Here is a 71,783-nt window from a genome sequence, read left to right on the forward strand (position 1 = left end):
CTGAGAGGGCCCTAGTGGAGCCGGCTGGCTGAGAGGGCCCTAGTGGAGACAGGTGGCTGAGAGGGTCCTAGTGGAGCCAGCTGACTGAGAGGGACCTTGTGGGGTGTTTTTTGTTGTTGTATATTGTTAACATTTTATTTTATATATAATTTCTCTTTTGAATATTTTATGTTTTTAATGTTAACTGTTTGTGATTGTTGAGGGAGATAAGAAATGAACATCAACATGACCTTTCATGATGTGATGGGAAGACAGGCTTATCGTTGGTATTGTGCAACAACACCCATGTGAACACACATCCCCCTTCCGTGTGAAGCTCTCTTTGCAGATGAGTTTACAGTATATCTCATTTAATACATCAGCTTTCTGTTACTTTCTCAATAGTTCAGTTCCAGAGGTCAGAGGTCAAGCTGAGCTGGGCCAATAGCGGAAAAGATTACTGGGTAGGATGACATCACTGGTGTGAAGTCAAAATACATCTCCCTTCCTTTACTGTTTCTCTCTATTCCACTACTCTCTCTCCCCTACCCTCCTCTCTCCTTCACAAATCTCTCTCCACTACTCTCTCTCCCCTACCCTCCTCTCTCCCACCCTCCTCTCACATCAACACTCCTTTCTCACTACCCTCCTCTCACCTCCACCCTTCTCTCTCCCATACACTCCTCTCTCCCCTCCCCTTCTCTCACATCAACACTCCTTTCTCCCTACCCTCCTCTCACCTCCACCCTTCTCTCTCCCCTACACTCCTCTCTCCCCTCCCCTTCTCTCACATCAACACTCCTTTCTCCCTCACAAATCCTCTCTCCCTACCCTTCTCTCTCCCATACAATACTCTTTGCTATACCCTTCTCACTCTATCTTCCCTCCTCTCTTTTACCCTTCTCTCCCCCCTAACCTCATCTCTCCTCTACCCATCTCACTATCCTACCATCCTCCCTCGTCCACAACTCTCTCTCCCCTACACACCTCTCTCCTCTTGAATCCTCTCTCTCTACCCTCCTATCTCCTCCACCCTACTCTATCCCCTACCATCCTCTCTCCCCTCCCCTTCTCTCTTCCCTACCCTCTACCCCCTAACCTCCTCTCTCCTCTACACTCCTCTCTCCCCTCCGCTGCTCTCTCCTCTACCATTTTCTCTCTCCTACCCTCCTCTCTCTCCTACCCTCCTCTCTCTCCTACCCTCCTCTCTCTCCTACCCTCTTCTCTCCCCTACCGTCCTTTCTCCCCTCCCCTCCCATTCTCTCTCCCCTACCCTTTCTCCCCTATCCTCCTATCTCCCCTCCCCTTCAATCTCTCCTCCTCCACAAACATTTCTCCACACCCCTCCTCTCCCTTTCATCTCTCTCTCTCTCTCTCTCTCTCTCTCTCTCTCTCTCTCTCTATCTCTCTCTCTCTCTCTCTCTCTCTCTCTCTCTCTCTCTCTCTCTCTCTCTCTCTCTCTCTCTCTCTTGTGCATGTTCTTTCTCTCTCTCTCTCTCTCTCTCTTGTGCATGTTCTTTCTCTCTCTCTCTCTCTCTCTCTCTCTCTCTCTCTTCTTGACGTATAGTGTTGGACCTGTTGATCTTGACTCAGCTCATAGACCTCTATCATCTACACCCCTCCCTTCTCCTACTCTAACATAACACCAATATAATATATACTCTCTTTCATTTACATAGAGACAGATACAATCAATTATTGACACACTGAATATACAACAGTCAGATGCATGACTCCATCACATCTTAACTGACATTAGTGCCTGTCCCCAGATGGACAGTTAGGCTACAGTAAAGTACATTTACAGGTGATCACATCATTGTCCTGCTTTGAGACACATTTTTACTGTCTGCTTCCAGTTGTATGTTATTTTACTAGCCCTGCAAATGGTAATATATCTTACAATATCAAAACATATCTCAGTAACTGTCACAAGTGTCTATCAATATAACAGCCTCCTACCTGTGCTCCACAACAGGATGGTCAGTACCACTACAGGTATCATATCTGTCTCTAACTGGGGCTCCACTGACATATACAGTCTGCTGTCATAAGGTTTGGACTGAAGAGTGGAACATACTGCTCGGCTATATGACTTCTATGTCATAAGTTCATTAGGTCTTTGATGTGAGATAAACTTCTTAGCAACTTATCTTGGATCAGTGGTGGAACACACTACAGCAAACTGAAAAACTCCACAGGAAACTGCTGACAGAGCAGCAAAGTTACACATAGTGCGTCCTATAATATCACCTCTAACTTTCTACTGCTTGAGTTCATCTCTTATAGAATATTGGCTTAATGTTCCAGCACCTCAATATAAACAGTACCAGCACCCAAAATGAGTACTGATGAGGTCTCATGTTAGAGCAGGAGAAGGGGGGATGTGGTGTAGAAGCTAGAGGTCTGTTACCCAAGTCAACTCAACAGGCCTGATGCTATATGTCAGGGTCAGGCTGGGCTGGACCAAGAGTGGAACAGGTTACTGGTTATGATGACATCACTGGTGAGAAGTCAGTGATAAAATGATATTCTCTCTCTACCATCTCTCTCCCCCCTCCTCCATCTTGTCCTCCCCCTTCCCTCTCCTCGATCTGGTTCTGATCATTACTCTCTTCTCCCTCCCCTCTTCTAATGCATATTATATAAAGGGGAGGGAGAATGAGATCAGGAGATGAGGGAGAGTGTGGAGAAGAGGAGATGGGGAGAAGGGGAGTGGGGGAGAAGAGGAGTGGGGGAGAAGAGGAGTGGGGGAGAAGAGGAGTGGGGGAGAAGGGGAGAGGGGGAGAAGAGGATTGGGGGAGAAGAGGAGATGGGGAGAAGGGGAGAAGAGGAGATGGGGAGAGGGGGAGAAGAGGAGATGGGGAGAAGGGGAGAGGGGGAGAAGGGGAGTGGGTGAGAAGGGGAGAGGGGGAGAAGAGGAGAGGGTGAGAAGAGGAGTGGGGGAGAAGAGGAGAGGGGGAGAAGGGGAGAGGGTGAGAAGAGGAGTGGGGGAGAAGAGGAGAGGGGGAGAAGAGGAGATGGGGAGAAGGGGAGAGGGGGAGAAGGGGAGAGGGTGAGAAGAGGAGAGGGGGAGAAGAGGAGATGGGGAGTGGGAGAGAAGAGGAGATGGGGAGAGGGGGAGAAGAGGAGTGGGGGAGAAGAGGAGAGGGGGAGAGGAGGAGAGGGGGAGAAGGGGAGAGGGGGAGAAGGGGAGTGGAGGAGAAGGGGAGAAGAGGAGATGAAAATCATCTGTCCTCGGTTGCAACACTCACTTCCGAGTTCCAAACTTCCTCTGGAAGCAACTTCAGCACAAGAACTGTTCGTCTGGAGCTTCATGAAATGGGTTTCTACGGCCGAGCAGCAGCACACAAGCCTAAGATCATCTCCTACTGTAACATCAGACCTCTAGCATCTACACCCCCCCTTCTCCTACTGTAACATCAGACCTCTAGCATCTACACCCCCCCTTCTCCTACTGTAACATCAGACCTCTAGCATCTACACCCCCACTTCTCCCACTCTAACATCAGATCTGTTGACTTGGGTAACAGACCTCTATCATCTACACCCACCTTCTCCTACTGTAACATCAGACCTCTATCATCTACACCCCCCTTCTCCTACTCTAACATCAGACCAATATAATATATAATATGTCAAGTATCAGTAGTTCCATAAAACACTACTTGTTATTGGGTTTTAGAATAGTGTTTATGGTCATATTACTTTCTCAATGTGGGATAATAAAGTTAACTAATATTGAACTGTTATAGTCACTGTAGATTTATACTCTACCTACCTGGTGGACTGACGCTTTGAGCCTGGAGATCTAAGGAGACAGACAGAGAGAGGAGAAAGAGAGAGAAAGAGACAGAGAGACAGAGAGAAACAAAGGAGAAAGAGAGGAGTCAGAAGAAGAGAGAGAGACAGAGGAGAAAGGGAGGAGTCAGAGTAAGAGAGAGACAGAGGAGAAAGGGAGGAGTCAGAGGAAGAGAGAGACAGAGGAGAAAGGGAGGAGTCAGAGAAAGAGAGAGACAGAGGAGAAAGGGAGGAGTCAGAGGAAGAGAGAGACAGAGGAGAAAGGGAGGAGTCAGAGGAAGAGAGAGACAGAGGAGAAAGGGAGGAGTCAGAGGAGAAAGGGAGGAGTCAGAGGAAGAGAGAAACAAAGGAGAAAGGGAGGAGTCAGAGGAAGAGAGAAACAGAGGAGAAAGGGAGGAGTCAGAGGAAGAGAGAAACAGAGGAGAAAGGGAGGAGTCAGAGGAAGAGAGAGACAGAGGAGAAAGGGAGGAGTCAGGAAGAGAGAGACAGAGGAGAAAGGGAGGAGTCAGAGGAAGAGAGAGACAGAGGAGAAAGGGAGGAGTCAGAGGAAGAGAGAGACAGAGGAGAAAGGGAGGAGTCAGAGGAAGAGAGAGACAGAGGAGAAAGGGAGGAGTCAGAGGAAGAGAGAGACAGAGGTTAAATGAACATCAACATGACCTTTCATGATGTGATGGGAAGACAGGCTTATCGTTGGTATGGTGCAACAACACCCATGTGTACATACACTATACATACAAAAGTATGTGGACACCCCTTCAAATTAGTGGATTCTATTTCAGCCACACCAACAACCACGTGTACACACACTCTTTCGTATACTCTTTCTCTCCCCTACCTTCCCTTTCTCTCTACCTTAGCCTCTCTCCCCTCCCCTCCTCTCTCCTCTCCACTTCTCTCTCCTCTACCCTCCTCTCTCCCCTCCCCTACTCTCTCCTCTCCACTTCTCTCTCCTCTACCCTCCTCTCTCCCCTCCCCTACTCTCTCCTCTCCACTTCTCTCTCCTCTACCCTCCTCTCTCCTCTCCACTTCTCTCTCATCTACCCTCCTCTCTCCTCTACCCTCCTCTCTCCCCCACCCTCCTCTCTCCTCTCCACTTCTCTCTCCTCTACCCTTTCTCTCTCCCTTACCCTCCTCTCTCCCTTCCCTCCTCTCTCTTTCTCCTCCTCCTCAAATCTCTCTCCCCACCCCTCCTCTCTCTTCCATCTCTCTCTCCCTCTCTCTCTTCGTGACGTATAGTGTTGGACCTGTTGATCTTGACTCAGCTCATAGACCTCTAGCATCTACACCCCTCCCTTCTCCTACTCTAACATAACACCAATATAATATATACTCTCATTCATTTACATAGAGACAGATACAATCAATCATTGAAACACTGAAAATACAACAGTCAGATGCATGACACCATCACAACTTAACTGACATTAGTGCCTGTCCCCAGATGGACAGTTAGGCTACAGTAAAGTACATTTACAGGTGATCACATCATTGTCCTGCTTTGAGACACATTTTTACTGTCTGCTTCCAGTTGTATGTTATTTTACTAGCCCTGCAAATGGTAATATATCTTACAATATCAAAACACATCACAGTAACTGTCACAAGTGTCTATCAACGTAACAGCCTCCTACCTGTGCTCCACAACAGGGTCATCAGTATCACTGCATATATCATATCTGTCTCTAACTGGGGGTCCACTGAGCGAAACAAGTCTACTGTCATGAAGAGTCGACTGAAGTGTGGAAAATACTGCTAGGCTTTATGACTTCTATCTCATTACGTCCTAACTTCAATGATGTGAGATAAACTTCTTAGCAACTTATCTTGGATCAGTGGTTGAACACACTACAGCAAACTGACATGTTAAAAAAACTCAACAGGAAACTGCTGACAGAGCAGCAAAGTTACACATAGTGTGTCCTATAATATCACCTCTAACTTTCTACTGCTTGAGTTCACCTCTTATAGAATATTGGCTTAATGTTCCAGCACCTCAATATAAACAGTACCAGCACCCAAAATGAGTACTGATGAGGTCTCATGTTAGAGCAGGAGAAGGGGGGATGTGGTGTAGAAGCTAGAGGTCTGTTACCCAAGTCAACTCAACAGGCCTGATGCTATATGTCAGGGTCAGGCTGGGCTGGGCCAAGAGAGGAACAGGTTACTGGTTATGATGACATCACTGGTGAGAAGTCAGTGAATAAAAGATGAAGGGGAGAGGAAGGAGGAGAGGAGAGGGAGGAGAGGGGGAGAAAAGAGGAGAGAGAAGAGGAGGATGGGAGAAAGGGGAGAGGAGAGGAGAGGAGAGGAGAAGAGGAGAGGGAGAGGAGAAAAGAGGAGAGGAGAAAAGAGGAGAGGAGAAAAGAGGAGAGGAGAAAAGAGAAGAGGAGGATGGGAGAAAGGGAGAGGAGGTACTGTTTGTCTCCCACCGTTCCACTCAGAGGACTCTACCTTCTGTTATCAAGTGGCCGTTTCCATTATATTTAGTGTACCAGTCATTTCAGTGAAGGGAACGAGTGCACACTTTAGGAGAAAGGAGAGATAATTGGGGCAATGCTTCTTTCTCGTCTACAGTCCTGCGTCTGTGACACCAGATTACCACCTAGTGGCCATAAGAGGAACTGTTCTGTCAGTGTGTTTTTACTGCTGGCTCAAAACAACACATGACCTGCATACATGATATGATTCATGTGTGAGTACTAAAAGCATATGAATATAGTATATTATAGTATATTTATTATATATGTGGGTCTGATAAGTAAACACTCTTAATGTTTGCTGTTTTATCACTCAGAAGAACATTGGACACTATGTAACCAAACACATGTGAAACCTCATGATATGAGTGATAAGAAGTGTTTAAAAAGGTGAGTTCTGAACCCTGTAGACTACTGCACTACTTCTGAAGAAGACCAGAGTCATTTCAGAATGAAGACTGCTATAGTTCTGACGGTGTTGCTGTTCTGTCTGTCTGGGGCCTGGACTCAGGGAGAGAGTGGAGGGGTGACTAGTAGTTCTGTCTGTCTGTCTGTCTGTCTGGGGCCTGGACTCAGGGAGAGAGCGGAGGGGTGAGTAGTAGTTATGTCTGTATGTCTGTCTGGGGCCTGGACTCAGGGAGAGAGTGGAGGGGTGACTAGTAGTTCTGTCTGTCTGTCTGTCTGTCTGTCTGTCTGGGGCCTGGACTCAGGGAGAGAGCGGAGGGGTGAGTAGTAGTTATGTCTGTATGTCTGTCTGGGGCCTGGACTCAGGGAGAGAGTGGAGGGGTGACTAGTAGTTCTGTCTGTCTGTCTGGGGCATGGACTCAGGGAGAGAGTGGAGGGGTGACTAGTAGTTCTGTCTGTCTGTCTGGGGCCTGGACTCAGGGAGAGAGTGGAGGGGTGACTAGTAGTTCTGTCTGTCTGTCTGTCTGTCTGGGGCCTGGACTCAGGGAGAGAGTGGAGGGGTGACTAGTAGTTCTGTCTGTCTGGGGCCTGGACTCAGGGAGAGAGTGGAGGGGTGACTAGTAGTTCTGTCTGTCTGTCTGTCTGGAGCCTGGACTCAGGGAGAGAGTGGAGGGGTGACTAGTAGTTCTGTCTGTCAGTCTGTCTGGGGCCTGGACTCAGGGAGAGAGTGGAGGGGTGATTAGTAGGTCTGTCTGTCTGTCTGTCTGTCTGTCTGTCTGTCTGTCTGTCTGTCTGCAGTATATACACTAAATCAACAAAAGTATGTGGACACCTGCTCGTCAAACATCTCATTCCAAAATCATGGGCATTTACATGGAGTTGGTCCCCCGTTGCTGCTGTAACAGCCTCCACTCTTCTGGGAAGGTTTCCACTAGATGTTGGAACATTGCTGCGGGGACTTGCTTCCATTCAGCCACAAGAGCTTTAGTGAGGTCGGTCACTGATGTTGGGCGATTAGACCTGGCTCTCAGTCGGCGTTCCACTTCATCCCAAAGGTGTTCGACATCGTTGAGGTCAGGGCTTTGTGAAGTTCTTCCACACCAATCTCGACTAACCATTCATGTATTGAACTCGCTTTGCGTACAAGGGCATTGTCATGCTGAAACAGGAAAGGGCCTTCCCCAAACTGTTGCCACAAAGTTGGAAGCACAGAATCCTCTCGAGTGTCAGTGTATCACTGGAACTAAGGGGCCCGATCCATGAAAAACAACCCCGGACCATTATTCCTCCTCCACCAAACTTTACAGTTGGCATAATGCATTGGGGCAGGTAGCATTTTCCTGGCATCCTCCAAACCCAGATTAGTGCGTCGGATTGCTAGAAGGTGAAGCATGATTCATTACTCCAGAGAATACGTTTCCACTGCTCCAGAGTCCAATGGCTGTGAGTTTTACACCACTCAAGCCTACACTTGGCATTGCACATGGTGATCTTAGGCTTGTATGCAGCTGCTCGGCCCTGGAAACCCATTTCATGAAGCTCCTGACAAACAGTTTCTTGTGCTGATGTTGCTTCCAGAGGCAGTGTGGAACTTGTTAGTGAGTGTTGCAACCAAGTACAGATGATTTTTACACGTTACACGCTTCAGCACTCGGCGGTCCCGTTCTGTGAACTTGTGTGGCCCACTACTTCTTGGCTGAGCCGTTGTTGGTCCTAGACGTTTCCACTTCTCAGTAACAGCACTTACAGTTGACCGGGGAAGCTCTAGCAGGTCAGAAACTTGACAAACTGACTTGTTGGAAAGGTGCCATCCTCTGACGGTGCCACGTTGAAAGTTACTGAGATCTTCAGTAAAGCCATTCTACTGCCACTTGTTTGGTTACTACATGATTCCATATGTGTTATTTCATAGTTTCAATGTCTCCACTATTATTCTACAATGTAGACAATAGTTAAAACTGATCCTAGATCTGTACAATGTAGACAATAGTTAAAATAAAGAAAAACATTGAATTTGTAGGTGTGTCCAAACAATTGACCGGTACTGTATATGCATTGTGGAGGTGAACTGGTCCTAGATCTGTACAAAGGCATAACATCTACAGCAGGAACAACTGTCTGTGTTGCCATACGTCAGGACTACCGGGCATGATGACTCCTTGCTGTCCCCAGTCCACCTGGCCTTGCTGCTGTTCCAGTTTCAACTGTTCTGCCTGCGGTTATGGAACCCCTACCTGTCCCAGACCTGCTGTTTTCAACTCTTAATTATCGTCTATGAAAAGCCAACTGACATTTATTCCTGATTATTATTTGACCATGCTTGTCATTTATGAACATTTTGAACATCTTGGCCATGTTCTGTTATAATCTCCACCCGGCACAGCCAGAAGAGGACTGGCCACCCCTCATAGCCTGGTTCCTCTCTAGGTTTCTTCCTAGGTTTTGGCCTTTCTAGGGAGTTTTTCCTAGCCACCGTGCTTCTACACCTGCATTGCTTGCTGTTTGGGGTTTTAGGCTGGGTTTCTGTACAGCACTTCGAGATATTAGCTGATGTACGAAGGGCTAAATAAAATAAACTTGATTGATTGAACTTGATTGTTAGAGAACATATAAAACGAACTGATCCTAGATCTGTACAAAGGCATAACATCTACAGCAGGAACAACTGTCTGTGTTAGAGAACATATAAAACGAACTGATCCTAGATCTGTACAACGGCATAACATCTACAGCAGGAACAACTGTCTGTGTTAGAGAACATATAAAACGAACTGATCCTAGATCTGTACAACGGCATAACATCTACAGCAGGAACAACTGCCTGTGTTAGAGAACATATAAAACGAACTGGTCCTAGATCTGTACAAAGGCATAACATCTACAGCAGGAACAACTGTCTGTGTTAAAAGGCCCAGCTGGATTTAAAATGACGTATTTGAATGTCAAATGATTTGTTTGTCAGTACAAGACAGGGTCTGTGGAGGCTTGGCCTATTAGTGGTAGATTTTTGGAGGGACCCTTGTCCCTACAGCCAATCAGTGAGCAGCTTCCCTTCCCCTACATCTCAGGCAGTTCTGTTACTCACAACACTCCCCCTGCTTTCCTCAACAATGGAACAGCTTCCCTTCCCCTACATCTCAGGCAGTTCTGTTACTCACAACACCCCCCCTGCTTTCCTCAACAATGGAACAGCTTCCCTTCCCCTACATCTCAGGCAGTTCTGTTACTCACAACACCCCCCCTGCTTTCCTCAACAATGGAACAGCTTCCCTTCCCCTACATCTCAGGCAGTTCTGTTACTCACAACCCTCCCCCTGCTTTCCTCAACAATGGAGCAGCTTCCCTTCCCCTACATCTCAGGCAGTTCTGTTACTCACAACACTCCCCCTGCTTTCCTCAACAATGGAACAGCTTCCCTTCCCCGACATCTCAGGCAGTTCTGTTACTCACAACACCCCCCCTGCTTTCCTCAACAATGGAACAGCTTCCCTTCCCCTACATCTCAGGCAGTTCTGTTACTCACAACACCCCCCCTGCTTTCCTCAACAATGGAACAGCTTCCCTTCCCCTACATCTCAGGCAGTTCTGTTACTCACAACACTCCCCCTGCTTTCCTCAACAATGGAACAGCTTCCCTTCCCCTACATCTCAGGCAGTTCTGTTACTCACAACACTCCCCCTGCTTTCCTCAACAATGGAACAGCTTCCCTTCCCCTACATCTCAGGCAGTTCTGTAACTCACAACACTCCCCCTGCTTTCCTCAACAATGGAACAGCTTCCCTTCCCCTACATCTCAGGCAGTTCTATAACTCACAACACTCCCCCTGCTTTCCTCAACAATGGAACAGCTTCCCTTCCCCTACATCTCAGGCAGTTCTGTTACTCACAACACTCCCCCTGCTTTCCTCAACAATGGAACAGCTTCCCTTCCCCTACATCTCAGGCAGTTCTGTTACTCACAACACCCCCCCTGCTTTCCTCAACAATGGAACAGCTTCCCTTCCCCTACATCTCAGGCAGTTCTGTTACTCACAACACTCCCCCTGCTTTCCTCAACAATGGAACAGCTTCCCTTCCCCTACATCTCAGGCAGTTCTGTTACTCACAACACTCCCCCTGCTTTCCTCAACAATGGAACAGCCCACTGAGCTAAAGCCTTGCCATTGCAAATATGTTTAAAAGGAGCGGGACATTTTTTACAATGAGGAAATAATATGTCATGTTTTACACGTACCTCAGCCATCATTGTGAATGGTATCTTATGCAGTGACAAAATTAGATTTGCTGATGCAGTAAATCTAATACTTAGGTGTTTTTAGGCATGAAAGGTCTGCGGTGATTCCGTGGTTATAAGTTACTGACCTTGGAATACATTTCTGGCCATGCTGGCAGGGTCTGAATCAAACCCAATGACCACCTGGCACACTGACAGGGTCTGAATCAAACCCAATGTCCACCTGGCACACTGACAGGGTCTGAATCAAACCCAATGACCACCTGGCACACTGACAGGGTCTGAATCAAACCCAATGACCACCTGACACACTGACAGGGTCTGAATCAAACCCAATGACCACCTGACACACTGACAGGGTCTGAATCAAACCCAATGACCACCTGACACACTGACAGGGTCTGAATCAAACCCAATGACCACCTGGCACACTCAGGGTCTGAATCAAACCCAATGTCCACCTGGCACACTGACAGGGTCTGAATCAAACCCTATGTCTACCTGGCACACTGACAGGGTCTGAATCAAACCCAATGTCCACCTGGCACACTGACAGGGTCTGAATCAAACCCAATGTCCACCTGGCACACTGACAGGGTCTGAATCAAACCCAATGTCCACCTGGCACACTGACAGGGTCTGAATCAAACCCAATGTCCACCTGGCACACTGACAGGGTCTGAATCAAACACAATGTCCACCTGGCACACTGACAGGGTCTGAATCAAACCCAATGTCCACCTGGCACACTGACAGAGTCTGAATCAAACCCAATGTCCACCTGGCACACTGACAGGGTCTGAATCAAACCCAATGACCACCTGGCACACTGACAGGGTCTGAATCAAACCCAATGTCCACCTGGCACACTGACAGAGTCTGAATCAAACCCAATGTCCACCTGGCACACTGACAGGGTCTGAATCAAACCCAATGACCACCTGGCACACTGACAGGGTCTGAATCAAACCCAATGTCCACCTGGCACACTGACAGGGTCTGAATCAAACCCAATGTCCACCTGGCACACTGACAGGGTCTGAATCAAACCCAATGTCCACCTGACACACTGACAGGGTCTGAATCAAACCCAATGTCCACCTGGCACACTGACAGGGTCTGAATCAAACCCAATGTCCACCTGGCACACTGACAGAGTCTGAATGTTAAGGGGAGGGAAGAGGGTCAAGAGGTGATGATTATTGTTGTTCTACTGCCTGATTGTTATGCAAAAACACTGTTTACAAAAGCTTTGTTAAAGAACAAGAAGACCCGCACACTGTTTACAAAAGCTTTGTTATAGAACAAGAAGACCCGCACACTGTTTACAAAAGCTTTGTTAAAGAACAAGAAGACCCGCACACTGTTTACAAAAGCTCTGTTAAAGAACAAGAAGACCCGCACACTGTTTACAAAAGCTCTGTTAAAGAACAAGAAGACCCGCACACTGTTTACAAAAGCTTTGTTAAAGAACAAGAAGACCCGCACACTGTTTACAAAAGCTTTGTTAAAGAACAAGAAGACCCGCACACTGTTTACAAAAGCTTTGTTAAAGAACAAGAAGACCCGCACACTGTTTACAAAAGCTTTGTTAAAGAACAAGAAGACCTGCACACTGTTTACAAAAGCTTTGTTAAAGAACAAGAAGACCTGCACACTGTTTACAAAAGCTTTGTTAAAGAACAAGAAGACCTGCACACTGTTTACAAAAGCTTTGTTAAAGAACAAGAAGACCCGCACACTGTTTACAAAAGCTTTGTTAAAGAACAAGAAGACCTGCACACTGTTTACAAAAGCTTTGTTAAAGAACAAGAAGACCCGCACACTGTTTACAAAAGCTTTGTTAAAGAACAAGAAGACCTGCACACTGTTTACAAAAGCTTTGTTTAATCAGCACAACAGTTTTCAGCTGTGCTATCATTATTGCAAAAGGGTTTTCTAAAATTAGCATTTTAAAATTATAAACTTGGATTAGCTAACACAACATGCCATTGTAACACAGGAGTGATGGTTGCTGATAATGGGCCTCTGTACGCCTATGTAGATATTCCATAAAACAATCAGCCGTTTCCAGCTGCAATAGTCATTTACAACATTAACAATGTCTACACTGTATTTCTGATCAATTTGATGTTATTTTATTGGACAAAAAATGTGATTTTCTTTCAAAAACAAGGACATTTCTAAGTGACCCCAAACTTTTGAACGGTAGTTTACATCTACATGATGTATTGTTACACCCTGTAGGAACAGTATAGACCTAGTCTGTTCATTATATACATCTACATGATGTATTGTTACACCATGTAGGAGCCGTATAGACCTAGTCTGTTCATTATATACATCTACATGATGTATTGTTACACCCTGTAGGAGCAGTATAGACCTAGTCTGTTCATTATATACATCTACATGATGTATTGTTACACCATGTAGGTGCAGTATAGACCTAGTCTGTTCATTATGTACATCTACATGATGTATTGTTACACCATGTAGGAGCCGTATAGACCTAGTCTGTTCATTATATACATCTACATGATGTATTGTTACACCCTGTAGGAGCAGTATAGACCTAGTCTGTTCATTATATACATCTACATGATGTATTGTTACACCCTGTAGGAGCAGTATAGACCTAGTCTGTTCATTATATACATCTACATGATGTATTGTTACACCCTGTAGGAGCAGTATAGACCTAGTCTGTTCATTATATACATCTACATGATGTATTGTTACACCATGTAGGAGCAGTATAGACCTAGTCTGTTCATTATATACATCTACATGATGTATTGTTACACCATGTAGGAGCAGTATAGACCTAGTCTGTTCATTATATACATCTACATGATGTATTGTTACACCCTGTAGGAGCAGTATAGACCTAGTCTGTTCATTATATACATCTACATGATGTATTGTTACACCCTGTAGGAGCAGTATAGACCTAGTCTGTTCATTATATACATCTACATGATGTATTGTTACACCATGTAGGAGCAGTATAGACCTAGTCTGTTCATTATATACATCTACATGATGTATTGTTACACCATGTAGGAGCAGTATAGACCTAGTCTGTTCATTATATACATCTACATGATGTATTGTTACATCCTGTAGGAGCAGTATAGACCTAGTCTGTTCATTATATACATCTACATGATGTATTGTTACACCATGTAGGAGCAGTATAGACCTAGTCTGTTCATTATATACATCTACATGATGTATTGTTACACCCTGTAGGAGCAGTATAGACCTAGTCTGTTCATTATATACATCTACATGATGTATTGTTACACCCTGTAGGAGCAGTATAGACCTAGTCTGTTCATTATATACATCTACATGATGTATTGTTACACCATGTAGGAGCAGTATAGACCTAGTCTGTTCATTATATACATCTACATGATGTATTGTTACACCATGTAGGAGCAGTATAGACCTAGTCTTTTCATTATATACATCTACATTATGTATTGTTACACCATGTAGGAGCAGTATAGACCTAGTCTGTTCATTATATACATCTACATGATGTATTGTTACACCATGTAGGAGCAGTATAGACCTAGTCTGTTCATTATATACATCTACATGATGTATTGTTACACCATGTAGGAGCAGTATAGACCTAGTCTGTTCATTATATACATCTACATGATGTATTGTTACACCATGTAGGAGCAGTATAGACCTAGTCTGTTCATTATATACATCTACATGATGTATTGTTACACCCTGTAGGAGCAGTATAGACCTAGTCTGTTCATTATATACATCTACATGATGTATTGTTACACCATGTAGGAGCAGTATAGACCTAGTCTGTTCATTATATACATCTACATGATGTATTGTTACACCATGTAGGAGCAGTATAGACCTAGTCTGTTCATTATATATATCTACATGATGTATTGTTACACCATGTAGGAGCAGTATAGACCTAGTCTTTTCATTATATACATCTACATGATGTATTGTTACACCCTGTAGGAGCAGTATAGACCTAGTCTGTTCATTATATACATCTACATGATGTATTGTCACACCATGTAGGAGCAGTATAGACCTAGTCTGTTCATTATATACATCTACATGATGTATTGTTACACCCTGTAGGAGCAGTATAGACCTAGTCTGTTCATTATGTACATCTACATGATGTATTGTTACACCATGTAGGAGCAGTATAGACCTAGTCTGTTCATTATATACATCTACATGATGTATTGTTACACCATGTAGGAGCAGTATAGACCTAGTCTGTTCATTATATACATCTACATGGTGTATTGTTACACCATGTAGGAGCAGTATAGACCTAGTCTGTTCATTATATACATCTACATGATGTATTGTTACACCATGTAGGAGCAGTGTAGACCTAGTCTGTTCATTATATACATCTACATGATGTATTATTACACCATGTAGGAGCAGTTTAGACCTAGTCTGTTCATTATATACATCTACATAATGATTTTTTACACCATGTGGGAGCAGTATATACCTAGTCTGTTCATTATGTACATCCTTATGATGTATTGTTACACCCTGTAGGAGCAGTATAGACCTAGTCTGTTCATTATATACATCTACATGATGTATTGTCACACCATGTAGGAGCAGTATAGACCTAGTCTGATCATTATATATATCTACATGATGTATTGTTACACCCTGTAGGAGCAGTAGAGACCTAGTCTGTTCATTATATACATCTACATGATGTATTGTCACACCATGTAGGAGCAGTATAGACCTAGTCTGTTCATTATATACATCTACATGATGTATTGTTACACCCTGTAGGAGCAGTATAGACCTAGTCTGTTCATTATGTACATCTACATGATGTATTGTTACACCATGTAGGAGCAGTATAGACCTAGTCTGTTCATTATATACATCTACATGATGTATTGTTACACCATGTAGGAGCAGTATAGACCTAGTCTGTTCATTATATACATCTACATGATGTATTGTTACACCATGTAGGAGCAGTATAGACCTAGTCTGTTCATTATATACATCTACATGATGTATTGTTACACCATGTAGGAGCAGTGTAGACCTAGTCTGTTCATTATATACATCTACATGATGTATTGTTACACCATGTAGGAGCAGTATAGACCTAGTCTGTTCATTATATACATCTACATGATGTATTGTTACACCATGTAGGAGCAGTATATACCTAGTCTGTTCATTATATACATCTACATGATGTATTGTTACACCATGTAGGAGCAGTATAGACCTAGTCTGTTCATTATATACATCTACATGATGTATTGTTACACCATGTAGGAGCAGTATAGACCTAGTCTGTTCATTATATACATCTACATGATGTATTGTTACACCCTGTAGGAGCAGTATAGACCTAGTCTGTTCATTATATACATCTACATGATGTATTGTTACACCCTGTAGGAGCAGTATAGACCTAGTCTGTTCATTATATACATCTACATGATGTATTGTTACACCATGTAGGAGCAGTATAGACCTAGTCTGTTCATTATATACATCTACATGATGTATTGTTACACCATGTAGGAGCAGTATAGACTGACAGTAGCTGGCTACTTATTTAGATTTAGTTTGACCTAATGAAACTGCCTTAAATGTGCTGTAGTAAAAGATAATGTATTCGCACTAATCAATCAACACATTCCTGTCTTTGTATGTCTCAATATAATAGTATTATTTAATGAAATCCATTTAAAATAATATTTTCCTCAACTGCGTTTCCCACTCCAGTCAGCAGACGGTGATTTGCGTCGTTCAGGCGATGCTGCTATCGTGACGTATAATGTAGTGGACGGTTCTTCAAAAACAACAAGTCAACCACCTAGGTAGCTTGCTAGCCAACGTAGCCGAAAGATTCAAGCTGTTTTGACGCTTTCGGTGTATATTAGCTGCTGTGTTTTAGACACACTTCTATCGTATATACTTGTTAGCCTATTTAATTTAATGTTACGTTATTTTTTATTAGTCAGATATAGTAGCTGGCTGGTTAAATTAGCACTAGCTTAGTCGCTAATGATAGCTAGCTAGCTAGCTAACATCACCGAACATGAGCTCACTAAGCTTCTCCCCTCCTGCTAAATAAGAGGTCTGCTGGACGGAGAAAGAAGCTCTGGGGCTGGACATTGTAGTGAAAGAGGAGAAGGAAGAGGAGGATGTCACAGTTAAAAAAATAAATTGAGGGTGAGGCTGTTACAGTGAAAGAGGAAGACGCGTTCACAGGTAAAGAGGAGGATGAGAAAGAGGATGCCGTTTTTGACGTGAAGAAGGAAGGGGAGATTTCTGTCACATTGAAAGATGAAGAGGTGGAGATAGGAGATCTGATTTACATCAGTAAGTACCGCCTTAACTTGTGTTTTCACTTTGGATATTCGGAGTTGGCTCGTCAATACCTCATCAAGGGAGGGCCTAGGATGATGACTGATATGTCTAGAATCAGACGACGTAGAGAGCAAGCTAACCCTTGTTTTCTCCGTTCCGTTTTCAAAAAGTGACTTAACATATATATTTGAGAAGGGTCTATCTGGGGGCCACGGCATGTAGTGATTTTAATGTAGTTATGATTTACTACACACAGTGCCCCCCAATAGTGCCATGCGAGAGTTGGGTTGGCGACACCAACGATTATGGATATACTGACAATAAGTCTCTGCCCAAACAAGCGGAGTCGTTGTCCACAAAGCGGCACTGTGGGTTGTCTAGCTCCCGCCTATCCTTTCTTTGGATTGGTGGATCTTATTATTATTGTTATCTATTGTTTATATTCTATGAGGGTTGTTGTCGTCAACCGCCTGTATTCAATGGAGAGAGATGCTAAGCTACTAGCATGAATATGCATAGCGATCTGGAGACAACTCCAATAGTGTTTTTTATCAAAGTTGTCGGTATGTCACGTGTCCACATAACAATTTAAGAATTACGACGCTTCTGTAGATCAAGTAAACCTCACATAGCAAATAAGCCATTCATTTTGTTGTTGACCAAATTCATCACTTTCCACATTGGGTAAATAATTGTTTCCACTTGGATACAACTTACAGTAACCTACTGGCATGACCAAGAAAGATAGAACTTACACTAACCTACTGGCATGACCAAGAGAGATACAACTTACAGTAACCTACTGGCATGACCAAGAGAGATACAACTTACAGTAACCTACTGGCATGACCAAGAGAGTTACAACCTACAGTAACCTACTGGCATGACCTAGAGAGATACAAACTACAGTAACCTACTGGCATGAATTTCAGAGTTAAAACCACTTGAATACAATCTACTGTAACCTACTGGCATGACCTAGAGAGATACAAACTACAGTAACCTACTGGCATGACCTAGAGAGATACAATCTACTGTAACCTACTGGCATGACCTAGAGAGATACAATCTACTGTAACCTACTGGCATGACCTAGAGAGATACAACCTACAGTAACCTACTGGCATGACCTAGAGAGATAAAACCAATTGGATACAACCTACTGTATTTGCATGAGAAAATAATGGTACCAGTCAAAAGTTAGGACACCTACTCATTCAAGGGTTTTTCTTTATTTTTACTATTTTCTACAATGTAGAATAATAGCGAAGACATCAATTCTCTGAAATGACACATATGGAATTATGTAGTAACCAAAAAAGTGTTAAACAAATCAAAATATTTTTCATTTGATATTTTATAAACTATACAAATGACAACATCCTACAAATATTAACTACATCACACCTGCCCAGACCCACTAGAACACACCTCCATCTCCATTAACTACATCACACCTGCCCAGACCCACTAGAACACACCTCCATCTCCATTAACTACATCACACCTGCCCAGACCCACTAGAACACACCTCCATCTCCATTAACTACATCACACCTGCACAGACCCACTAGAACACACCTCCATCTCCATTAACTACATCACACCTGTCCAGACCCACTAGAACACACCCCCATCTCCATTAACTACATCACACCTGCCCAGACCCACTAGAACACACCTCCATCTCCATTAACTACATCACACCTACATCACACCTGCCCAGACCCACTAGAACACACCCCCATCTCCATTAACTACATCACACCTACATCACACCTGCCCAGACCCACTAGAACACACCTCCATCTCCATTAACTACATCACACCTGCCCAGACCCACTAGAACACACCTCCATCTCCATTAACTACATCACACCTGCCCAGACCCACTAGAACACACCTCCATCTCCATTAACTACATCACACCTGCCCAGACCCACTAGAACACACCTCCATCTCCATTAACTACATCACACCTGCCCAGACCCACTAGAACACACCTCCATCTATATTAACTACATCACACCTGCCCAGACCTACTAGAACACACCTCCATCTCCATTAACTACATCACACCTGCCCAGACCCACTAGAACACACCTCCATCTCCATTAACTACATCACACCTGCCCAGACCCACTAGAACACACCTCCATCTCCATTAACTACATCACACCTGCCCAGACCCACTAGAACACACCTCCATCTCCATTAACTACATCACACCTGCCCAGACCTACTAGAACACACCTCCATCTATATTAACTACATCACACCTGCCCAGACCCACTAGAACACACCCCCATCTATATTAACTACATCACACCTGCCCAGACCTACTAGAACACACCTCCATCTATATTAACTACATCACACCTGCCCAGACCCACTAGAACACACCTCCATCTATATTAACTACATCACACCTGCCCAGACCCACTAGAACACACCTCCATCTATATTAACTACATCACACCTGCCCAGACCCACTAGAACACACCCCCATCTCATTAACTACATCACACCTGCCCAGACCCACTAGAACACACCCCCATCTCATTAACTACATCACACCTGCCCAGACCCACTAGAACACACCTCCATCTCCATTAACTACATCACACCTGCCCAGACCCACTAGAACACACCTCCATCTCCATTAACTACATCACACCTGCCCAGACCCACTAGAACACACCTCCATCTCCATTAACTACATCACACCTGCCCAGACCCACTAGAACACACCTCCATCTATATTAACTACATCACACCTGCCCAGACCCACTAGAACACACCTCCATCTATATTAACTACATCACACCTGCCCAGACCCACTAGAACACACCTCCATCTATATTAACTACATCACACCTGCCCAGACCCACTAGAACACACCTCCATCTATATTAACTACATCACACCTGCCCAGACCCACTAGAACACACCTCCATCTCCATTAACTACATCACACCTGCCCAGACCCACAAGAACACACCTCCATCTCCATTAACTACATCACACCTGCCCAGACCCACTAGAACACACCTCCATCTCCATTAACTACATCACACCTGCCCAGACCCACTAGAACACACCTCCATCTCCATTAACTACATCACACCTGCCCAGACCCACTAGAACACACCTCCATCTCCATTAACTACATCACACCTGCCCAGACCCACTAGAACACACCTCCATCTCCATTAACTACATCACACCTGCACAGACCCACTAGAACACACCTCCATCTCCATTAACTACATCACACCTGCCCAAACCCACTAGAACACACCTCCATCTCCATTAACTACATCACACCTGCCCAGACCCACTAGAACACACCTCCATCTCCATTAACTACATCACACCTGCCCAGACCCACTAGAACACACCTCCATCTCCATTAACTACATCACACCTGCCCAGACCCACTAGAACACACCCCCATCTCCATTAACTACATCACACCTGCCCAGACCCACTAGAACACACCCCCATCTCCATTAACTACATCACACCTGCCCAGACCCACTAGAACACACCCCCATCTCCATTAACTACATCACACCTGCCCAGACCCACTAGAACACACCTCCATCTCCATTAACTACATCACACCTGCCCAGACCCACTAGAACACACCTCCATCTCCATTAACTACATCACACCTGCCCAGACCCACTAGAACACACCTCCATCTCCATTAACTACATCACACCTGTCCAGACCCACTAGAACACACCCCCATCTCCATTAACTACATCACACCTGCCCAGACCCACGAGAACACATCTCCATTAACTACATCACACCTGCCCAGACCCACTAGAACACACCCCCATCTCCATTAACTACATCACACCTGCCCAGACCCACTAGAACACACCTCCATCTCCATTAACTACATCACACCTGCCCAGACCCACTAGAACACACCTCCATCTCCATTAACTACATCACACCTGCCCAGACCCACTAGAACACACCCCCATCTCCAGCATCACTCTCCACCACATGGCCTCAAACTGGTGGTCGTGATGACGGCCTATTCGATGACGTCCATCGGGATTCCCCCCCAAAAAGAAGACGCTCTGGATTGATCACTGGAGTCAGATGTGAAAGAGGAGGTTGATCATCAGGAGTCAGATGTGAAGGAGGAGGTTGATCATCAGGAGTCAGATGTGAAGGAGGAGGTTGATCATCAGGAGTCAGATGTGAAGGAGGAAGTTGATGGCCACATCAGTGAATTGTACTTTTTGGAGAAAATTCCTCTGGTCTGATGAAACAAATATAGAACTGTTTGGCAATAATGACCATCGTTATGTTTGGAGGAAAAAGGGGGAGGCTTGCAAGCCAAAGAACACCATCCTAACTATGAAGCACGGTGGTGGCAGCATCATGTTGTGGGGGTGCTTTGCTGCAGGAGGGACTGGTGCACTTCACAAAATAGATGGCATCGTGAGGTGGGGAAATTATGTGGATATATTGAAGCAAAATCTCAAGACATCAGTCAGGAAGTTAAAGCTTGGTCGCAAAGGGGTCTTCCAAATGGACAATGACCCCAAGCATACTTCCAAAGTTATTGCAAAATGGCTTAAGGACAACAAAGTCAAGGTATTGGAGTGGCCCTCACAAAGCCCTGACCTCAATCGTATAGAAAATTTGTGGGCAGAACTGAAAAAGTGAGTGCGAGCAAGGAGGCCTACAAACCTGACACAGTTACACCAGCTCTGTCAGGAGGAATGGGCCAAAATGCACCCAACTTATTGTGGGAAGCTTGTGGAAGGCTACCCAAAACGTTTGACCCAAGTTAAACAATTTAAAGGCAATGCTACCAAATACTAATTGAGTGTATGTAAACTTCTGACCCACTGGGAATTTGATGACATAAAAGCTGAAATAAATCATTCTCTCTACCATTATTTTGACATTTCACATTCTTAAGATAAAGTGGTGATCCTAACTGACCTAAGACAGGGAATTTTTACTAGGATTAAATGTCAGGAATTGTGATGAGATTAAATGTATTTGGCTAAGGTGTATGTAAACTTTCGACTTCAACTGTAGATACCGTTACTGTGTTAGAGGCAGTGGTGGGACTGATGTGTGTGGTGTTAAAGGGGAAATCTGAAATTTGTTTCTAAACATTGGAGTAAAAAAATAATGACAGCTTTGTTATTGTTTCAACTGCAGATTGGTTGTTTGTTGTGTGGCTTTTTTAAAGGGGCAACCTAGGTTTTAAACAGAAACAAAATGGCAGCCCAGAGACCTGAGCTGTGTTGGAATACTCATACGAACTGTACTATTTGTGACGTACATTGAGTTTGTAGTATGCTTATTGGTCGTAGTATGATATAGTTGGTTTAGCCAAAAGTTCCCTGGTAAGCAAGCATTTCTAAACTTTATTCACTGTTATGGGGTACTATTTTGGTGTGATGTCATTATGGGGTATTGTGATGTCATTATGGGGTATTGTCTGAAGATAGATCATAAAAATAAAATAAAAAGTCATCCATTTTAGAATAATAGCCAAAGAACATTTTACTGGTTGAGGTCGTTTTTAAATACAAAGTAGTACATTTTCTACAAAAACATAAACATTATATTAATCAGGACATTCAAATGAACCTTACAATTATAATCCAAAGTAGTGTGAAATGCACTCATAAGCAACCTGTAAATGGAGGCTATATCTGCTGTCAGCCTATGAGAACTCCCCTGAGTTTTCCCCCACGGTGGTGAATTAGTGAATAGACACAGAGCTTAATGTGAGTTTCCTTGAGTAGCACTCCTGATCTTGCACTGATAGTGTGTTGTAATATTCAGAATACATTGTGGAAAAACTCAAATCTTTGCTCACCTTTTTTGCTCCAGGCAGATATACAACATCCATAACTAGTGGTTTCTGCATTATCAGGAAGGTGTTTCTGCAACCAAATTACATGTGCATCGCCCTTGTCGCAATTTTAGAAAACACAGAAAGGGGCCTATATTGGAGACCAAAAGTCATCTGGCACACTGCTTAGGATTTCAACAACTTTTACTTTTTTCTAGCCTAAAATCATTGATGTTACTACTAATGTGAAAAAAAAACTAAATATGACTATTGTTGCTCACTTAACTGTCTTAAGACAATTGTCAAGTAATTTTAACATTCATTACAGATGTCAATTGTTGTACAACATCATGGCTACGCTGTTGGCATCACCTTTTACAGTGGATTTCTGCTGTTGTGGGCCTTTAACCATCTGTCTGACTTGTTGTTCACACAGGAGAGAGACGTGACTATCGTGGATCCTCTGGGGAGCCTCAACAACATCATGAAGCTGACGAGGCAGAGAAGAGTCTCTCCCGATCATATCACCTCAAGAAACACCAGAGGAGACCCACAGGGAAGAAATCTCACTGCTCTGACTGTGGGAAAGGTTGCAAATCTTCATCAGAACTTAAAATACACCAGCGAGTACACACAGGAGAGAAATCTCACCACTGTTTTGATTGTGGGAAGAGTTACTTAAGATCAGAATCACTAAAAGTACACATGAGAATTCACACTGGAGAGAAACCTTATAGCTGTGATCAATGTGGGAAGAGTTTTACTCACTCAAGCTGCCTGATAGTACATCTGAGAGCACACACTGGAGAGAAATCTTATAGCTGTACTCAATGTGGGAAGATGTTTAATCACTCAAGCTGCCTGATAGCACATCTGAGAGCACACACAGGAGAGAAACCTTACCACTGTTCTGACTTCGGAAAGAGTTCTGTTAGTTCAACAGATTTAAAATCACACCAGAAAATACACACAGTAGAGAAACCTTTTAACTGTACTCAATGTGGGAAGAGGTTTAATCACTCAAGCTGGCTGATAGTACATCTGAGAGCACACACAGGAGTGAAACCTTATAGCTGTGATCAATGTGGGAAGAGATTTGTTTACATCTAGCCATCTGACTATACACCAGAGAACACACACAGGAGAGAAATCTTATAGCTGTAGTCAATGTCGGAAGAGTTTTACTCAGTCAAGCAGCCTGGTATCACACCAGAGAACACACACCGGAGAGAAATCTCATAGCTGTGATCAATGTCACAAGAGATACTCTGTTAAAAGATCTCTGATCAAACATCAGAAAATACATCCATGAAGTAGTTGTTTCATGATATCAATGAAATGTCACAATGTAGAATGTTTGAATGATGTCACAATGTAGAATGTTTGAATGATGTCACAATGTAGAATGTTTTAACATTGTAGTAGGAATACAAAGGATTTGAATTTGATAAAAGTCCATATTGATACAGAAACACTAAACCATGATTTAGATGTATTAAGAACAAGTTGATTGACAAAGTCATGAAAAATGGAATAAACCACATTTTGGCTCTGATAAAAGATATGGCTCTGGGGTCAAAATGATCCATGTCAGAACTATGGTTCAATGTAAATATGTAGTGGGTCTAAAGTTTGTTTTAAATTATCACTCATTAAACACGAATCAATCAACACATGCTTCTCTTTGAACGACTTAATATAATATTACACTTTTATGAAATAAATGAAAATAAACTTTTGGTTCCTCAACTGCGTTGCCCCTCCAGTCAGCAGAAAGAGACGCAGCAGAAGTGCGTCTTTTTATATTTGATTTGATTTATATATTTTTTTATTCAAAATGCAGATCTACAATTTACATTGTTACATCATACAGAACAGAACACAGGTATTAACAAGAAAATACTAAAACAGACAAAACATATAAATAATTAACTATTCTAGTGTAGTTGTAATCACTCTGAAAAAATCTATAATGATTCAGGAAGATGTTATTGTTGTTGTTATTCACTAGGATTAATGTTTTAATAAAATAGTTACATTCAATCAGAAAAATGTAGAATTTTGATGTAGAATTTTGGAATTTTTGTTTGTGTATAAAGTATTTGGCAACAAGAATAAAAAAAAATGAACAATCATTTCAATGGTCTTGTTATCATTGCAATAGTAACATATTATATCTTTCATGTCAAAAACATGGGTCGTGTTCATAATGGTAAATAAGTATTTTTCAAGGTTTTCCCAAAATTCTGACACAAATTTACATTAAAGAACAAGTGGGACAGATTCTCACCTTTTTTTCACAGAAAACGCAGATATCATCAACAGCCACAAGTTTGGATATCATAGAATTACATGGATATACAGTATCTTATGTAAAATTTTAAAGTGCACTTCCTTAACTTTGTTTGGTATACAATATTTGTAAGGCCTTAACCAGGCATTTATCCAGACAATGTCAGGAATAATAAGCATGTTCCAGAAACATTTTCCTCTCGGTGGAAGTTGGTTTTGTGAATGAAGAATTTGTCTTATATATGTATTACAACAAGATTTCTCAAGTAAGCCCACGCCTTCCAATCTGAGTTCTGGATAAACTTTGTGATCATTACCAAAGCTAAGATGAGTTTTCATGAGTGTAGTTAGACCACTGGGAACGGCTTTGATCACAGAAATAAACACTGAAAGGAATTGGAAACTCTTTCAATGTTATAAATTGTTCATATGTGAGAATATTACCTCTGTTGTCAAAAACATCAAGAACAAAGTCAATATTCCTCTCATGCCAGTTGGGGTAGAACAATGACTTATTCCTTACAGTTATGTCTGAATTATTCCACAAAAGAGCTTTATGTGGGTAAAAATTGTGCAGGAAACATATTTTCCAGGCCTTAAAGCTTGTTGGTGAAACCTAGCCAATTTAGCAGGTAATCTTTCAGGAATATAATTACATTTCAGTAAAAATCGAAGACCTCCCAATTTATTAAACACATTATTTGGAATGAAATTCCATATTTAGTCAGTATCGAACAAACATTTTTTCAGACAGTTTATCTTGAAAGTGTTTTTTATGTCAACAAAATCCAACACTTCTAGACCGCCTTCAGCTCTTTTATTACAAAGGACAGATTTTTTTAGTTTGTGAGACTTATTTTTCCAGATGAAGTCAAGAAAGGTCTTATTGATCTCTTTACTAGTAGCTGGATTTACACATAACGATAATGAGGGGTACACAAAGCGAGACAGTCCCTCTGCCTTGGACAGAAGTACTCTCCCAAGTATAAATATTTAACACAGTCCTTTACAGGAATATTTTCAATTTCTTTATCATCAGAGTCAAATAAACATAAGATTTCACATTTAGAAACATTCAGCATTGATCCTGATGCAATAGAAAATGCAGTTATAGCATTAAGGGCGACCTGGTCTTTGTCTCTTAAGAAAAGAGTAGTATCATCAGCCAGTTGGGAAATTTTGATTTCTTTGTTAAAAATGGTTAAGCCATACAAATTTGCATCATTCAGAATATCTAGAGATAGAAGTTCCACAACCAAAATGAATAAAAATGGCGAAATTGGGCATTACTGTCGTACACTTCTGTTGATACTAAATCTTTTGGAAGTATTAAGGTTTAGTAGCACAGAACTATTTATATCTTTGTAAAACATGCAAATTACTTTAATAAAATTTTCACCAAATCCCAAAAGTTTAAGAGACCTAAAGAGAAATTCATGTTCAATTGTGTCAAAGGCTTTACAGAAGTCCAGAAATAGGACAACCGCATCTGAGTCAATTGCATCTGAATAATCTATAAGGTCCAAGACTAAACGAATGTTAGAGCTTATGTGACGGCCCTTCATAAATCCAGTTTGAGTCTCATTTATAATGGTATCTTCCTTTCTTTAATCTTTTGGCATAAACCAGAGCAATCAATTTGTAAACAACATTTAATAAAGTAATTGGTCTCCAATTGTCAATGAGAGAAGGGTCTTTATCAGGCTTCGGAATCAATGAAATAAGGCCCTGTTTCATAGTGGAGACCATTTCCCCATTTTTAATGCAATCTTGAAACATATTGAAAATCGGGTCTTCTAGCAACTCCCAAAACTGTCTATAGAATTCAACTGATAGGCCATCAGGGCCAGGTCCCTTTTTTCATTGAATTCAGAGCCTCTCTAATTTCTCCAATTGACACAGGAGAATCGCAAACTGAGTGGAAATCATCCTCAATTACAGGGACACAATTCTGAATGTGGCAAATGTAGCTTTCACAACCATCTTCCTGAAATTGAGAGCTGTAAAGGTTTTCATAAAAGGAATTGACAAATTATGATATTGTAATGGGATCTTTGCATAAAACATCGTTAATTTTGAGTGCAGTTATAGATTTTCTTTTGTAGTTTCTCTTTTCAAGTGCAAAAAAGGAACTAGTGTTTATTTCCCCCTCTTCAATCCATTTTGCTCTTGACCTTACAAAGGCGCCCTTTGCCAGATCTGTGTTAGTCTGTTCTAATTCTAGTTGTAAAGACCTGAACACAGACTCCTCTTCTTCAGATAGATTATCTTTCTTTAGAAAACTGTCAAGCTTGCTCATCATCTAATTTTCTCCATGGTTCTTTAATTGCATCAGCTCTTTGGCGCGTTTAATGGCTACAACTCTGACTTTATATTTGAAAAATTCCCATCTACTTCCATGACCCAAGTCTTTTCTTGCAAAAATATCTTTATCTGATGATTTGATGTTTTCAATGAGATCAGTATCTTTAAGAAGTGTATTGTTTAATTTCCAATACCCTCGAGTGCCTTTTCTTCAGCTCATTCTCTAGGAACGTTATCTTTTCCTTGTTCTCGCTCACAATTTTGTGTAGTTGATTGACAGTTTCTGACAAATGATCGATCTTCTTTGATGTTTCTTCTGTAGCCCGCTCTATGATGGACACGTTGGAGAGCGTGGTGTCTTGTTTAGTAGACAGGGACTCGATTGCAGAGAAAAGTTCCGACGTGGAGATGTTGTCTTTTACTTTTTTCACCAGAGGATTTTTACTTGGGGTCTGAGGTAAAGAGGTTGCAAGGATTTCATCCTGGTCAGTTTTGTTCTTTCTCTTGTTAGAGATCGCGGCTTCTTGTGTATCCATGCAGCTCTGGTCCTCGTTGTGGCTAGCTAGCATGTCAGCCGTCTTCTGTGAGACTTGGATATTTCGTCTACTTTTGTCTTTCTGTCGTGTTCTTCCCATTCAACTTGACAAAAACGAACTCTAAACTTATCCCATGTCCATAAAAAAAGTTATAGTTACTTTCTTTCAATATTAATAGCCAATATTTGACTGTTATTAACCACCTAACCCTCAATATTGCTTTGAAGAGCGCGAAAACACTCCCTCTCACAGCGACGCCATCTTGGCCTTCCGACAGTAACCAGGGTAACCGGGATACCTAGTCATTTTTGCGTCATCATTGCATGCGATCATCATTCTCAAAGCCGCTGTTTACTTCTAAGATCACTTTAGCACCGCCCTAAAAACCCGATTCAAATTCGACACAAACCTTCAAATAGGTATGTAATGACACGTTATATAAACTCTTTATAGTGCTTTATTTACATTTTAGAGGCGATAAGGTGATAAGTTGGACAGATCGAGTGAAAAAAAAGCAATTTCCCACACAACATCTCTCCTTCTCACTATCATGCATTAGTTTCGCTTCCCCACCCGCCATTTAAAAAAAAGACCCGACGGGGCTCATTGCCTGTTTGAATTATGCAGAAACGGCAAGCGTTTAGTTCATGTAATAGATTCTGTTGGAAAGGGGAGAAATTGTGCTTTACAATGGTATTGACATTACAGTTGATCTGGAAGTATTACGTTTTTGGGGCGCTAAAATAAGGGCAATTGTACGGACCAAGGCAATGTACGAGTTTACGTGAGTTTACATTACTGTTGCTCCTATCTAACAGATATCTTGTGTCCTACCTAACCATGTATCACTACTGTTGCTCCTATCTAAAATATATATTGTGTCCTACCTAACTATGTATCACTACTGTTGCTCCTATCTAACATATATCTTGTGTCCTACCTAACCATGTATCACTACTGTTGCTCCTATCTAAAATATATATTGTGTCCTACCTAACCATGTATCACTACTGCTGCTCCTATCTAACATATATCTTGTGTCCTACCTAACCATGTATCACTATTGTTGCTCCTATCTAACAGATATCTTGTGTCCTACCTAACCATGTGTCACTACTGTTGCTCCTATCTAACAGATATCTTGTGTCCTACCTAACCATGTATCACTATTGTTGCTCCTATCTAACAGATATCTTGTGTCCTACCTAACCATGTGTCACTACTGTTGCTCCTATCTAACAGATATCTTGTGTCCTACCTAACCATGTATCACTACTGTTGCTCCTATCTAACAGATATCTTGTGTCCTACCTAACCATGTGTCACTACTGTTGCTCCTATCTAACAGATATCTTGTGTTCTACCTAACCATGTATCACTACTGTTGCTCCTATCTAACCATGTATCACTACTGTTGCTCCTATCTAACAGATATCTTGTGTCCTACCTAACCATGTATCACTACTGTTGCTCCTATCTAACAGATATCTTGTGTCCTACCTAACCATGTATCACTACTGTTGCTCCTATCTAACAGATATATTGTGTTCTACCTAACCATGTATCACTACTGTTGCTCCTATCTAACAGATATCTTGTGTCCTACCTAACCATGTATCACTACTGTTGCTCCTATCTAACAGATATCTTGTGTCCTACCTAACCATGTATCACTACTGTTGCTCCTATCTCACAGATATCTTGTGTCCTACCTAACCATGTATCACTACTGTTGCTCCTATCTAACAGATATCTTGTGTCCTACCTAACCATGTATCACTACTGTTGCTCCTATCTAACAGATATCTTGTGTCCTACCTAACCATGTATCACTACTGTTGCTCCTATCTAACAGATATCTTGTGTCCTACCTAACCATGTATCACTACTGTTGCTCCTATCTAACAGATATCTTGTGTCCTACCTAACCATGTATCACTACTGTTGCTCCTATCTAACAGATATATTGTGTCCTACCTAACCATGTATCACTACTGTTGCTCCTATCTAACAGATATCTTGTGTCCTACCTAACCATGTATCACTACTGTTGCTCCTATCTAACAGATATCTTGTGTCCTACCTAACCATGTTGTAGTCTGTCCAAGAGGAGAATCACACAAGACTGACAGTCTGTAATTTTATTAAAAGCATTCAGTTGATTACATGGCAGTTTAGAGAGCAACATCATAACAATAATCTACATCATAAACTATATCATAACATTTATAATCAATAACATCATTATCTATATACTATTAACAACATCATAACAATAATCTACATCATAATCAATATCATAACATTTATAATCAATAACATCATGAGAGGTAAACAACAACAACAAACCCCTTAATTAAAAAATGTTTCAAAATACAAAGAATGAACAGATGATTATAATACATGAACTAATAATGGAGACACTTCAAGATAAAGAATCTAAGAGACACTAAATAAGATAAAGAATCTAAGAGACACTAAATAAGATAAAGAATCTAAGAGACACTAAATAAGATAAAGAATCTAAGAGACACTAAATAAGATAAAGAATCTAAGAGACACTAAATAAGATAAAGAATCTAAGAGACACTAAATAAGATAAAGAATCTAAGAGACACTAAATAAGATAAAGAATTTACGAGACACTAAAGAATCTAAGAGACACTAAAGAATCTAAGAGACACTAAATAATCTAAGAGACACTAAATAAGATAAATAATCTAAGAGACACTAAATAAGATAAAGAATCTGAGACACTAAATAAGATAAAGAATCTAAGAGACACGAAATAAGATAAAGAATCTAAGAGACACTAAATAAGATAAAGAATCTAAGAGACACTAAATAAGATAAAGACAAAAGCAAAAATCAATAAATTCTGGAACGCAAAACAGACGTAATTGAGCTACTCGCTTAAAATAATCAAAACCCCATGTTACCCAAAACCCCAAGTTACCAAAACCCCAAGTTATCAAAACCCCAAGTTACCAAAACCCCAAGTTACCCAAAACCCCAAGTTACCCAAAACCCCAAGTTACCCAAAACCCATGTTACTAAAACCCCATGTTTCCCAAAACCCCATGTTTCCCAAAACCCCAAGTTACCCAAAACCCATGTTACCCAAAACCCCAAGTTACCCAAAACCCCAAGTTACCCAAAACCCCAAGTTACCCAAAACCCCAAGTTACCCAAAACCCCAAGTTACCCAAACCCCATGTTACCCAAAACCCATGTTACTAAAACCCCATGTTTCCCAAAACCCCATGTTACCAAAACCCCAAGTTACCCAAAACCTCATGTTACCCAAAACCCCATGTTACCCAAAACCCCATGTTACCCAAAACCCCATGTTACCCAAAACCCCATGTTACCCAAAACCCCATGTTACCCAAACACCATGTTACCCAAACGCCATGTTACCCAGAACCCCATGTTACCCAGAACCCCATGTTACCCAGAACCCCATGTTACCCAAAACCCCATGTTACCCAAACCCCATGTTACCCAGAACCCCATGTTATCCAAAACCCCATGTTACCCAGAACCCCATGTTACCCAGAACCCCATGTTACCCTGGTGGTAAAAACCAAACTAAAAGGAATAATGGTGGTTGCAGTCACTCCTTTTAGATTTCTTCCAAGGTTCTAGAAAGATAAACTAATTCTGAACTTGTTATTAAAATTAGAACCACTTCAGGTTTGTCACCACATTTTAAACACCAGTCCACTGTTGACCATCGATTTAAAACACAAAACTGACCTAAGATCAGCATGTAGGATCAGCTTCATTCTACTCCTACTCCGTCCCCTGGGCTGCTCTCTCCTCTCCCGGTCCAGCTTCAGCTCTGGAGCTCAGAGAGACCATCTCCATGGCATTGACATCAAGATCCATGCTGCTCACCCTGTTCACTCTCTTCTGCCTCCTGGTGGGCTAGGGAGACACAGCACCAACAGTCAGACATTTACTCTCTAGTATCTCCTTTCTCTCTCCCTCCCTCTCCTCCTCCCCCTCTCCCTCTAGTTTAAATGACTTGTAACGTCTGAGTAAATGTCTTTACCTTGTAGTACAGGTAGGAGGTGGTGATGGCTGTCAGTAGGAGCAGCAGCACTACAACGTGTCTGATGATGAAGGCTGGCAGAGGAGAGGCTGCAAACAGAAACACCTTTGATGAGGGGACTGATCATCATCACATAGATCTGTGGGAAATCTGTCAATGACAAAGTTATAAGTCTGGTTCATGTTCAGTTACCTGTGATGGTGAGGGAGAGGAGCTCACTCTCAGAGGAGAAGTTATGAGAGAAAACATAATTGTCATAAACACAGCTGTAGTTCCCTTGGTGGGAGTCATCTGCAGCAGGGAAGAGGAAGGCAGCAGAGTGATTGACAGCTGGCTGGGTCTGGGTTCTGTTGGAGCCGGTGAACGTGAGGAGGAAGGAGCCTCCTGGGTACTGTGGCTGAATGGAGCAGGTGATGGTGAAGCTGTAACCCCTGAACATCTCAGGCCCCTGGTGGCCCCTGAAGACCCCTCCCATTGAGTCAGTCAGGGAGATATCAGGCTGGACCAGGAGATCTGTAACAATAAAAGAGAAGAAGAAAAACCTCTTCAACTAGTTTCCTATAGATATGACAATAACATCAGCATGTAACAGTGCCAGCCACCCTCCCTCACAGGGCAACATGAGTAGTGGGCCTACAGTCACTGAGACAACATATGTTGATATCAGGCTTAAGCAGGACATCTGGAACAAGAGGAGAGAAAAAGAAAACGTAGCTCCTCAACTACTTTCCTCATTTAGATATGACAATAACATGACATGTGACAGTGGTAGTGAGTAGAGACGTTCACTGAGATAACACTCAAATACAAAAGCATTCTGGGATATTTAACTTGTATTTGATTCCTACTTGACTGAGTGATCTATTTAGTAAAGCAGACTTACAAGCTAAACAGTCATCATGAGAGGTGCAGAGGAAGTTGTATGAATGAAGGAAATCAGTTGAATATAATTATAATATGTTGATATTTCCTGAGCAGATCACTGTGAGTCCAGGAAGGAGATATAATACATGGACAAAAGTATGTGGAACTCAGCAGTGAGTTTTACAACAGAGGATTATTTTTACGCTCTACGTGGTTCAACACTCGGCGGTCCGTTCTGTCAGCTTGTGTTGTCTACCACTTCACGGCTGAGCCGTTGTTGCTCCTAGACGTGCCACGTTAAGTCACTGAGATCTTCAATAAGTCCAATCTACCTTAAATGTTTGTCTATGGAGATTTCATGACTGTGTGCTCGATGATATACACATTAGATTTTATACAGCTGTCAGCAACAGTGTGGCTAAAATAGCCGAATCCACTGATGTCCACATACATTTGGCCATATGGTGTATCTTGTTATTACCTGAGCAGATCACTGTGAGTTCAGGAAGGAGATCATAGCTTCTGTAACACTCCCTCAGTGAAGACTGAGACCCAGAACAGTCAACTCCAAACCCTCTAGTGTTGTTTCCAGGAAGTACTGAAACAGTGGAGCCACAACCCAGCTGTCTACACACTACTGCAGCTATAGCCTTCATGTTCCAGTCAGTTCCCACAATCCTCCACTCTCCCTGGTCGTACCGCTCCACTCCACCAGCACAGCGACTGCCTCCTCCCACCAGCCTCACATCATCAGGCTCTGAGAAAAGAAAAGAGAGAGACAGTAATCTTACTATTTTCTCACTAAAACACACCTATATTGTCTCTCATATTCTTCACTCCAGGTGAGAAACAATGTTGATTGAGTGACAAACTGTTTCTTACCTGAGCAGGTGAGTCCAACAGCATTACCAGGTAGGCAGGTGTTGTGTTTTCTGTCTGAGGTGTCACATTCCAGGAGAAGGGACTCTTTGCCTTTACACTGGAACTCTTTATCCCAGGTCTGACCCTCACCTCCTCCATAGAGCCCCCCCTGTAGAGCTGCAGGAGCCCCACAGCCAAGCTCCCCACAGACTACCTCTGCATCCTGCCGGTCAAAGTCAGCTTCACACACTGAGGCCCAGGACTGATTGGACTTCACCTCCACTCTCCCAGAGCAGAGACCAGCTCCATCCACAAGCCGCACAGACTCTGGAGAAAAAGAGTTGGTTGAACATTCAATCAGTTTTGTTGATGACACTGTCAAGGACTAAACACAAATATGTTGGATAAAAGATTGTAGTTTGCTATGTTTGATACTGTAAGAGGTAGAAATGGGTTCTTAGTCACTCAGGATCGGGTTGGGAATAATGCAGGCAGGAGACAGGAATAAGTTCACTTCACTTTATAGAAAATAAACAGCTGGACATCCATCAGGCAGCTTCACTTCAGTACCATCTGAACTACAATGATCTGCCCATGAACATCTCCCATAAACCAATATGACAAACACAAATATAATGTTTAAATACATCTGACATATCTCCCTCTATTTAAATGAAATAAAACACATAAAACATGATACATGGTAATATTGTATAATGTACAAATAAATCTCTCAATATGACCAGTCTCTTACCTGAACAGGTCACATGATGATAATATCCACCATCACAGACACCACGTCTTACTTTTATGATGTCACAATGTCTAATAGTAGACTCATCTCCATCACATCTCAATAGTGTGACTCTTCTTCCCAGTCTGAATCCTCCTCTTCCCTCTTCAATCAGACGTCCTCTAGATACAGCTACAGGATTCCCACAGTCCAGCTGTCTACACACAACCTTAACCTCTCTCATGCTCCACCACGTAGGACATAGACCGAACCACTCTCCTTCATAGAAGAATTCCACTGTCCCAGAACAGGAAGTGGTCCCATTCACCAGTCTGACTGAGAGTTCAGCTGTAAACAGCAGAGAGGAAAACACAGTGGTGAGGACAGATGATGACAGTGATTCTGTTATTCTAACAGCAGTAATGCTTTGTGGTTGACAAGTATTAGTAGTTCCATAAAACACTACTTGTTATTGGGTTTTAGAATGGTTTGTATGGACACATGAATTTCTCCATTTGGGATAATAAAGTTGACTAATATTGAACTGTTATAGTCACTGTAGATTTATACTCTACCTACCTGGTGGACTGACGCTTTGAGCCTGGAGATCTGAGGAGAAAGACAGAGACAGAGGAGAAAGAGAGAGACAGAGGAGAAAGGGAGGAGTCAGAGGAAGAGTGAGACAGAGGAGAAAGGGAGGAGTCAGAGGAAGAGAGAGACAGAGGAGAAAGGGAGGAATCAGAGGAAGAGAGAGACAGAGGAGAAAGGGAGGAGTCAGAGGAAGAGAGAGACAGAGGAGAAAGGGAGGAGTCAGAGGCAGAGAGAGACAGAGGAGAAAGGGAGGAGTCAGAGGAAGAGAGAGGCAGAGGAGAAAGGGAGGAGTCAGAGGAAGAGAGAGACAGAGGAGAAAGGGAGGAGTCAGAGGAAGAGAGAGGCAGAGGAGAAAGGGAGGAGTCAGAGGAAGAGAGAGACAGAGGTTAAATGAACATCAACATGACCTTTCATGATGTGATGGGAAGACAGGCTTATCGTTGGTATTGTGCAACAACACCCATGTGTACATACACTATATATACAAAAGTATGTGGACACCCTTCAAATTAGTGGATTCTATTTCAGGCACACCCCTTCCTGACAGGTGTACAAAATCAAGCACACAGCGATGTAATCTCCATAGACAAACATTGTCAGTAGAATGGCCTTAATGAAGAGCTCAGTGACTTTCAACATGACAACATCATAGGATGCCACCTTTCCAAGTCAGACGGTCAAATTTCATAATCCACCAACTCCTCTTCTCCCTTCTCTCCTCTCCTCATCTGCCCCTCTCCTCCCCTCTTCTCTTCTCCCCCCTCTCCTATTCCTCTCCCCCTCTCCTCTCCCTCACTTCTCCTCTTATTGTCCTCTCTTCTCCTCATCTCTACTCCACTTCTCCCTCTCTCTTCTACTAATCTTCCCCTCTCTTCTCCCTCTCTCCTCCCCCTCTCCTCATCTACTCTTCTCCCTCTCTCCTCATCTACTCTTCTCCCTCTCTCCTCATCTACTCTTCTCCCTCTCTCCTCATCTACTCTTCTCCCTCTCTCCTCATCTACTCTTCTCCCTCTCTCCTCATCTACTCTTCTCCCTCTCTCCTCATCTACTCTTCTCCCTCTCTCCTCATCTACTCTTCTCCCTCTCTCCTCATCTACTCTTCTCCCTCTCTCCTCATCTACTCTTCTCCCTCTCTCCTCATCTACTCTTCTCCCTCTCTCCTCATCTACTCTTCTCCCTCTCTCCTCATCTTCTCTTCTCCCTCTCTCCTCATCTTCTCTTCTCCCTCTCTCCTCATCTTCTCTTCTCCCTCTCTCCTCATCTTCTCTTCTCCCTCTCTCCTCATCTTCTCTTCTCCCTCTCTCCTCATCTTCTGTTCCCCCTCTCTTCTCCTCTGTTCCCCCTCTCTTCTCCTCTGTTCCCCCTCTCTTCTCCTCTGTTCCCCCTCTCTTCTCCTCTGTTCCCCCTCTCTTCTCCTCTGTTCCCCCTCTCTTCTCCTCTGTTCCCCCTCTCTTCTCCTCTGTTCCCCCTCTCTTCTCCTCTGTTCCCCCTCTCTTCTCCTCTGTTCCCCCTCTCTTCTCCTCTGTTCCCCCTCTCTTCTCCTCTGTTCCCCCTCTCTTCTCCTCTGTTCCCCCTCTCTTCTCCTCTGTTCCCCCTCTCTTCTCCTCTGTTCCCCCTCTCTTCTCCTCTGTTCCCCCTCTCTTCTCCTCTGTTCCCCCTCTCTTCTCCTCTGTTCCCCCTCTCTTCTCCTCTGTTCCCCCTCTCTTCTCCTCTGTTCCCCCTCTCTTCTCCTCTGTTCCCCCTCTCTTCTCCTCTGTTCCCCCTCTCTTCTCCTCTGTTCCCCCTCTCTTCTCCTCTGTTCCCCCTCTCTTCTCCTCTGTTCCCCCTCTCTTCTCCTCTGTTCCCCCTCTCTTCTCCTCTGTTCCCCCTCTCTTCTCCTCTGTTCCCCCTCTCTTCTCCTCTGTTCCCCCTCTCTTCTCCTCTGTTCCCCCTCTCTTCTCCTCTGTTCCCCCTCTCTTCTCCTCTGTTCCCCCTCTCTTCTCCTCTGTTCCCCCTCTCTTCTCCTCTGTTCCCCCTCTCTTCTCCTCTGTTCCCCCTCTCTTCTCCTCTGTTCCCCCTCTCTTCTCCTCTGTTCCCCCTCTCCTCTTCTGCCCCTCTCCTCTTCTCCCCCTGTCCTCTTCTCCCCCTGTCCTCTCCTCTCACTTTTCTTCTCCCTTCTCCACTTCTCCCCCTCTTCTGCCCCTCCCTTCTCCTCCCAGCTCTCCCTCTCTCCTCCCCTCTACTCTTCTCCCCCTCTCCTCATCTCTTCTCTCCTCTTATCCCCATCTCTTCTCCTCTTCTCCCCATCTCTTCTCCTCTTTCCCCCATCTCTTCTCCTCTCCTCAATTCTCTGCTTCTCACCCTCTCCTCTTTTCCCCCTTTCTCTCCTCTCCCCTCTTCTCTTCTCCCTTATCTTCCTCTCTCTTCTCCACCTCTCTCCGCTCTCCTCTTCTGCACCTCTCCTCACTCTCCCATCTCATCTACTCTTCTCCCCCTCCCCTATTCTCCCCCCTCTCCACACCTCCCCCTCTCTTCTCCTCTTTCCCCCCTCTCCACTCCCCCTCTCCTCTTCTCCACCTATCATCTTCTCTCTTCTCCTTCCCCACTTCTGCCCCTCTCTTCTCCTCTTTTGACACTATTCTCCTCTTCTCCCCCTCTCATTCTCCCTCATCTTCTCTCCCCTTCTCCTCTCACTTTTCTTCTCCCCTCTCCACTTCTCTCCCTCTCTTCTCCTCTTCTGCCCCTCCCTTCTCCACCCCGCTCTCCCTCCCCCCTCTACTCTTCTCCCCCTCTCCTCTTATCCCCCTCTCTTCTCCTCTTCTCCACCTCTACCCTTCTTCTCCTCAGCTCTTCTCCTCTTTCCCCCCTCTCTTCTCCCCATCTTCTCTTCTCCCCTCTCCCTTCTCTTCCTCTCTCTTCTCCACCTCTTTTCTAATCTTCTCCCCCCTTCTCTATCTCATCTACTCTTCTCTTCTCCCCCTCTCCTCCCCCTCTTCTCTCCCTCTCATCTTCTCCAACCCTCTCCTCTCTCGTCTTATCCCGCTCTCTTCTCCTCTTCTCCACCTCTACCCTTCTTCTCCCCCTCTCTTCTCCTCATCTCTTCTCTTCTCCCTTTTCTCTTCTCCCCCTCTCTTCTCCCCCTTCCCCCATCTCTTCTCCTCCCCCTTCTCCCCCATCTTCTCTTCTCCTCTCCCCCTTCTCTTCCTCACCTCTCTTCTAATCTTCTCCCCCCTTCTCTTCTCCCTGTCCCCGCTCTCCACACCCCCCCCTCTCTTCTCTTTTGCCCCTCTTCTCCCACTCTTCTACCCTCTCATCTTTTCCAACCCTCTCTTCTCCTCCCCTTCCCCACTTCTGCCCCTCTTCCCCTCTCCAATCCTCTCCTCCTCTCATTTTTCTTCTCCCCTCTCTACCCCCTCTTCTCCCCCTCTCTTCTCCTTTTCTCCCTCTTCTTCTCTTCTCTTCTCCTCTCCCCACCTCTTCTCCCCCTTCTTCTCTTCTCTTCTCCTCTCCCCACCTCTTCTCCCCCTCTCTTCTCCTCCCCCTCTCTTCTCCTCTTTCCCCCACCGCTTCTCCTCTTTCCCCCACTTCTTCTCCTCTTTCCCCCACTTCTTCTCCTCTTTCCCGCATCTCTTCTCCTCCTCTTCCCCCTTCATCTCCTCTTCTCACCCTCTTGTCTTTAACCCCTCCCCTCTCAACATGGATCTAGTCCAATCAGACGTGTCTCGCCTCAACATGGATCTAGTCCAATCAGACGTGTCTCGCCTCAACATGGATCTAGTCCAATCAGACGTGTCTCGCCTCAACATGGATCTAGTCCAATCAGACGTGTCTCGCCTCAACATGGATCTAGTCCAATCAGACGAGTCTCACCTCAACATGGATCTAGTCCAATCAGACGTGTCTCACCTCAACATGGATCTAGTCCAATCAGACGTGTCTCACCTCAACATGTATCTAGTCCAATCAGACGTCTCACCTCAACATGGATCTAGTCCAATCAGACGTCTCACCTCAACATGGATCTAGTCCAATCAGACGTGTCTCACCTCAACATGGATCTAGTCCAATCAGACGTGTCTCACCTCAACATGGCTCTAGTCCAATCAGACGTGTCTCACCTCAACATGGATCTAGTCCAATCAGACGTGTTCACACTGATATTGATCTAATAGGCAACAGTGACTTTTTTAATGCAACAGAATAAACACTAAAAAACACATTACATTTCAATAGGTGCAATAACTTATCTCTGTACACTATTCTGATTAGATACTATTTAATGCTGAGTTTGGACACAGGTTTTTATAGGAAAACTAAGGCACCTGGACCACATATTGAGATGTGCCTTTGGTTAAGTAAATCAGTTGTTACATGAGGTGACAGTTGTAGGACTGTTAACAAAGTAGCTGAATTGTCAAAGACCGTAGCCTGAGGTCACCCAAAGAAAAGTAATCCAGCACTTTTTCTTGTAAAGAATTACAAATCTACCACTTTCATATAAACCCCTCGATACACAGCAGAAAATCTACATTGAATCCATCCACCAAACATCCTGATTTGTTTTAATCAATCAATCAATTTTATTTTATATAGCCCTTCGTACATCAGCTAATATCTCGAAGTGCTGTACAGAAACCCAGCCTAAAACCCCAAACAGCTAATAATGCAGGTGTAGAAACACTTTTTATGACACTAAAATAACCTTCAACTACAGTATATATGAAGGGATTATTGTCATTGTTACATTATATAGGCTACAGTAAGTTCTATTCTTCCATTTTAAATAACAGGCTCTCCCACCATCTAGAATCATCAGGTCTGCTTGCAGATGAACAGAATGTCTTGGAAAGACAGACCTTTACACCTCATAGGCCTGTCCAATACATTGTGGATTTTTATTATTTATACTTTCCTTACAAGTTGGGATTTAAATTGATGGACACGCCATGACGTCTCAGTGAAAATGTATTATATATATTTATTATAAAACAATTAAGAAAACGTCCCTCAAATCCTGTTAAATGTATATAGAGGTATTAGTCTCATGCTACAGTATATAAATGATATTGTTCCATTTTAAACAGCCTAACAGGCTCTCCCACCATCTCTAATGATCTGGTCTGCTTGATGATGAACTAAATGTAGACCACAGCATGATTATTATATGACTACCACATCTCTGTACCCCCACACACACAATCCATGTTTGGTAGATGCTCTTTTCATTTACAATTTAACCTTTAGCCTACCATTTCTGCGGCCGTGTGGAAATCTGTAACGTCCGATCAGTTTGGCCTGTAAACTGTGGAAAGATGAGACTCAGGAACACGATGATGTTCTCCGTTTTGCTCTACGACCCCATAAGCATCGTCTGAAGTCGTACAGTCAATCTGCCAACTTCTGTCTGTAGTGTCAGAACCGTTTGGACTACACACTAACATGACCCCACTATGGAAAGGTGAGTCTCTCAGGAACACATACAGGTTGTATTGATCTAGGACACACTAACATGACCCCACTATGGAAAGGTGAGTCTCTCAGGAACACATACAGGTTGTATTGATCTAGGACACACTAACATGACCCCACTATGGAAAGGTGAGTCTCTCAGGAACACATACAGGTTGGTTTGATCTAGGACACACTAACATGACCCCACTATGGAAAGGTGAGTCTCTCAGGAACACATACAGGTTGTATTGATCTAGGACACACTAACATGACCCCACTATGGAAAGGTGAGTCTCTCAGGAACACATACAGGTTGGTTTGATCTAGGACACACTAACATGACCCCACTATGGAAAGGTGAGTCTCTCAGGAACACATACAGGTTGGTTTGATCTAGGACACACTAACATGACCCCACTATGGAAAGGTGAGTCTCTCAGGAACACATACAGGTTGGTTTGATCTAGGACACACTAACATGACCCCACTATGGAAAGGTGAGTCTCTCAGGAACACATACAGGTTGGTTTGATCTAGGACACACTAACATGACCCCACTATGGAAAGGTGAGTCTCTCAGGAACACATACAGGTTGGTTTGATCTAGGACACACTAACATGACCCCACTATGGAAAGGTGAGTCTCTCAGGAACAATATACAAATGAAGTGAGCATAGCCTTGCTATTGAGAAAGGATTGAAACAGGCAGAGAGAAGACTGGCTATGTGCCCACTGCCACAAAATGAGGTGGAAACTGAGCTGTACTTTCTAACCTCCTGCCAAATGTACAACGATATAAGAGACACATATTTCCCTCAGATTACAAGGACCCCAAAATAATTTGAAAACAAATATAATATTGACAAGCTCCCGTATCTGTTAGGTGAAATACCACAGTGTTCAATCATGTCAGCAGAATGTGTGACCTGTTGTGATGAGACCAGGGTAACCAGTGGAGAACAAACACCACAGTAAATAAAACCTAGGACTAGATTTATCACTTTAGTTCATTTCCCTTGACATTTGTACTTCTACTTTTTGTACACACAGCTCACGCTCTCCTACAGACACCAGCTGGCTGAGAGGGCCCTAGTGGAACCAGCTGACTGAGAGGGCCCTAGTGTAGCCAGCTGGTTGAGAGGGCACTAGTGGAGCCAGCTGGTTGAGAGGGCCCTAGTGTAGCCAGCTGGTTGAGAGGGCACTAGTGGAGCCAGCTGGTTGAGAGGGCACTAGTGTAGCCAGCTGGTTGAGAGGGCACTAGTGGAGCCAGCTGGTTGAGAGGGCACTAGTGGAGCCAGCTGGTTGAGAGGGCCCTAGTGGAGCCAGCTGGTTGAGAGGGCCCTAGTGTAGCCAGCTGGTTGAGAGGGCCCTAGTGTAGCCAGCTGGTTGAGAGGGCACTAGTGTAGCCAGCTGGTTGAGAGGGCACTAGTGTAGCCAGCTGGTTGAGAGGGCACTGTTGTAGCCAGCTGGTTGAGAGGGCACTAGTGTAGCCAGCTGGTTGAGAGGGCCCTAGTGTAGCCAGCTGGTTGAGAGGGCTCTAGTGTAGCCAGCTGGTTGAGAGGGCACTAGTGTAGCCAGCTGGTTGAGAGGGCCCTAGTGTAGCCAGCTGGTTGAGAGGGCCCTAGTGTAGCCAGCTGGTTGAGAGGGCACTAGTGTAGCCAGCTGGTTGAGAGGGCCCTAGTGTAACCAGCTGGTTGAGAGGGCACTAGTGTAGCCAGCTGGTTGAGAGGGCACTAGTGGTACCGGGGTACCGGTGCAGAGTCAATGTGCGGGTCACCGGTGTCAAGGTTATTGAGGTAATATGTACATGTAGGTAGAGTTATTAAAGTGACTATACATAGATAATAACAGAGAGTCGCAGCAGCGTAGGCGAAGGGGGGGACAATGCAAATAGTCTGGGTAGCCATTTGATTAGATGTTCAGGAGTCTTATGGCTTGGGTGTAAAAGATGTTTAGAAGCCTCTTGGACCTAGACTTGGTGCTCCGGTACCGCTTGCCGTGCGGTAGAAGAGAGAACAGTCTATGACTAGGGTGACTGGAGTCTTTGACCATTTTTATGGCCTTCCTCTGACACCGCCTGGTATAGATGTCCTGGATGGCAGGCAGCTTGACCCAGTGATGTACTGGGCCGTACGCACTACCCTCTATAGTGTCATGCGGTCAGAGGTCGATCAGTTGCCATACCAGGCAGTGATGCAAACCGTCAGGATGCTCCTCTGTCCCATAGACACATCAAGTAGTTTGGGTGTGTAGAAATACAGCTAAACCTAGGGTATGGATAAATGGGGTGTGTAGAAATACAGCTAATCCTAGGGTATGGCTAAATGGGATGTGTAGAAATACAGCTAAACCTAGGGTATGGCTAAATGGGGTGTGTAGAAATACAGCTAAACCTAGGGTATGGATAAATGGGGTGTGTAGAAATACAGCTAAACCTAGGGTATGGCTAAATGGGATGTGTAGAAATACAGCTAAACCTAGGGTATGGCTAAATGGGATGTGTAGAAATACAGCTAAACCTAGGGTATGGATAAATGGGGTGTGTAGAAATACAGCTAATCCTAGGGTATGGCTAAATGGGATGTGTAGAAATACAGCTAAACCTAGGGTATGGCTAAATGGGGTGTGTAGAAATACAGCTAAACCTAGGGTATGGCTAAATGGGGTGTGTAGAAATACAGCTAAACCTAGGGTATGACTAAATGGGGTGTGTATAAATCCCCCCACCAGTTGAAGCTAATTTACTGTTCATAAAAACTCTAAAATAAAGTTGTAAAAAATAGGTATTGTAAAGTCTTTCGTCGTTGGATGGAAGAGAGGAGGACCAAATCGCAGCGTAGTACGTTTCCATACTTATTGGAACACTTATTAAACACGAACAAAACAATAAACAGAATGAAACCAACGACGCTACAGACCTGAACCTGTGAACCTAGTGAAAACAAAGAACGCAATGAACAGGAACAATCACCCACAAACAAACAGTGAACACAGCCTACCTAAATATGGTTCCCAATCAGAAACAACGTAAAACACCTGCCTCTGATTGAGAACCATATCAGGCCAATCAGACACACCTAAACCAATGAGACACAAAACATAGAATATACCCACCCAGCTCACGTCCTGACCAACTAAACAAAGACTAAACAAAGGAAATAAGGTCAGGAGCGTGACAGGTATTATGTGAACAATAGATTAGTAAGAGGAAAAAACAACAGTAAAAAGACAGTGAATAATAACAATAGTGAGGCAAAATACAGTAGAGAGGTTATATACAGTAGAGGCTATATACAGTAGAGAGGCTATATACAGTAGAGAGGCTATATACAGTAGAGAGGCTATATACAGTAGTGAGACTATATACAGTAGTGAGACTATATACAGTAGTGAGACTATATACAGTAGTGAGACTATATACAGTAGAGAGGCTATATACAGTAGAGAGGCTATATACAGTAGTGAGTGAGACTATATACAGTAGTGAGACTATATACAGTAGTGAGACTATATACAGTAGAGGCTATATACAGTAGAGAGGCTATATACAGTAGAGAGGCTATATACAGTAGAGAGGTTATACACAGTAGAGAGGCTATATACAGTAGAGGCTATATACAGTAGAGGCTATATACAGTAGAGGCTATATACAGTAGAGGCTATATACAGTAGAGGCTATATACAGTAGAGGTTATATACAGTAGAGGTTATATACAGTAGAGAGGTTATATACAGTAGAGAGGTTATATACAGTAGAGAGGCTTTATGCAGTAGTGAGGTTATATACAGTAGAGAGGTTATATACAGTAGAGAGGTTATATACAGTAGAGAGGTTATATACAGTAGAGGCTATATACAGTAGAGATGCTATATACAGTAGAGATGCTATATACAGTAGACAGGTTATATACAGTAGTGAGGCTATATACAGTAGAGAGGTTATATACAGTAGAGAGGTTATATACAGTAGAGAGGTTATATACAGTAGAGGCTATATACAGTTTTATTTGTATTTATTTATTTCACCTTTATTTAACCAGGTAGGCAAGTTGAGAACAAGTTCTCATTTACAACTGCGACCTGGCCAAGATAAAGCAAAGCAATTCGACACATACAACAACACAGAGTTACACATGGAATAAACAAAACATAGTCAATAAAACAGTAGAACAAAAGAAAACAAAAAGTCTATATACAGTGAGTGCAAATGAGGTAAGTTAAGGAAATAAATATGCCATGGTGGCGAAGTAATGACAATATTGCAATTAAACACTGGAATGGTAGATCGACAGAAGATGAATGTGCAGGTAGAGATACTGGGGTGCAAAGGAGCAAAATAAATAAATAAATACCAGTATGGGGATGAGGTAGGTAGATAGATAGATAGATAGATGGGCTGTTTACAGATGGGCTATGTACAGGTGCAGTGATCTGTAAGCTGCTCTGACAGCTGGTGCTTAAAGCTAATGAGGGAGATATGAGTCTCCAGCTTCAGAGATTTTTGGAAGGAAAGACGACCAAAAGTGGGTTTGGCGACGAGTATGAAGCGAGGGCCAACCAACGAGAGCGTACAGGTCGCAATGGTGGGTAGTGTATGGGGCTTTGGTGACAAAACGGTGTGTTTTGGTGTGTTTTTGGAGGCTATTTTATAGATGACATCACCAAAGTCGAGGATCGGTCAGTTTTACGAGGGTATGTTTGGCAGCATGAGTGAAGGAGGCTTTGTTGCGATATAGGAAGCCGATTCAATTTTGAATTGGAGATGCTTAATGTGAGTCTGGAAGGATAGTTTACAGTCTAACCAGACACCCAGGTATGTGTAGTTGTCCACGTATTCTAAATCAGAGCCGTCCAGAGTAGTGATGCTGGACGGGCGAGCAGGTGCGGGCAGTGATCGATTTAATAGCATGCATTTAGTTTTACTTGCGTTTAAGAGCAGTTGGAGGCCACGGAAGGAGAGTTGTATGGCATTGAAGCTCGTCTGGAGGTTAGTTAACACAGTGTCCAAGGAGGGGGCAGAAGTGTACAGGTAGGGGTTATGGAACCGGATGTGCTACCTGTCACAGACCTGCTGTTTTCAACTCTTAATGATCGGCTATGAAAAGCCAACTGACATTAATTCCTGATTATTATTTGACCATGCTTGTCATTTATGAACATTTTGAAAATCTTGGCTCTCTCTAATTCTCTCCTTCTCTCTTTCTTTCTCTCTCTCGGAGGACCTGAGCCCTAGGACCATACGTCAGGACTACCGGGCATGATGACTCCTTGCTGTCCCCAGTCCACCTGGCCTTGCTGCTATTCCAGTTTCAACTGTTCTGCCTGCAGTTATGGAACCGCCACCTGTCCCAGACCTGCTATTTTCAACTCTTAATGATCGGCTATGAAAAGCCAACTGAAAATTATTCATGATTATTATTTGACCATGCTTGTCACTTATGAACATTTTGAACATCTTGGCATAGTTCTGTTATAATCTCCACCCGGCACAGCCAGAAGAGGACTGGCCACCCCTCATAGCCTGGTTCCTCTCTAGGTTTTGGCCTTTCTAGGGAGTTTTTCCTAGCCACCGTGCTTCTACACCTGCATTGCTTGCTGTTTGGGGTTTTAGGCTGGGTTTCTGTACAGCACTTCGAGATATTAGCTGATGTACGAAGGGCTATATAAAATAAACTTGATTTGATTTGATTTGATACAGAATGGTGTCGTCTGCGTAGAGGTGGATCAGAGACTCACCAGCAGCAAGAGCAACATCATTGATGTATACAGAAAAGAGAGACGGCCCGAGAATTGAACCCTGTGGCACACCCATAGAGCATAGAGACTGTCAGAGGTCCGGACAACAGGCCCTCCGATTTGACACACTGAACTCTATCAGAGAAGTAGTTGGTAAACCAGGCGAGGCAATCATTTGAGAAACCAAGGCTGTTGAGTCTGCCGATAAAAATACAGTGATTGACAGAGTCGAAAGCCTTGTCCAGGTCGATGAATACGGCTGCACAGTAATGTCTCTTATCGATGGCGGTTATGATGTCGTTTAGAACCTTGAGCGTGGCTGAGGTGCACCCATGACCAGCTCGGAAACCAGATTGCATAGCGGCGAAGGTATGATGGGATTTGAAATGGTCAGTAATCTGTTGGTTAACTTGGCTTTCGAAGACCTTAGAAAGACAGGGTAGGATAGATATAGGTCTGTAGCAGTTTGGGTCAAGAGTGTCCCCCCCTTTGAAGAGGGGGATGACCGCGGCAGCTTTCCAATCTTTGGGAATCTCAGACGATACGAAAGAGAGGTTGAACAGGCTAGTAATATCGGTTGCAACAATTTCGGCAGATTATTTTAGAAAGAGAGGGTCCAGATTGTCTAGCCCGGCTGATTTGTAGGGGTCCAGACTTTTCAGCTCTTTCAGAACATCAGCTATCTGGATTAGGGTAAAGGAGAAATGGTGGGGTCTTTGGTGGGTTGCTGTGGAGGGTGCCGGGCTGTTGACCGGGGTAGTTGTAGCCAGGTGGAAAGCATGGCCAGCCGTAGAGAAATGCTAATTGAAATTCTCAATTATAGTGGATTTATCGGTGGTGACAGTGTTTCCTAGCCTCAGTGCAGTGGGCAGCTGGGAGGAGGTGCTCTTATTCTCCATGGACTTTACAGTGTCCCAGAACTTTTTTGAGTTAGTACTACAGGATGCAAATTTCTGTTTGAAAAAGCTAGCCTTAGCTTTTCTAACTGCCTGTGTATATTTGTTCCTAATTTCCCTGAAAAGTTGCATATCACAGGGGGTATTCGATGCTCATGCAGAACGGCATAGGATGTTTTTGTGCTGGTCAAGGGCAGACAGGTCTGGAGTGAACCAAGGACTATATCTATTCCTAGTTCTACATTTTTTGAGAGGGGCATGCTTATTTAAGATGGTGAGGAAGGCACTTTTAAAGAATAGCCAGACATCATCTACTGATGGGATGAGGTCAATGTCATTCCAGGATACCCCGGCCAAGCTGGAGAGAGATATAGTCTCTAGAGATGTTTAAACCAGGTGATGTCATCGCATATGTAGGAGGTGGGACAACATGGTTGTTTAAGGCATATTGAGCAGGGCTAGAGGCTGTACAGTGAAATAAGACAGTACTCACTAACCAGGACAGTAATGGACGAGGCATATTGAAATTAGAGAGAGGCATGCGTAGCCAAGTGAACATATGGGTCCAGTGAGTGGTTGGGCTGGCTGGGGACACGTCGATTCAGACGGTTAGCAGGCCGATGCTAACAAGCTAACAGTTAGTAGGCCGGGGCTAAACAAGCTAGCAGCTAGTAGACTGGGGCAAGCTAGCAGTTAGCAGGCCGGGTTAGCAAGCAAGCAGTTACCAAGGGCTAGCAGTTAGCAGACCGGGCAGGCAAGCTAGCAGTTAGCAGACCGGGTTAGCAAGCAAGCAGATAGCAGGGGCTAGAAAGTTAGCCTTTGGGGGACGTCGCGATAGGGGTAAGTCTGTTTTTGCCTCTTCGTGCGGTGACGTCGATATACTAGTCGTGGAATTAGTAGGGTTCCAAGTAGCTCTAGGTAGCTAGCAGGCCTAGCTGGTTAGCATAATTGGCCTTCAGCGGGCGTCGCGCCTGAGGGGCCTGTTGGAATCCTCGGGCAGATTATGTCGGTATTCCAGTCGTAGGGGATCTGCGGGGTTCCGTGCCCCGTACCGGCTGTAGAAGGGGTCTGGATATTATAGCCCAGGAGTATACTTTGGTGGTAGCACAGGAGCCCTGGCCGGGCTAGCTTCAAGCTAATTGGTGCTTGCTCTGGGATGGAAACGCTAGCCAGGAGTAGTCATCCGGGATTGCGGTTAGCTAGTTGTGAAGATCCAGATGAAAATGTTCAGTTTGCGGTAGGAATCCGGGGATAAAAATAACAGGTCCGTTATGCTCTGATTAGAGTCACGTTGTTCGAACTGGCGAGAGCTTTCCGAGCTGAAGGTTAGCTGATGACCGCTGGCAATGGTTTGCTGACTGATAGCTGGTAGTTAGCTGGCTAGCTTCAGTCGAGGAATTCCAGATCCGAAGTAAATCTAAATACTTTAGGGAAAAAAAGCAGATCCACGCCACATTGGGTGAGGCGGGTTGCAGTTGAGTATTTAGATGTTGAGGTTTAGCAAAATATTTTAAAGGATATGCGACGAAAAAGATGTAAAACGATACATACAAGGGACACGACAGGACAAAGACGTCTGACTGCTACGCCATCTTGGAACAATTGAGAGGCTATATACAGTAGAGAGTAGAGACAGTAGAGAGGCTATATACAGTAGAGAGGTTATATACAGTAGAGGCTATATACAGTAGAGAGGTTATATACACTAGAGAGGCTATTTACAGTAGAGAGGCTATATAGGGGTAGAGAAGTTATATACAGTAGAGAGGCTATATACAGTAGAGAGGCTATATACAGTAGAGAGGCTATATACAGTAGAGAGGCTATATACAGTAGAGAGGCGATATACAGTAGAGAGGTGATATACAGTAGAGAGGTTATATACAGTAGAGAGGCTATGTACAGTAGAGAGGCTATGTACAGTAGAGAGGCTATATACAATAGAGTGGCTATATACAGTAGTGAGGCTATATACAGTAGAGAGGCTATATATAATAGAGAGGCTATATACAGTAGTGAGGCTATATACAGTAGTGAGGCTATATACAGTAGTGAGGCTATATACAGTAGAGAGGCTACATACAGTAGCGAGGCTATATACAGTAGAGAGGCTATATCTTCATCGGGATAGGGGGCAGTGTTTCCACTTTGAACAAATTGCCTGCCCAAACGAAATTTCCTCCTACTCTGTCCCAGAAGGTAATACATGCATATTATTATTACTATTGTATAGAAAACACCCTGAAGTTTCTAAAACTGTTTGAATTATTTCTGTAAGTATAACAGAACTCATTTGGCAGACAAAAACCTGAGAAGAGGTCAAAACAGGAAATGAGAACTCGATTTTCAAAACACTAGATGTCGCCGTCTTTAGATTTTAGTCTTATTATTCTACTATAAAGGAGGGGCTCATAGGAGCTGTTTTAGTGAGTGGTCGTCAGAATTCTCAGTCTGGATTTGCGAGCGAGGGAGAGAGAGAGCTCTCGTTCCAATGCTCTTTCTTCAGACAATGAAATTCTCCGGTTGGATCCTTATTGATGATTCATGTAAAACACATACTAAATATGGATTGCAAACATCATTTGACCTGTTTCTACGACCTGTAACGGAACTTTTTGAGTTTTTATCAGGAGGGATTTCTCGTGCGTCATGAAAATGGATTCCTGGGCTGAACATACTAACAACAAGTGGCTAAATGATGGGCTTTATGGAACCTTTCAGTCATTTCTGTTGATCTGGGAATCCTGGGAGTGCCTTCTGATGAAGTTATTCGAAGGTAAGTGCATATTTATAGTGTTTTTGTAGCTTTTGTTGACGCCAAAATGGCAACTATTTCTTTGGCTGGATTGTGCTCTAAACGCCGTTCTCAGATGAATCTTTTTCCGTAAAGTTTATTTTGAAATCTGACACAGCGGTTGCATAGAGGATAAGTTTATCTTTAATTATGTGAATAACACTTGCATCTTTTATCAATGTTTATTATGAGTATTTCTGCAAAATCACCAGATGTTTTGTAATCAAAACATTACTGCACGTAACGCGCCAATGTAAACTGAGATTTTTTATATATATATATATGCACATTATCGAACAAAACATAAATGTATTGTGTAACATGATGTTATATGACTCATCTGATGAAGAATTTCAAAGGTTAGTGATTAATTCTATCTCTATTTGGGGGTTTTGTGAAAGTACCTGTGCTGTGAAAGAAATGTCTGTGCTTTTTTTGGATTTGGTGGTGAGCTAACATAAATATACGTGGTGTTTTCGCTGTAAAACATTTTATAAATCGGACATGTTGGCTGGATTCACAAGATGAAGGGCTAGACAGGATATACAGGCACTGGTTAGTCGGGCTAATTGAGGTAGTATGTGCAAGAATGTATAGTTAAGGTGACTATGCACATATGATAAACAGAAAGTACCAGCAGCGTAAAAGTCCGGGTAACCATTTGATGACCTGTTCAGGAGTCTTACGGATTGGGGGTAAAAACTGTTGATAAGCCTTTTGGTCCTAGACTTGGCCCTCCAGTAACGCTTGCCGTGCGGTGGTAGAGAGAACAGTCTATGACTAGGGTGGCTGGTTCTTTGACTATTGTTTAGGGCCTTCCTCTGACACCGTGCAGCTTAGCCCCAGTGATGTACTGGGCCATACTGGCACTACCCTCTGTAGGGCCTTGCGGTTGGAGGCTGAGCAGTTACCATACCAGGCAGTGATGCAACCAGTCAGGATGCTCTCGATGATGCAGCTGTAGTACCTTTTGAGGATCTGAGGACCCATGCCAAATCTTTTTAGTTTCCTGAGTGGGAAACTACTGAGCACTTCATGGCTACGGACGTGAGTGCTACGGGTCTGTAGTCATTTAGGCAGGTTGCCTTAGTCTTCTTGGGCACAGGGACTATGGTGGTCTGCTTGAAACATGTTGGTATTACAGACTCAATCAGGGACATGTTGAAAATGTCAGTGAAGACACCTGCCAGTTGGTCAGCACAAGCACGGAGCACACATCCTGGTAATCTGTCTGGCTCTGCGGCCTTGTGAATGTTGACCTGTTTAAATGTCTTACTCACATCGACTACTGAGAGCGTGATCACACAGTCATCCAGAACAGCTGGTGCTCTCATGCATGCCTCAGTGTGGCTTGCCTCGAAGCGAGCACAGAAGTGATTTAGCTCATCTTTTAGGCTCCTCTCACTGGGAAGCTTGCGGAAGTGCTTCCTTTGTAGTCTGTAATAGTTTGCAAGCCCTGCCACAAGCCCTGCGTTGGAGCTGGTGTAGTACGATTCAGTCTTAGCCCTGTATTGGCGTTTTGCCTGTTTGATGGTTCGTCGGAGGCATAGCAGGATTTCTTATCAGCTTCCGGGTTAGAGTCCAGCACCTTGACAGCGGCAGCTCTACCCTTTAGCTCAGTGCGAATGTTTCCTGTAATTCATGGCTTCTGGTTGAGGTATGTACGTACAGCTACTGTGGGGATGATGTCCCTGATGAAGATATTTATAAAGCCAGTAAATGATGTGGTGTACTCCTCAATGCAATCGGAAGAATCCCGGAACATGTTCCAGTCTGTGATAGCAAAACAGTCCTGTAGTTTAGCATCTGCTTCATCTGACCACTTTTTAAAAAACCCGAGTCACTGGTGCTTCCTGCTTTAATTTTAGCTTGTAAGCAGGAATCAGGAGGATAGTATTGTGGTCAGATTTACCAAATGGAGGGCAAGGGAGAGCTTTGTATGTGTCTCTGTGTGTGGAGTACAGGTGATCTAGTTTTTTTCACTCTGGTTGCGCATTTAACATGTTGATAGAAATTAGGTAAAACTGATTTAAGTTTCCCAGCATTAAAGTCTCCGGCCACTAGGAGCGCCACCTCTGGGTGAGCGGTTTCCTGTTTGCTCTTTTCCTTATACAGCTGACTGAGTGCGGTCTTAGTACCAGCATCCGTCTGTAGTGGTAAATAAACAGCCACGAAGAGTATAGATGAAAACTCTCTTGGCAAATAATGTGGTCTACAGTTTATCATAAGATACTCTACTTCAGGCGAGCAAAATCTAGAGACTTCCTTAGATTTCGTGCACCAGCTGTTGTTCACAGATATGCACAGACCGCCCCCCTCGTCTTACTGTGCTGTTCTATCTAGCTGGTGCAGCGTATATCCTGCTAGCTGAATATCCATGTCATCATTCAGCCACGATTCCGTGAAACATAAGATGTTACAGTTATTGATGTGCAGTTGGATATTCGTGTTCGTACGTCGTCTAATTTATTGTCCAATGATTGTATGTTGGCGAGTAATATTGACGGTAACGGCAGCTTTCCCACTCGCCTTCTGTGGATCCTTACGAGGCACCTCTGTGTCCTCTGTACCTGCGTCTCTTTCTATTGTCAATAATGGGGATGTGGGCCTTGTCGGGTGTAGCAGTATATCCTGTGGGCCTTGTCGGGTGTAGCAGTATATCCTGTGGGCCTTGTCGGGTGTAGCAGTATATCCTGTGGGCCTTGTCGGGTGTTGCAGTATATCCTGTGGGCCTTGTCTTGTGTAGCAGTATATCCTGTGGGCCTTGTCGGGTGTAGCAGTATATCCTGTGGGCCTTGTCTTGTGTTGCAGTATATCCTGTGGGCCTTGTCGGGTGTAGCAGTATATCCTGTGGGCCTTGTCGGGTGTTGCAGTATATCCTGTGGGCCTTGTCGGGTGTTGCAGTATATCCTGTGGGCCTTGTCGGGTGTAGCAGTATATCCTGTGGGCCTTGTCGGGTGTAGCAGTATATCCTGTGGGCCTTGTCGGGTGTAGCAGTATATCCTGTGGGCCTTGTCTTGTGTTCTCAGTATATCCTGTGGGCCTTGTCTTGTGTTCTCAGTATATCCTGTGGGCCTTGTCGGGTGTAGCAGTATATCCTGTGGGCCTTGTCGGGTGTAGCAGTATATCCTGTGGGCCTTGTCGGGTGTAGCAGTATATCCTGTGGGCCTTGTCGGGTGTAGCAGTATATCCTGTGGACCTTGTCGGGTGTAGCAGTATATCCTGTGGGCCTTGTCGGGTGTAGCAGTATATCCTGTGGGCCTTGTCGGGTGTAGCAGTATATCCTGTGGGCCTTGTCGGGTGTAGCAGTATATCCTGTGGGCCTTGTCGGGTGTTGCAGTATATCCTGTGGGCCTTGTCGGGTGTAGCAGTATATCCTGTGGGCCTTGTCGGGTGTAGCAGTATATCCTGTGGGCCTTGTCGGGTGTAGCAGTATATCCTGTGGGCCTTGTCGGGTGTAGCAGTATATCCTGTGGGCCTTGTCGGGTGTAGCAGTATATCCTGTGGGCCTTGTCGGGTGTAGCAGTATATCCTGTGGGCCTTGTCGGGTGTAGCAGTATATCCTGTGCTTCCTGCTTGTTGAAGAAAACATCTCAGTCTAATCCGAGGTGAGTGATCGCTGTCCTGATGTCCTGATGTCCTGATGTCCAGATGTCCTGATGTCCTGATGTCCTGATGTCCAGATGTCCTGATGTCCTGATGTCCTGATGTCCAGAAGCTCTTTCTTGCCGTAAGAGATGGTGGCGAAACATTATGTACAAAATAAGTTACAAATAACACAAACACCCCCCTCATAAGAGTACAACTGGTTAGTCGCCCGTAAAACTGCTGCCATGTCTTCAGGCGCCATTATATTTTATAACAATAAAAGAGAAGAAGAAAAACCTCTTCAACTAGTTTCCTATAGATATGACAATAACATCAGCATGTAACAGTGCCAGCCACCCTCCCTCACAGGGCAACATGAGTAGTGGACCTACAGTCACTGAGACAACATATGTTGATATCAGGCTTAAGCAGGACATCTGGAACAAGAGGAGAGAAAAAGAAAACGTAGCTCCTCAACTACTTTCCTCATTTAGATATGACAATAACATGACATGTGACAGTGGTAGTGAGTAGAGACGTTCACTGAGATAACACTCACATACAAAAGCATTCTGGGATATTTAAATTGTATTTGATTCCTTCTTGACTGAGTGATCTATTGTGCAAAGCAGACTTCCAAGCTATACAGTCATCGTGAGAGGCTGGCAGAGGAGAGGCTGCAAACAGAAACACCTTTGATGAGGGGACTGATCATCATCACATAGATCTGTGGGAAATCTGTCAATGACAAAGTTATAAGTCTGGTTCATGTTCAGTTACCTGTGATGGTGAGGGAGAGGAGCTCACTCTCAGAGGAGAAGTTATGAGAGAAAACATAATTGTCATAAACACAGCTGTAGTTCCCTTGGTGGGAGTCATCTGCAGCAGGGAAGAGGAAGGCAGCAGAGTGATTGACAGCTGGCTGGGTCTGGGTTCTGTTGGAGCCGGTGAACGTGAGGAGGAAGGAGCCTCCTGGGTACTGTGGCTGAGTGGAGCAGGTGATGGTGAAGCTGTAGCCCCTGAACACCTCGGGCCCCTGGTGGCCCCTGGAGACCCCTCCCATTGATTCAGTCAGGGAGATATCAGGCTGAACCAGGTGATCTGTAACAAATCAAACCAAAGTTTGTTTGTCATGCGCCCCCGAATACAACAGGTGTAGACCTGACAGTGAAATGCTTACTTACAGGCCCTAACCAACAGTGCAATTTTTAAGTAAAAAAAAGATATTATGTGAACAATAGATTAGTAAGGGGAAAAAACAACAGTAAAAAGACAGTGAATAATAACAGCAGCGAGGCAAAATACAGTAGAGAGACTATATACAGTAGCGATGCTATATACAGTTGCGAGGCTATATACAGTGGCGAGGCTATATACAGTAGAGAGGCTATATACAGTAGAGAGGCTATATACGGTAGAGAGGCTATATACAGTAGAGGTTAAATACAGTAGGGAGGCTATGACAGTAGCGAGGCTATATACAGTAGAGAGGCTATAACAGTAGCGAGGCTATATACAGTAGAGAGGCTATATACAGTAGAGAGGCTATATACAGCAGAGAGGCTATACACAGTAGTGAGGCTATATACAGTAGTGAGGCTATATACAGTAGAGAGGCTATATACAGTAGGGAGGCTATATACGGTAGAGAGGCTATATACAGTAGAGGTTAAATACAGAAGGGAGGCTATGACAGTAGCGAGGCTATATACAGTAGAGAGGCTATAACAGTAGAGAGACGATAGACAGTAGAGATTTTATATACAGTAGAGAGGCTATATACAGAAGTGAGGCTATATACAGTAGAGAGGCTATATACAGTGGCGAGGCTATATACAGTAGAGAGGCTATATACAGTGGCGAGGCTATATACAGTAGAGAGGCTATATACAGTAGTGAGGCTATATACAGTAGAGAGGCTATATACAGTAGTGAGGCTATATACAGTAGAGAGGCTATATACGGTAGAGAGGCTATATACAGTAGAGGTTAAATACAGTAGGGAGTCTATGACAGTAGCGAGGCTATATACAGTAGAGAGGCTATATACAGTAGGGAGGCGATAACAGTAGCGAGGCTATATACAGTAGAGAGGCTATATACAGTAGAGAGGCTATACACAGTAGTGAGGCTATATACAGTAGTGAGGCTATATACAGTAGTGAGGCTATATACAGTAGAGAGGCTATATACAGTAGGGAGGCTATAACAGTAGCGTGGCTATATACAGCAGAGAGGCTATATACAGTAGTGAGACTATACACAGTAGATAGACGATAGACAGTAGTGAGGCTATATACAGTAGTGAGGCTATATACAGTAGAGAGGCTATATACAGTAGTGAGGCTATATACAGTAGAGAGGCTATATACAGTAGAGAGGCTATATACAGTAGTGAGGCTATATACAGTAGAGAGGCTATATACAGTAGAGAGGCTATATACAGTAGAGAGGCTATATAGAGTAGTGAGGCTATATACAGTCGAGAGGCTATATACAGTGGCGAGGCTATATACAGTAGTGAGGCGATACACAGTAGAGAGGCTATATACAGTAGTGAGGCTATATACAGTAGTGAGGCTATATACAGTAGAGAGGCTATATACAGTAGTGAGGCTATATACAGTAGAGAGGCTATATACAGTAGAGAGGCTATATAGAGTAGTGAGGCTATATACAGTCGAGAGGCTATGTACAGTCGAGAGGCTATGTACAGTAGAGAGGCTATATACAGTAGTGAGGCTATATACAGTAGCGAGGCTATATACAGTAGCGAGGCTATATACAGGCACTGGTTAGTCGGGCTAATTGAGGTTGTATGTGCAAGAATGTATAGTTAAGGTGACTATGCACATATGATAAACAGAAAGTATCAGCAGCGTTAAAGTCCGGGTAACCATTTGATGACCTGTTCAGGAGTCTTACGGATTGGGGGTAAAAACTGTTGATAAGCCTTTTGGTCTTAGACTTGGCACTCCGGTAACGCTTGCCGTGCGGTGGTAGAGAGAACAGTCTATGACTGGGGAGGCTGGGTCTTTGACAATTGTTTAGGGCCTTCCTCTGACACCGTGCAGCTTAGCCCAAGTGATGTACTGGGCCGTACTCGCACTACCCTCTGTAGGGCCATGCGGTCGGAACCTGAGCAGTTACCATACCAGGCAGTGATGCAACCAGTCAGGATGCTCTCGATGTTGCAGCTGTAGAACCTTTTGAGGATCCGAGGACCCATGCCAAATACTTTTAGTTTCCTGAGTGGGAATAGGTTTTGTCGTGCCCTCTTTACGACTGTCTTGGTGTGTTTGGACCATTCTAGTTTGTTGGTGATGTGGACACCAAGGAACTTGAAGCTCTCAACCAGCTCCACTACAGCCCCGTCGATGAGAATGGGGGCGTGCTCGGTCCTCCTTTTCCTTTAGTCCACAATCATCTCCTTTGTCTTGGTTACGTTGAGGGACAGGTTGTTATTCTGACACCACCCGGCCAGGTCTCTGACGTCCTCCCCATAGGCTTGTCGTTGTCGTTGATCAGGCATACCACTGTTCTGTCGTCTGCAAACTTAATGATGGTGTTGGAGTCGTGCCTGGCCACGCAGTCGTGGGTGAACAGGGAGTACAGGAGGGGACTGAGCACGCACCCCTGAGGGGCTCCAGTGTTGAGGATCAGTGTGGCAGATGTGTTGCTACCTTCCCTCACTACCTGGGGGCGGCCCGTCAGGAAGTCCAGGATCCAGTTGTAGAGGGAGGTGTTTAGTCCCAAGATCCTTAGCTTAGTGATGAGCTTTGAGGGTACTATGGTGTTGAACGCTGAGCTGTAGTCAATGAACAGCATTCTCACATAGGTGTTCCTTTTGTCCAGGTGGGAAAGGGCAGTGTTAAGTGTAATAGAGATTGCATCATATTTTGCAAAGCAGAATTCCAAGCTAAACAGTCATCATGAGAGGCTGGCAGAGGAGAGGCTGCAAACAGAAACACCTTTGATGAGGGGACTGATCAACATCAGATAGATCTGTGGGAAATCTGTCAATGGCAAAGTTATAAGTCTGGTTCATGTTCAGTTACCTGTGATGGTGAGGGAGAGGAGATCGCTTTCAGAGGAGAAGTTGTGAGAGAAAACATAATTCTCATAAACACAGCTGTAGTTCCCTTGGTGGGAGTCATCTGCAGCAGGGAAGAGGAAGGCAGCAGAGTGATTGACAGCTGGCTGGGTCTGGGTTCTGTTGGAGCCGGTGAACGTGAGGAGGAAGGAGCCTCCTGGGTACTGTGGCTGAGTGGAGCAGGTGATGGTGAAGCTGTAGCCCCTGAACACCTCGGGCCCCTGGTGGCCCCTGGAGACCCCTCCCATTGAGTCAGTCAGGGAGATATCAGGCTGAACCAGGTGATCTGTAACAAATCAAATCAAAGTTTATTTGTCAGGCGCACCGAATAGAACAGGTGTAGACCTGACAGTGAAATGCTTATTTACAGGCCCTAACCAACAGTGCAATTTTTAAGTAAATAATAGATATTATGTGAACAATAGATTAGTAAGGGGAAAAAACAACAGTAAAAAGACAGTGAATAATAGTGAGGCTATATACAGTAGAGAGGCTATATAGAGTGGCGAGGCTATATACAGTACAGAGGCTATATACAGTAGTGAGGCTATATACAGTAGAGAGGCTATATACAGTAGAGAGGCTATATACAGTAGAGAGGCTATATACAGTAGGGAGGCTATATACAGTAGGGAGGCTATATACAGTAGAGAGGCTATATACAGTAGAGAGGCTATATACAGTAGTGAGGCTATATACAGTAGAGAGGCTATATACAGTAGAGAGGCTATATACAGTAGAGAGGCTATATACAGTAGGGAGGCTATATACAGTAGCGAGGCTATATACAGTAGAGAGGTTATATACAGTAGCGAGGCTATATACAGGCACTGGTTAGTCGGGCTAATTGAGGTAGTATGTGAAAGAATGTATAGTTAAGGTGACTATGCACATATGATAAACAGAAAGTACCAGCAGCTTAAAAGTCCGGGTTGCCATTTGATGACCTGTTCAGGAGTCTTACGGATTGGGGGTAAAAACTGTTGATAAGCCTTTTGGTCCTAGACTTGGCCCTCCGGTAACGCTTGCCGTGCAGTGGTAGAGAGAACAGTCTATGACTGGGGTGGCTGGTTCGTTGACAATTGTTTAGGGCCTTCCTCTGACACCGTGCAGCTTAGCCCCAGTGATGTACTGGGCCGTACTGGCACTACCCTCTGTAGGGCCTTGCGGTCGGAACCTGAGCAGTTACCATACCAGGCAGTGATGCAACCAGTCAGGATGCTCTCGATGTTGCAGCTGTAGAACCTTTTGAGGATCCGAGGACCCATGCCAAATACTTTTAGTTTCCTGAGTGGGAATAGGTTTTGTCGTGCCCTCTTTACGACTGTCTTGGTGTGTTTGGACCATTCTAGTTTGTTGGTGATGTGGACACCAAGGAACTTGAAGCTCTCAACCAGCTCCACTACAGCCCCGTCGATGAGAATGGGGGCGTGCTCGGTCCTCCTTTTCCTTTAGTTCACAATCATCTCCTTAGTCTTGGTTACGTTGAGGGACAGGTTGTTATTCTGACACCACCCGGCCAGGTCTCTGACGTCCTCCCCATAGGCTTGTCGTTGTCGTTGATCAGGCATACCACTGTTCTGTCGTCTGCAAACTTAATGATGGTGTTGGAGTCGTGCCTGGCCACGCAGTCGTGGGTGAACAGGGAGTACAGGAGGGGACTGAGCACGCACCCCTGAGGGGCTCCAGTGTTGAGGATCAGTGTGGCAGATGTGTTGCTACCTTCCCTCACTACCTGGGGGCGGCCCGTCAGGAAGTCCAGGATCCAGTTGTAGAGGGAGGTGTTTAGTCCCAAGATCCTTAGCTTAGTGATGAGCTTTGAGGGTACTATGGTGTTGAACGCTGAGCTGTAGTCAATGAACAGCATTCTCACATAGGTGTTCCTTTTGTCCAGGTGGGAAAGGGCAGTGTTAAGTGTAATAGAGATTGCATCATATTTTGCAAAGCAGAATTCCAAGCTAAACAGTCATCATGAGAGGCTGGCAGAGGAGAGGCTGCAAACAGAAACACCTTTGATGAGGGGACTGATCAACATCAGATAGATCTGTGGGAAATCTGTCAATGGCAAAGTTATAAGTCTGGTTCATGTTCAGTTACCTGTGATGGTGAGGGAGAGGAGATCGCTTTCAGAGGAGAAGTTGTGAGAGAAAACATAATTCTCATAAACACAGCTGTAGTTCCCTTGGTGGGAGTCATCTGCAGCAGGGAAGAGGAAGGCAGCAGAGTGATTGACAGCTGGCTGGGTCTGGGTTCTGTTGGAGCCGGTGAACGTGAGGAGGAAGGAGCCTCCTGGGTACTGTGGCTGAGTGGAGCAGGTGATGGTGAAGCTGTAGCCCCTGAACACCTCGGGCCCCTGGTGGCCCCTGGAGACCCCTCCCATTGAGTCAGTCAGGGAGATATCAGGCTGAACCAGGTGATCTGTAACAAATCAAATCAAAGTTTATTTGTCAGGCGCACCGAATAGAACAGGTGTAGACCTGACAGTGAAATGCTTATTTACAGGCCCTAACCAACAGTGCAATTTTTAAGTAAATAATAGATATTATGTGAACAATAGATTAGTAAGGGGGAAAAACAACAGTAAAAAGACAGTGAATAATAGTGAGGCTATATACAGTAGAGAGGCTATATAGAGTGGCGAGGCTATATACAGTGGCGAGGCTATATACAGTGGCAAGGCTATATATAGTAGTGAGGCTATATACAGTAGAGAGGCTATATATAGTAGTGAGGCTATATACAGTAGAGAGGCTATATACAGTAGAGAGGCTATATACAGTAGAGAGGCTATATACAGTAGCGAGGCTATATACAGTAGAGAGGCTATATACAGTAGTGAGGCTATATACAGTAGCGAGGCTATATACAGTAGAGAGGCTATATACAGTAGAGAGGCTATATACAGTAGAGAGGCTATATACAGTAGCGAGGCTATATACAGTAGCGAGGCTATATACAGGCACTGGTTAGTCGGGCTAATTGAGGTTGTATGTGCAAGAATGTATGTTGAGGACCAGGGGGTGCTATTTTCACTTTTGGGTAAAATCGTATGATTTTTAAACGGCCTCGTACTCAATTCTTGCTTGTACAATATGCATATTATTATTACTATTGGATAGAAAACAGTCTCTAGTTTCTAAAAACGTTTGAATTATTTCTCTAAGTGAAACAGAACTCTTTTTACAGACCATTTCCTAACCGGAAGTGAGATTTCCAAAAGCGAAGTCTCTCTTTAAGAGCTTGTCTATAAAAGGGCATGTCACTTATGACTGTAGAAACACGTCATACGCCTTCCCCTGGGTGTCATGCGGAAGTGAGAAAAGAAATCACTTGATTATCTCGTCCTGGGATTGAACACAACCTCTTGGACTGAGACGTGCGCACTTTATATTTTTTCCTGGAAGCGAAGTTGGACCTGTACTCGGCTCATGGAAGAACCTCGTTAAAGGTGAATATGATCTCTGGCTTCGATTTTATTTGATACATGTCACAATATCATCCTAAAGTATGTTTTTTCAATATAGTTTAATTATATTATTGAATTTTATTCTGGACTTTAGACGTGATGCGACGCAAGATTTGGTTCAAGAATGAGAGGTTAGCATCGCACGGCCAGTGTGCTTGCTAATTCAAGAGGGAAATCGTTCGTTCTGGATCGAAATAAAGACGTTTCTGAACAAAGGACCCCTTGGAGAACATTCTGATGGGAGATCAACAAAGATAAGGACCCAATTTGGGATGCTTTTTCATATATCTGTCGAACTGTGCTATGCTACCGTTTGACTAGAATCAATGCTGCTGTGTACTAGCTATTGTAGTAAGCTAATATAACGATATATTGTGTTTTCGCTGTAAAACACTTCAAAAATCGGAAATATTGGCTATATTCACAAGATATTTGTCTTTCATTCGCTATCCACCATATATTTGCCTGAAATGTTTTATGATGAGTAATTAGGTAGTTGACGTTGGTGTCTGTATTTACTCTGGCTACTCCCATGCGATTTCTGACTGTAGCTGTGATGGTAGCAGTAATGTAAAACTGATTTATAGCTAAAATATGCACATTTTTCGAACAAAACATAGATTTATTGTGTAACATGTTATAGGACTGTCATCTGAGGTAGTTTTTTCTAGGTTATTTAGGTTGGTTCTAGGTTAGTTAGGTTGGCTTGTGCATGCTACCTGCATGCTACCGTTGCTGTGTCTGTCTGTCTTTTGTATTTGGTGGTGAGCTAACATAAATATATGTGGTGTTTTCTCTGTAAAACATTTTAAAAATCGGACATGTTGGCTGAATTCACAAGATGTTTATCTTTCAAACGCTGTATTGGACTTGTTAATGTGTGAAAGTTAAATATTCCAAATTTTGTTTTTTTGAATTTGCCGCTCTTCCTTTTCAGTGGAATGTGGGCGGAGTTCCGCTAGCGGAACGGGGGGGTCAGACAGGTTAAGGTGACTATGCACATATGATAAACAGAAAGTACCAGCAGCGTAAAAGTCCGGGTATCCATTTGATGACCTGTTCAGGAGTCTTACGGATTGGGGGTAAAAACTGTTGATAAGCCTTTTGGTCCTAGACTTGGCCCTCCGGTAACGCTTGCCGTGCGGTGGTAGAGAGAACAGTCTATGACTGGGGTGGCTGGGTCTTTGATTATTGTTTAGGGCCTTCCTCTGACACCGTGCAGCTTAGCCCCAGTGATGTACTGGGCCGTACTCGCACTACCCTCTGTAGGGCCATGCGGTCGGAGACTGAGCGGTTGCCATACCAGGTAGTGATGCAACCAGTCAGGATGCTCTCGATGATGCAGCTGTAGAACCTTTTGAGGATCTGAGGACCCATGCCAAATCTTTTTTAGTTTCCTGAGTGGGAATAGGTTTTGTCGTGCCCTCTTTACGACTGTCTTGGTGTGTTTGGACCATTCTAGTTTGTTGGTGATGTGGACACCAAGGAACTTGAAGCTCTCAACCAGCTCCACTACAGCACCGTCGATGAGAATGGGGGCGTGCTCGGTCCTCCTTTTCCTTTAGTCCACAATCATATCCTTAGTCTTGGTTACGTTGAGGGACAGGTTGTTATTCTGACACCACCCGGCCAGGTCTCTGACGTCCTCCCTATAGGCTTGTCGTTGTCTCTGTCGTCTGCAAACTTAATGATGGTGTTGGAGTCGTGCCTGGCCACGCAGTCGTGGGTGAACAGGGAGTACAGGAGGGGACTGAGCACGCACCCCTGAGGGGCTCCAGTGTTGAGGATCAGCGTGGCAGATGTGTTGCTACCTACCCTCACCACCTGTACCACCACACGTAGGTGTTCCTTTTGTCCAGGTGGGAAAGGGCAGTGTTAAGTGTAATAGAGATTCCATCATCTGTGGATCTGTTTGGGCGGTATGCAAATTGGAGTGGGTCTAGGGTTTCTGGGATAATGGTGTTGATGTGAGACATGACCAACCTTTCAAAGCACTTCATGGCTACGGATTTGAGTGCTACGGGTCTGTAGTCATTTAGGCAGGTTGCCTTAGTCTTCTTGGGCACAGGGACTATGGTGGTCTGCTTGAATCATGTTGGCATTACAGACTCAATCAGGTACATGTTGAAAATGTCAGTGAAGACACCTGCCAGTTGGTCAGCACAAGCATAGAGCACACGTCCTGGTAATCTGTCTGGCCCTGCGGCCTTGTGAATGTTGACCTGTTTAAATGTCTTACTCACATCGACTAGAGCGTGATCACACAGTCATCCAGAACAGCTGGTGCTCTCATGCATGCCTCAGTGTTGCTTGCCTCGAAGCGAGCACAGAAGCGATTTGGCTCGTCTCACTGGGAAGCTCGTGGCTGTGCTTCCTTTGTAGTCTGTAATAGTTTGCAAGCCCTGCCACAAGCCCTGCGTTGGAGCTGGTGTAGTACGATTCAGTCTTAGCCCTGTATTGGCGTTTTGCCTGTTTGATGGTTCGTCGGAGGCATAGCAGGATTTCTTATCAGCTTCCGGGTTAGAGTCCAACACCTTGAAAGTGGCAGCTCTACACTTTAGCTCAGTGCGAATGCTGCCTGTAATTCATGGCTTCTGGTTGGGGTATGTACGTACAGCTACTGTGGGGATGATGTCCCTGAGGAAGATATTTATAAAGCCAGTGAATGATGTGGTGTACTCCTCAATGCAATCGGAAGAATCCCGGAACATGTTCCAGTCTGTGATAGCAAAACAGTCCTGTAGTTTAGCATCTGCTTCATCTGACCACTTTTTTAAAAACCCGAGTCACTGGTGCTTCCTGCTTTAATTTTAGCTTGTAAGCAGGACTCAGGAGGATAGTATTGTGGTCAGATTTACCAAATGGAGGGCGAGGGAGAGCTTTGTATGTGTCTCTGTGTCTGGAGTAGAGGTGATCTAGATTTTTTTCACTCTGATTGCGCATTTAACATGTTGATAGAAATTAGGTAAAACTGATTTAAGTTTCCCTGCATTAAAGTCTCCGGCCACTAGGAGCGCCGCCTCTGGGTGAGTGGTTTCCTTGTTTGCTCTTTTCCTTATACAGCTGACTGAGTGCGGTCTTAGTACCAGCATCCGTCTGTAGTGGTAAATAAACAGCCACGAAGAGTATAGATGAAAACTCTCTTGGCAAACAATGTGGTCTACAGTTTATCATAAGATACTCTACTTCAGGCAAGCAAAATCTAGAGACTTCCTTAGATTTCGTGCACCAGCTGTTGTTCACAGATATGCACAGACCGCCCCCCTCGTCTTACCGGAGTGTGCTGTTCTATCTAGCTGGTGCAGCGTATATCCTGCTAGCTGAATATCCATGTCATCATTCAGCCACGATTCCGTGAAACATAAGATGTTACAGTTATTGATGTGCAGTTGGATATTCGTGTTCGTACGTCGTCTAATTTTTTGTCCCGCGATTGTATGTTGGCGAATAATATTAACGGTAACGGGAGCTTTCCCACTCGCCTTCTGCGGATCCTTACGAGTTACCTCTGTGTCCTCTGTACCTGCGTCTCTTTCTATTGCCAATAATGGGGATGTCGGCCTTGTCGGGTGTTCGCAGTATATCCTGTGCTTCCTGCTTGTTGAAGAAAACATCTCAGTCTAATCAGAGATGAGTGATCGCTGTCCTGATGTCCAGAAGCTCTTTCTTGCCGTAAGAGATGGTGGCAGAAACATTATGTACAAAGTAAGTTACAAATAACAAAAACACCCCCTCATAAGAGTACAACTGGTTAGTCGCCCGTAAAACTGCTGCCATGTCTTCAGGCGCCATTATATTTTATAACAACAAAAGAGAAGAAGAAAAACCTCTTCAACTAGTTTCCTATAGATATGACAATAACATCAGCATGTAACAGTGCTAGCCACCCTCCCTCACAGGGCAACATGAGTAGTGGGCCTACAGTCACTGAGACAACATATGTTGATATCAGGCTTAAGCAGGACATCTGGAACAAGAGGAGAGAAAAAGAAAACGTAGCTCCTCAACTACTTTCCTCATTTAGATTTGACAATAACATGACATGTGACAGTGGTAGTGAGTAGAGACGTTCACTGAGATGACACTCAAATACAAAAGCATTCTGGGATATTTCAGTTGTATTTGATTCCTACTTGACTGAGTGATCTATTTTGCAAAGCAGACAGACAATCTAAACAATCATTGTATGAATGAAGGAAATCAGTTGAATATAATTATAATATGTTGTTATTACCTGAGCAGATCACTGTGAGTCCAGGAAGGAGATCATAACTTCGGGAACACTCCCTCAGTGAAGACTCAGACCCAGAACAGGAAACTCCAAACCCTCTAGTGGTGTTTCCAGGAAGTACTGAAACAGTGGAGCCACAACCCAGCTGTCTACACACTACTGCAGCTACATCCCCCCAGATATCAACTCCCACAATCCTCCACTCTCCCTGGTCGTACCACTCCACTCCACCAGCACAGCGACTGCATCCTCCCACCAGCCTCACATCATCAGGCTCTGAGAAAAGAAAAGAGAGAGACAGTAATCTTATTATTTTCTCACTAAAACACACCTATATTGTCTCTCATATGCTTCACTCCAGGTGAGAAACAATGTTGATTGAGTGACAAACTGTTTCTTACCTGAGCAGGTGAGTCCAACAGCATTACCAGGTAGGCAGGTGTTGTGTTCTCTGTCTGAGGTGTCACAGTCCAGGAGAAGGGACTCATTGCCTTTACACTGGAACTCTTTATCCCAGGTCTGACCCTCACCTCCTCCATAGAGCCCCCCCTGTAGAGCTGCAGGAGCCCCACAGCCAAGCTCCCCACAGACTACCTCTGCATCCTGCCGGTCAAAGTCAGCTTCACACACTGAGGCCCAGGACTGATTGGACTTCACCTCCACTCTCCCAGAGCAGAGACCAGCTCCATCCACAAGCCGCACAGACTCTGGAGAAAAAGAGTTGGTTGAACATTCAATCAGTTTTGTTGATGACACTGTCAAGGACTAAACACAAATATGTTGGATAAAAGATTGTAGTTTGCTATGTTTGATACTGTAAGAGGTAGAAATGGGTTCTTAGTCACTCAGGATCGGGTTGGGAATAATGCAGGCAGGAGACAGGAATAAGTTCACTTCACTTTATAGAAAATAAACAGCTGGACATCCATCAGGCAGCTTCACTTCAGTACCATCTGAACTACAATGATCTGCCCATGAACATCTCCCATAAACCAATATGACAAACACAAATATAATGTTTAAATACATCTGACATCTCTCCCTCTATTTAAATGAAATAAAAACACATAAAACATGATACATGGTAATATTGTGTAATGTACAAATACATCTCTCAATATGACCAGTCTCTTACCTGAACAGGTCACACGATGATAATATCCACCATCACAGAAACCAAGTTCTTCTATGATGTCACACTGTCGAATGGAAGACTCATCTCCATCACAACTTAGTGTGACTCCTCCTCTTCCCTCTTCAATCAGAGGTCCTCTAGATGCAGCTACAGGATTCCCACAGTCCAGCTCTCTACACACAACCTTTGCCTCCATCATGCTCCACCACCCAGTACATAGACCTGACCACTCTCCTCTGGAGAAGACTTCCACTGTCCCAGAACAGGAAGTGGTTCCATTCACCAGTCTGACTGAGAGTTCAGCTGTTAACAGCAGAGAGGAAAACACAGTGGTGAGGACAGATGATGACAGTGATTCTGTTATTCTAACAGCAGTAATGCTTTGTGGTTGACAAGTATTAGTAGTTCCATAAAACACTACTTGTTATTGGGTTTTAGAATGGTTTGTATGGACACATTACTTTCTCCATGTGGGATAATAAAGTTGACTAATATTGAACTGCTATAATCACTGTAGATTTATACTCTACCTACCTGGTGGACTGACTCTTTGAGCCTGGAGATCTGAGGAGAAAGAGAGAGACAGAGGAGAAAGGGAGGAGTCAGAGGAAGAGAGAGACAGAGGAGAAAGGGAGGAGTCAGAGGAAGAGAGAGACAGAGGTTAAATGAACATCAACATGACCTTTCATGATGTGATGGGAAGACAGGCTTATCGTTGGTATGGTGCAACAACACACATGTGTACATACACTATATATACAAAAGTATGTGGACACCCCTTCAAATTAGTCGATTCTATTTCAGCCACACCCTTTCCTGACAGATGTATTAAATCAAGCACTCAGCCATGCAATCTCCATAGACAAACATTGGCAGTAGAATGGCCTTAATGAAGAGCTCAGTGACTTTCAACATGACAACATCATAGGATGCCACCTTTCCAAGTCAGACGATCAAATTTCATAATCCACCAACTCCTCTTCTCCCCTCCCCTCTCCTCTCCTCTCCTATTCCTCTCCTCTTCTCCCCCTCTCCTATTCCTCTCCCCCGCTCCTCTCCCTCACTTCTCCTCTTATTGTCCTCTCTTCTCCTCTTCTCCCCATCTCTACTCCACTTCTCCCTCTCTCTTATACTAATCCTCCCCTCTCTTCTCCCTCTCTCTTCCCCCTCTCCTCATCTTCTCTTCTCCCCCTTCTTCTCCTTTTCTCCCACTCTCTTCTACCCCCCTTCTCCCCCTCTCTTCACCTCTGTTCCCCCACTCCTCTCCTCTACACTCCTCTTCTCACCCTTTCCTCTCCTCACCTCTCCCTCTCCTCCTCTCCTCTTCTCCCCCTCTCTTCTCCTTTTCTCCCCCTCTCTTCTACACCCTCCTCTCTTCCCCTCCCCCCTCCTCTCCTCTTCTCCACCTCTACCCTTCTTCTCCCCCTCTCTTCTCCTCTTTCCCCCCCTCTCTTCTCCCCATCTCATCTCCTCTTTCCCCCATCTCCTCTCCTCTTCTCCACCTCTACTCTTCTCTTCTATCCCTCTCTTCTCCTCTTTCCCCCTCTCTTCTCCTCTTTCCCCCATCTCTTCTCCTCTCCTCTCCTCTCCTCTTCTCCTTCCCCTCTCTCCCCATCTCTTCTCCTCTTTCCCCGCTCTCCTCTCCTCTCTTCAATTCTCCTCTTCTCCCCCCCTACTCCCCTCCCCCTCTTCTCCTCTCCTCTCCCTTCTCTTCCTCTCTCTTCTCCACCTCTCTTCTAATCTTCTCCCCTCTCCTCTCCTCCCCTTCCCCACTTCTGCCCCTCTCTTCTCCTCTTTTGACACTCTATTCTCCTCTTCTCCCCCTCTCATTCTCCCTCCACTCCTCTTCTCCCTCCTCTCCTCTCCTCCCCCTCTCTTCTCCTCTTCTCTCCCTTTCTTCTCCTCTTCTCTCCCTTTCTTCTCCTCTTCTCTTCCCCCCTCATCTCCTCTTCTCACCCTCTTGTCTTTACCCCCTCCCCTCTCAACATGGATCTAGTCCAATCAGAAGTGTCTCACCTCAACATGGACCTAGTCCAATCAGACATGTCTCACCTCAACATGGATCTAGTCCAATCAGACGTGTCTCACCTCAACATGGATCTAGTCCAATCAGACCTGTCTCACCTCAACATGGATCTAGTCCAATCAGACGTGTCTCACCTCAACATGGATCTAGTTCAATCAGACGTGTCTCACCTCAACATGTATCTAGTCCAATCAGACGTGTCTAACCTCAACATGGATCTAGTCCAATCAGACGTGTCTCACCTCAACATGGATCTAGTCCAATCAGACGTGTCTCACCTCAACATGGATCTAGTCCAATCAGATGTGTCTCACCTCAACATGGATCTAGTCCAATCAGACGTGTCTCACCTCAACATGGATCTAGTCCAATCAGACGTGACTCACCTCAACGTGGATCTAGTCCAATCAGACATGTCTCCCCTCAACATGGATCTAGTCCAATCAGACGTGTCTCACCTCAACATGGATCTAGTCCAATCAGACGTGTCTCACCTCAACATGGATCTAGTCCAATCAGACGTGTTCACACTGATATTGATCTAATAGGCAACAGTGACTTTTTTAATGCAACAGAATAAACACTAAAAAACACATTACATTTCAATAGGTGCAATAACTTATCTCTGTACACTATTCTGATTAGATACTATTTAATGCTGAGTTTGGACACAGGTTTTTATAGGAACACTAAGGCACCTGGACCGCATATTGAGATGTGCCTTTAGTTAAGTAAATCAGTTGTTACATAAGGTGACAGTTGTAGGACTGTTAACAAAGTAGCTGAATTGTCAAAGACCGTAACCTGAGGTCACCCAAAGAAAAGAATTCCAGAACTTTCTCTTGTAAAGAATTACAAATCTACCACTTTCATATAAACCCCTCGATACACAGCAGAACATCTACACTGAATCCATCCACCAAACATCCTGATTTGTTTTAATCAACACTTTTTATGACACTAAAATAACCTTCAACTACAGTATACAGTGGGGCAAAAAGTATTTAGTCAGCCACCAATTGTGCAAGTTCTCCCACTTAAAAAGATGAGAGAGGCCTGTAATTTTCATCATAGGTACACTTCAACTATGACAGACGAAATGAGGTAAAGAAATCCAGAAAATCACATTGTAGGATTTTTAATGAATTTATTTGCAAATTATGGTGGAAAATAAGTATTAGCTAAACCTAGGGCATGGTTAAATGGAGTGTGTAGAAATACAGCTAAACCTAGTGCATGGCTAAATGGGGTGTGTATAAATACAGCTAAACCTAGTGCATGGCTAAATGGGGTGTGTATAAATACAGCTAAACCTAGGGTATGGCTAAATGGGGTGTGTATAAAAACTCTATAATACTATTTGGAGAACAGCAAAAACTAACAAAAATGCCCCCAGACATGAATTATCACTGCGATATTAGGTTTATATCAGGTTTAAAGGTCTGTGGAATGGATGTACAACGTACTACTCAACCTCATCATACAGAGGCTACATTGACTCATTTATTCTACTGGTGGAACAGTACAATGAAATAGATGCATAATAAACTCAGCAAGAAAAGAAATGTCCTCTTACTGTCAACTGCGTTTATTTTCAGCAAACTTAACATGTGTAAATATTTGTATGAACATAACAAGATTCAACAACTGAGACATAAACTGAAGAAGTTCCACAGACATGTGACGAACAGAAATGGAATAATGTGTTTTACGAATTATCATTGAAAGACAGGGTCCTGAAAAAGGGACCTCTTTTTTTTTGCTGAGTTAGTCTACCAAGTGTTAATGTCACCACCATGGACCCAGCCTGCAAGCACACTCTCACAACAGCCAGAGCTTAACCACAAAGACTAATATAGATGCTTGTACAACGTATAGTGGCAGAGTTTAGACACATAGCAACAGTATCTATTATAAGGCCTGCAGCAAAACATATGAATCTTAAGGTCCCCTTAATTAACAATGGGGAGGGTCTCTGGAACCCACCCCCTACAGTGACATTAACACTTGGTAGATAACTTAGCAATATTTAATGACGTTATGCAGCAATATTGATCTGTTCATCTTTTAATTCAGGAAGATGGACAAGCAACACTGATGGAGTGAGAGGTGGAAATGCATTATACCAGAGGTAGGTAGACTACAGGTAGGGATTAGGATGCAGACAGAGTAACACTGATGGAGTGAGAGGTGGAAATGCATTATACCAGAGGTAGGTAGACTACAGGTAGGGATTAGGATGCAGACAGAGCAACACTGATGGAGTGAGAGGTGGAAATGCATTATACCAGAGGTAGGTAGACTACAGGTAGGGATTAGGATGCAGACAGAGTAACACTGATGGAGTGAGAGGTGGAAATGCATTATACCAGAGGTAGGTAGACTACAGGTAGGGATTAGGATGCAGACAGAGCAACACTGATGGAGTGAGAGGTGGAAATGCATTATACCAGAGGTAGGTAGACTACAGGTAGGGATTAGGATGCAGACAGAGCAACACTGATGGAGTGAGAGGTGGAAATACATTATACCAGAGGTAGGCAGACTACAGGTAGGGATTAGGATGCAGACAGAGCAGCACTGATGGAGTGAGAGGTGGAAATGCATTATACCAGAGGTAGGTAGACTACAGGTAGGGATTAGGATGCAGACAGAGCAACACTGATGGAGTGAGAGGTGGAAATGCATTATACCAGAGGTAGGTAGACTACAGGTAGGGATTAGGATGCAGACAGAGGATGATGATGTAGACCTATAGGTAAGAAGTTAATGTTGGGTTCGCTACAGAAGGGTATATCAAACCACTGATACAGTACAGGACTACTAGGGGGGGAAATGGTTTTCCAAAAAGTAAAAAAAAACATTTTTGTATTTTTCAGGATCACGCCTACTTCCATCAGCTATGCTCTGTCCCCTTCCCTCCTCTCTCTCTCCTCTGCCCTCACCACCCCCTCTTTCCTCTCTCTCTCGTTCTCTCTCTCTTCCTGACATGTAGAATCAGGCATGTTGAGCTTGACTCAGGTCACAGA

General features: G+C 44.0%; 1 protein-coding gene and 2 long non-coding RNA genes across 3 annotated transcripts; 1 reads left to right on the plus strand and 2 right to left on the minus strand.

Moving 5' to 3' along the window:
* Window positions 1–16,752: 16,752 nt before the first annotated feature.
* Window positions 16,753–25,255, plus strand: LOC129856065 (uncharacterized). Its single transcript, XR_008759606.1, has 2 exons — window positions 16,753–17,287; window positions 23,557–25,255. It is a non-coding gene; the product is annotated as an uncharacterized LOC129856065 (long non-coding RNA).
* Window positions 25,256–33,650: 8,395 nt separating this feature from the next.
* On the minus strand, window positions 33,651–35,511 carry LOC129856069 (uncharacterized). Its single transcript, XR_008759610.1, has 3 exons — window positions 35,347–35,511; window positions 34,789–35,115; window positions 33,651–34,361 (listed from the first exon to the last, which is right to left on the minus strand). It is a non-coding gene; the product is annotated as an uncharacterized LOC129856069 (long non-coding RNA).
* An 18,959-nt stretch (window positions 35,512–54,470) lies between these two features.
* Window positions 54,471–60,312, minus strand: LOC129856058 (leukocyte immunoglobulin-like receptor subfamily B member 3-like). The gene is made up of 3 exons (XM_055924194.1): window positions 59,994–60,312; window positions 57,862–58,182; window positions 54,471–54,904 (listed from the first exon to the last, which is right to left on the minus strand). The coding sequence occupies exons 1-3, from the start codon at window positions 60,274–60,276 to the stop codon at window positions 54,576–54,578; spliced, it is 933 nt and encodes a 310-aa protein (XP_055780169.1). The 5' UTR covers window positions 60,277–60,312; the 3' UTR covers window positions 54,471–54,575.
* Window positions 60,313–71,783: the final 11,471 nt, after the last annotated feature.

The sequence above is a fragment of the Salvelinus fontinalis genome, chromosome 5 (genome assembly GCF_029448725.1).
Source record: "Salvelinus fontinalis isolate EN_2023a chromosome 5, ASM2944872v1, whole genome shotgun sequence".
Taxonomy (NCBI): domain Eukaryota; kingdom Metazoa; phylum Chordata; class Actinopteri; order Salmoniformes; family Salmonidae; genus Salvelinus; species Salvelinus fontinalis.

Coding starts and splice junctions, on each gene's coding strand:
- LOC129856058 (XM_055924194.1), bottom strand. CDS start 60,276: ATGGGAGGGGTCTCCAGGGGCCACCAGGGGCCCGAGGTGTTCAGGGGC. Junction 58,183..59,993: donor CCTCTCCCTCACCATCACAG/GTAACTGAACAT, acceptor GATTTGTTACAG/ATCACCTGGTTCAGCCTGAT. Junction 54,905..57,861: donor CCTCTCCCTCACCATCACAG/GTAACTGAACAT, acceptor GATTTGTTACAG/ATCACCTGGTTCAGCCTGAT.